Below are 72,089 nucleotides of genomic sequence, written 5' to 3' on the forward strand. Positions count from 1 at the left end.
CAGGTCTTGAATGAAGGCATTATCATTCTGTTGGAATTATAGATTGCTCTTGGCCATTTATTTAACCAAATCCTCCAACGAAGGCTTAGAATTTTGTTGTGTTTGCTGCTGCCTCATAGGGGGTCAGTCTATAGCCATTACTTGCTTGGCTAGTCTGTTGCTGTTGCTACTGCTCAGAGGTACCATATCTCATATTTGGATGATCATTGAAGGCAAGATTATGAGATTGGTACTGGAACCTATACGGCTATTGTTGCCTTTGAGGTTGTTGTAAATTCGAACCTCTGTATTGGTCTTGTCTTCCACTAAAATCTTCGTGGACAGAATCATGTTGGCTACCATCATGCAGCAAAGGACAACAATCTGAGGTGTGCTCTATAGAGGAACAAATATGACAATCTCTGATCATCCCTCTTTGTGGAGCAGTTTGTTGTGTAACAGCTAGCTATCTCACGAAAGTAGTGAGCTTCTCGATTCTGCTCTCAAGTCTGTTGGAATTTGCTGTCATATAGGTAGGTTGCTGCATATTATGCACTTCTCTAATTGGTGTCATGGCTCTTGTATTAAACTGTTGGGAGTTCTCTACCATGTTGTCAATTAGTGCTCTAGCTGCAGATGGTGTCTTGTCCATGAAAGCTTTACCTCTTGTTGCATTAAGCATACTCCTCTCCATTTGAGCAAGGCCTTCATAGAAGTACTTAATAAGTAGTTGGTCACCGATCTGATGGTGTGGACAAGTTGCGTATAACTTCTTGAATCTCTCCCAACACTCATAGAGGCTCTCTTGGCTAAACTGTCTTATGCCACTGATTTATTTTCTGATTGTGGCTGCTTTGGAATTAGGGAAGAACTTCTCCAGGAACATCCTCTTCATGTCTATCTAGCAAGTGATAGACCCTGGCTGCAGGCAATATAGCCAATCTTTCGTTGCTCCATCTAATGAGAATGGAAAGACCTTCAACTTGATGTGGTCTTCTGGAACTCCTTGAGGCCTCATTGTTAAGCAAATTATGTGAAACTCCTTCGGATACTTATGAGGGTCCTCACCTGCACTACTATTAAACTTGGGTAACAAATGGATTAGACCCAATTTTAACTCAGATGTAGCATCTACATCAAGATAGTGGATGCTGAAAGGTTGGTAGGTAACATCTGGTGCAACCAATTCTTTAAGAATCCTTTCATGTTGATTATTAGCCATAATATCAGAATGCATAGATATGCTATCAGAATGATCACAATCAAAATGCTCACAATTAGAGTACACACCAACACTATCAAGTGTATTAAGGTTATCACTACAATAACTATCCACACTACCTTCCAATTTAAGTCTATTCAACCTGTTCCAAGTGTGTTCAATCTCAGGATCAAATGCAAGTAATTGACCAGAATTGGTTCTAGTCATGCACCAAGAAGCAAATCGATCGAAGTCAACAAGATCAACAAAGTCAAAGTCAACTAATTACTCTATTTTCTATTTTTTTAAAATTTATTTATTTATTTTTTTAAATGTTTTTGTATTTTTTTAAGATATCAAAATTCAAATAAATAAATAAAAAAATATTCTAAACTATGGAATTTGGAATTTTGAGTACCACGTGTAAAATGTATAAAATAATATCAATAATTTTTGTAACTCACAAAATAAAAAAAAAATTGTAGCGAGATAATAAAAGAATATGCTCCCACAGTGTTCTATCACGGTTTCTAGAATTCTAACTTAATGATTTACGACACGCATTCTTAGCTTGGGTAGTTTGTAACCCTAAAGATAAAAAATCACTAGAGCAAAAATTCATTCTATAAAGTCATCCTTAATTAGTAGGTAGTCTACTAGATGTATGGACTTATATATATAAGATAAACTCTAGCTAAAGTTCTCGTGATAGACAAACAGGATGCATATCCAAATTGCTATCACTACACAACTTCTCTAAACCTAAAGTTTACTCATAGGGTCTCACTCATGTTATGCATGATTAGTGCTGTGTGAGAGAACAAACAAACCTTATACAAATCAAATAATAAAAATGTGTAAGGAAAAAAAGAAAAAAATAAAAATCAACCAAATAAATTATAATACGGAGTGTGATAAAACAAATAAAATACTAGAAATTAAAATTATTTTTAAAAAAAATTTAAAAAAAATATTTATTAAATTTTATTTTCAAAAAAAGTTTTTTTTAAATAAAAAATTTTGAAATTTAAATTTAAATTGGCAAATTGGTTAGATAAAGTTTGTTTTTTTCAAAATTTTAATTAAAAACTAATCTATCTAAAAAAAACTAATCCTATCTTTAAAACCAAAATAAACTAAATCTAATCTAATCAAATATAACCAAATCTTAACTATAATTTAAAATTCAAATTTAAAAATAATTTAAAATTCAAAATTCTTTTTATATTAAAAAAATATAATATAAACTAAATCTGACGAATCCTTATTTGCTGCTCCTCAATCTCTATAAAATTTACCCAAAATCTGTGCGAAATCCCTGCTAGTCAAACAATTCTGTAGCAATCCTATTAACCTAATTATCCAAAAATTCAAAATTCAAAATCTATAATTCAGAATTGAAAAAAATCACAAAATTTAGAATTTCAGATTCAAAATTAAATGCACTAAGACAGTAAAATTTAAGAAAACAGAAATAACTTGCAAAATTTAACAAGTAATAGAACACAAATTTTTTATTATTATTTAACCTTGTTAATGACTAAAATTAAACACATCTAAACAAACAAATTAATGCAACACGAAAAAAAAATACCAAATCGCATATAGAGACAGAAACAAAACAAAAACTATGAATCAAAACAATGAAAAAGCAATAATAAACCCTAAAACAAATCAAAACTAACAACGTATCCCCAACAACGGTGTCAATTTGCTAGAACATGCCGAGTCACTACCAAAACAACTAAGTTTTCTAAAGATTTTGTAGTATAGAGCCAAACCTAGGTCAATTTGCAAAGACACATCTCACTCAAATCTAATTTAAGGTTTTCTTTTAAAAAAATGCAAATAAGGTTTTGGGGTTTTGAAATTTGTAAATTAATCAAATTAAATTACGAATAGAATAAAATTAAGTAAAAGTGAATCAAGAAATATCAATCCACAGAATACCAAATACGTGTAACTCTAGCTATCATGGTATCTAAAGATTTAAATCCGCGTTTGAACAATCACCCAATTCAATTATTAATTCAATCGAATAACCTAATTAAACAGAGTTTCAATTAAATCAAATAATCATTTAACCTAATCCGCATTAATTATCAAATCAGAACATTAATCGAATCCTAATTTAAATTCTAACAACAGAAAAGTTAATCACAATCGCAATACACAATTCTGAGAGTAGATATAAAATGAGAACAAACTCGATGCAATTTAGCACAGAACACAAGTCAAAATTACAGTGTTTGGATTCCACAAATTGAATGAAAGGTTTAGACTTCCATTGAAGCCTTAACCACTCAAGAATGAGAAAAAAATGAGAGAGTTCGAGAGAAAGTAAAAACAAGGATTCTTATTTCAGCCAAGTCTCAAAATCTCAAAGTGTTTTATCACATCATACCCTAATTCATAACCTTATTAGTCTATTTATATATTCTAATTAGGGTAAATTAAGTGGCAAAAATTTGAGCCTCAATAATATCTAAAAGATCAAATACAATTATTAAATAACAAGGGCCCAAATGCAATCCTGCAAAAATATTCAGCAAATCTGCCTCAACTTCAAAAAATCATAAAAATTTTAAAACACCTCCAAATCTAGTGATCCATTTATGCATTTTGAAGCTCTAGATGTGTAAAATCCAATGCAACTAGTATTAGCCAAAAATGATATCTGTGGAAAAAAGTTATGGCCAAAATAGTAGTCAGAGGTTAGGATAACTGAGAATACAAAATTAAAACATTTATTTGTAATAGGCCCAATTTATTCAAATAAGTAGAAAATGGTAAAAACTATAAAAATAAAGCATATGAAAAGTGTTTATTAATTAAAATAAAACTATAAATGTAAACCTAAAACATGTTACATCAGTAGTCCTAAAGACTGACTTAACATTTAGACAAGGCATAAGGCATCCCATACCACTTTATACCTTGTACTCCAAGGATCTAATGTGTCCCATACCATATTAGCTCACAAGGTAAATGTTAAATCCTTAACTAGTATCATACCAATTTGGTAAAATCCAACATCAAAGAATTACTCACCCATTGAGTCTAATAATCCTATATATCCTATGGAATTCCATACATGTATAGGAATCCTCTTGTGCGACCATGATCCGACTGATACAACTCTATTTCTAGACGTACTAATTCTGCTAACGGAATCTTATTATAATCCTCATGTATACATGTGCCTCTGAACACAACATCAAAGATTTGCAAAACAAGAATAAAAGATAAGAGTGAGACTTTTTAAATACTTGTAAATGCAGTTAGGAGTTGAAAGGAAGGAAAGAAATAAACAAGATAAAAGTATAAACTTATATAAAACCTTGATCTTCTTAAAAATCAACTTAGTCAATATAATATAATAGGTTTTATTCATCCATTCACAAGCACACACCTCACACATTTCCAATCCGATGCTAGACTATAATGCATAGGACTTATGCATATGCTAACTATTGGTTTGACCTAAAATCGTTTGTTGTGCTCATGTGACTCTTGGATCCATTCCTATCATCAGAAGTTGTTGGGAGTTTCACTAGTCAGCCTACATTTCGCATGTATGGTGGGCACTTGAACCTCCACCGACTGATCTATCTCCACCAACACAATATGTCTCATGAGTAAGTAGGGATTAAAAAGCACCGCGCAGAGACTCACAATCAGAGCCCTTTGCCAAGGTCACTCATAGGACTATTAGAAAGGCTGAAACTCTAATTATCCCCTAGGTCGCTGTAGTAACCCTTCATACCATTCACTTCACATCACATTGTGATACAGTGACTTTCTTTTTCATAGGGGAGTGACGTAACATATTTTAGTATTACATTTATAGTTTTATTTTGATTTACAAACACTTTTACCATGCTTTGTTTTTAGGGGTTTTACCATTTTCTACTTATTTGCATAAATTGGGTTTGTTACAAATAAATGCTTTAATTTTGTATTTTTGGTTATTCTAACCTCTGACTACTCTTTTGGCCATAACTTTTTCTACAGATATCTTTTTTGGCTAGTTCTAGATGCATTGGATTCTATAATATGGTTTGTAAAATGGTAGAATAGATGCTCATCCTTACTAAAATTTTCAGGAAACCATGATGAGGGCACCCTAGGAAAGAATTAGATTGTTAGATAGTTCTGTACATTGTAGACTAAATTATGTATTTAATGAGCATTAGAGAACTTGTTACTTTAAGCTGGCCATCGATTGAGATAATATACCCAGCCATATATATATATTTTGAAGATGGAATTATATTATAGTATTCTCTTAGATTTTCCTGTAAATAATAGGATTCACCACACCCTGTGTATATATATTTATAGAGGTAAGGTTAGGACTCCAGCTACAGTGACTTATTTGTGTACATTCTATAACGTCCCAAATTTTATAATATTAATTATTGATAATTATATAAATATAAATGTATATTCATGTGTGTATTTTTAGATATATGTTGTGAATATGTATGTGTATATATATATATATATATGTGTGTGTGTGTGTATGCATGACTGGTTGGGCTGAAATGGGCTAAGTGCCTAAGTACAGGGTGAGATACTGGGATGTTCTCGCTGTAGTGAGAGGATTCTCGCTGCAACGAGAGGGCCCTGGGAGGAAGGACTGAAACTGTCACTTTCTCGTTGTAGCGAGAGATGTCTTGTTGTAGCAAAAGAGCGACAATTTGGGGTGCATTTTTGGGTGCAGTCTCGCTGTAGCGAGATTTTGCAGAAACCAGAATGCAATTTTCTCTAGTTTTTTTGCTGTAGCGAGAGTGTCGCGACCAGAAAAGGATTTAAAGGGGGTTAGGGTTCAGAGGGAGTTATTTCTCCCTCTCCCTTCAAAATTCCTTTGATCCTCTCGTTCTCAAAGCCCTATTCCACCGATTAATTGCCTCCAAAGCCATTCGGGAGCTTGATTGAAGGTTGAATCCGTGTGGGAAACGCTTGGAGGTAAGTTTTAATGGTTAGGGTTCCATTTCTAGTCCCCTTTTCTCTGTTTTCGTGGTTTCCTTGGGTTCTCATGGAGTTTCTTCATGTGTTTAGGACGAAATTCGTGAGGGGAAACACTTCTTGGTAGATTTAGCGTGTGAATCTTCAATCCAAGGTAAGGGGGACTCTACCTATCTCAAATGTGTTGTAATTCTTGTGTGTTTTGTTAATTAATGCAATGTGGCTGAGATAGAGAGTAAAAATTGTGTGTTTGATGGAAATTGGTGTGCAATGTGATGTATGCTGGAATAGTTAGGCCCCGTGGGGGTGATTGTGTGTGATAGAATGCTATTGATTAGTAAATTAATGTTATTGTGAATGAATAAAGGCTATGTGCCGTATATTATGGATAAAATGTGGGCTATGTGCCGAGTACTGTGAATTGAATATAGGCTGTGTGTCGTGTGCAAACATGAATATTGCGTGCGTGAATGAAATGTATGTGAATAGGGCGTGTAGCGCCGTTGTAATGTGTTATGAATGGTTCAGCAATACACTAGGGGTGTGAAAGATGAAGACGGTAGAAATACCTTAGGGAAGAGGGAGTGGTGGTGACACCAACTGTGGAACAGGTGCACCACGGGCCACACACTCTCTTCTTGACTAGACCTCTGACCATTACCTTTGTTAAGTAATCCGTGACTGCCCACGTGGTATTCGTGAGACAGGGGTAACCAGTGACCATTCATGGTGTAAATCTGTGATCATAGTGCTGTAGTGAATGTGGCTGGCATGCATATGCATTGGGTTTATGAATTATACTTATGGATATGCTTGGTTAATGTATTGGAAATGTTCTGGAGGTGATACTCTATGTTGACTATGTGTTTTTGGTAGTCTAGAGTACTCACCCTTACATTCATTTTTCACGTAATCAAGACGATCAACACCGGGCTCAGTGAAGGGGTGGATGGAACTGCTATAGGGCGTAGGACATTATTTTGGAAAACTATTATATTAGAGTAAGTCTTGTAGCGACTGTTTGATATAATTTGTAACCCCTTTCTTTTTTTGAAATGGTTGATGAAACTTGAATTAAAATGAAAATTTTATTATTTCAAAAATTTGCGAAATTTCTTATTTATTGAAAATTAAATTTAAGGTGTACACATTCCATGACCACGATCATCTCGGAAGACTGACCTGAGTTACTTTTTAGCAGGCTCTGGGTACTGAGATTGCAGCTGATTTTGGCGATCTCTATCTTGAATCAGATGAGAATCTTAATTATGACGATTTAGCATAAAAGGGATGGCATGGTGATAACTAGCACTGGGTCCTTAGTATTTTGGTTATGGGTCATAATTGCTCTGGGACTTAGTTTATTTTGGTTATATAATTATTATTTTAAGTCCCACATATTTTGATAAATAGTTTGTAAACTATTACACTCATTATATGTAAATGAAAGTTTAGCATCTATATTTTCTTAATTGTTTTGGCACACTATGATTATTAAGTTACATTTCATTTTACTCATCATATTATGTTGGCAATGAATTATTTTGGAAATGGCTTTATCTATGGAAAAATTTTAATTTCCTCGTACATTCTTTTCATACTGTCATTAAGTATAAAATTTATATTATTTATCACAGTTATATATAAATAATTGTTGTAATTTGAGAAACTAAAAATTCAGGATGGTACAAATTGTCTCTTAACTCTTGTTTATAATGCTAGAGGATGCATTTAATATTTGAAGAATCATTGTTCATTGAATACTCTTAGGGACCTTGTATTTGAGGAATCAATATAACAAAACACTAAGAGAGTGCATCCATGTCTATAGAATAACTTATAAATATTTATTCATCAAAATATCAAAGACAATGAATGATGAAATATAATCTCAACTCAAACTCTAATATTTTTATATCATAGTAAAATTTAATCTTACGATTTCCAAATTTCTTACCCATGAACAATTTCTGTAAATATTAATATTTTTGTTAAAAATTTTAACTAAGATGATCAAAATTAAGAATATATCTACCAATCCTTGTGGATACAACAACCCTTACTCATTTATTAAAATAAAAGCTTGGTACACTGGTTAAAATCTCAACAATTTTGTGATTACTTTATTAGAACCCTTGCTGGACATGACTTAATTTGGGTTATTATTAACATATTAATAAAATTTTCTTATTTTATGGCAATGAACATTAAGAACTCTTTAGATAAACTAACCCAAATTTACATAAAAGAGATTGTTAGATTACATGGAATACATTTGAGTATTGTATCTGACAGAGATCCTCAATTTACCTCAAAATTTTGAAAAAGTCTTCAGTATGATATCCTAATGTTAAAGACTAAGTACATCAGGCATACGCCCGAAGGCACTGTCTTTTGACATAATGTTATATATATATACACGTACAAAAGTGAAAGTATATAACCAAAAAAGATTTAGTTATCTATGTATGTACTAGAAGTCTACGTCATTGACATCATCAAAAAAACAATTTTCATACATTAAATCCAAGTACAACTTAAATACTAAACGAGTTTTTGAATAACATTCAAAACAAGTTAATTTACAATACAAAAGTCACATATATAAACCATTACAAGATCAAGCAAGAAAAAAGAGGTCTCAAACAACTACTATGTCCTAGGGAGAGTATCATCATACAACCCAAAATGAACAAAAAGCAATTATCACTCCCATATCCTTCCCCAAATAGTTCTGTTATGCAAAAAGTAATATATATATAACATAAGTCCAAAGGAGTGTATTCCTCTAAGTGGTCCAAATTTGTCAAAGTGGACAAGGTCGCATAAGGGTCAATAGGCAAACTAGGCAAGTCCTCATCTATGTCTTCCAGCCAACGGGGAGCAGGTGAGAAAGTGGAGAGGATAAGGGTGGTGAAGGGCTACAGTGGAAGAGTCCAGCTTCATCGATAGGTGAAAGTCGACAAGGTGGAGTAGGTGGACAGGGTCAGGCAGACAACTCAATTACTATAATATCAATGCACTTAAGTTCAATAGAAGGAGGGGAAGAAGGTCCTAGGATAGGTGCAGGAGCAAGGGCATCAATGTCCATGGGAGCTGGCATAGTCCTAAGGTAGATAAGTGAGAAAGGTATGGTGGTAGCATATAAGGGTAAAGGAAAAATGATCTCAACTAGTAGGTCTGTAGTACAATGGGGATTCCAACCCAACTTAGTAACTAAACCAAGAGCCATCCTAGCAAACCACAAGTCATCCACTGTCGGGAGTACTAACACCTTGATCATCTCGAAACTCATCTGTACACAACATACAATATACACCAACCAACAAACACACCAAACATATAAAAGAAAAAAACATTATTATGATTATTTGTATAATTAGAGTTGAGTCTGGAGGTGTTCAACCTTTGGCAAAATTGTTTGATGATTTAATTGTAACTAAATGAAACATTATTATGATTGTGCATTGTTGTTTGGAAATATATATATATATATATATATATATATATATATATATATATATTGGGTATTCTCTAAAAGGAGTAGAAATATGATTTTTGAAATTATATGATTTAACCTGAACCTAGAGGTAGTTGACCTTTGGCACATTGCATTGATTTGTATTACGTGCTATTTGAACTATAAAGAAAGTGTGAAAATAATTGCATGGAAAGCAAACCATGAAAAGAGAATTGGTGTGTATTGTTGTGGATGTGGATTTAAGTTGCTAATCTTACCCAAAAAAATGGAAAAAGAATTGCTGAGAAAAAGATGTGTCATGAAAAACTGACAATATTATGTATGAGTTACAAAGATATATTGGGGCTATAGAGTTCAAAGATGATTTGGAAAATTTGGGAGAAATGAGGATGGTGAATTAATTTTAACACCTTTTTTTTTATTTATTTAATAAATTGATAAATTATTTGATATTATATGGTGTTAGAGTGTATTGGAATGATTTATAAGTGTTTTAGGAGAAGTTTGGTACAGGGAGTCTCGCTCAAGCGAGATAGAGCTCGCTCAAGTGAGACTAAGCACCCATAACCACATATTTTCAGGACAATCTCGCTCAAGCGAGACTAGATATATTTAGCCCAACTGTCACCTCGCCTAGGCAAGAGGTAATCTTGCTCAGGTGAGTAGTGATCTTGCCCAGGCGAGCAATGATGTAGCCTTTTTTTATAAAGAATCAATGACATTCTGCATTTGCCATTCTTAATTAATTTATTCATCTACTGAATTATATATGTATATACATGAGTTTAAAAGCATGGTCTTATAGTAAAAATTTAATTTCGGCATTCACATCAACAAAATAAAGAAACTTTTTGTATATTTCCATGTAACACCAGAATATACATAAATTTTATATATTTACAAGATAATGATTCACTGAAATTCTCAAAATACAAGAACTTAACTTATAATTACATCCATTAACAAATTAGAAATACACTAGGCTAAACCTAATACTCAAATCTAGACCAACAAAATAATTAGCTCCATGCTCTTCCAAAAATACTAACTCCAGAATCTCTCAGCCAGACCTTCCAGCTTGAGAAATGGATACATCTCATGTACCTTCTGCTCACGTACCATCGTACGATCATCGCAGCACACACATATACCAAAACAACAAAATGCAAGGGTGAGCTTATAAAATTGACAATCTTGTTAATGAAATATGAATAAATATAGATGAAATTAATTAAACAGCTCATATCAATCAGCATACCACATTACACAGCTTCAATACAATAATGCATCATGTCCAGCCTATCTAATGCAAATGCAACAATTGTAGTTTTCATCTGGTTTAATAGCCTAAGTAATTCAGAGGAACTGTTCTGGTCTGGGAGCGACCCATCCCGGTATCTGGATCCAGACACAGCATAGCTCAGCATCCTAATTAGCTCTAAAATTATGATGATAATGAATAATAGGATGCAGCATAGCTAAATTAGCATATTACAGCACGCAAAATATTTCATTTTCAGCTCCAACATCACACCTATATATATATTTGCACAGTGTCAACAAAACAACAATACATATGTTCACAGTAAAACTTAGCATTTCATGTATTTTAATATTCTTAGCATATACAACACAACATTACAGCACAACATATTCTACCACAGCTATTCAAACGATTATCATACAACAAAGAAATACACTCAACCCTACATACTTTGAGCTTTTACCCTAAAACTTGTTATACCACCAATGATTCTCAGCTAACCAAGGTTATTCATCATATGAGCTAAAATCAGCTTAGTTAAACAATCGATAAAAACTACTCAGTTATACTGCTCTAAATTTTGATCTAGAATATGGCCACTCAATAACTTATTTCTCGGTTACATCAACATCAAGTTCCTAACTAGCTCCATATTCACTATACAGATAAATCAGCTCAGATAAACTCCCCTTACCTGGAATGAATTTCAAAATAGTACTCCTAGGGAGTTCTATAGAGAGATCGACTGTTTGAATGTGGAATATGGCTTAAACGATTCAGATATACTCAAAACAACCTGATTTAAGTCACTTGAGAGAAAGAGAGAAGAAATAAGGTAAAAACTAAGAATTGAGCTCTGAAAACTCACCTAGACTTTAATGAGATAGAAGATCTCACCTTGATCGGGAAAGAATTCAGCTTTGAGAAGGTTTTCTCTAAAAGTAATAGGAGAGAGAACAGAGAGAAAGTGAGAGAGAAGTTGTCTAGTGAGAAAATAAAGTTTCTGGGCGTTGGGGCTCCTTAAATACTCTTCTAGTGCATGCTCTCTCGCTCAAGCGAGCTACTTCTCACTTGAGCGAGCTTTATTCTTGCTTGGGTGAGAAAACTAGACAATGAAACCTCTCCAATTTCTGATATTCTCGCTTGAGCGAGAACCTCATCGCTTGAGCGAGCTACATCTCACTTGGGCAAGCAACATTCTCGTTTGGGCGAGATTGCGTCCAGAGAGCTACCTATTACTTGTGTGATATCTCACTTGAGTAAGAACCTCTCGCTTGAGTGAGATCACCTCTTGCCTAAGCGAGACTCCTTCTTGCCTGAGCGAGGGGACAACTGGGGTGATCCTATGTGCTCTCACTTAAGAGAGACTGATCTCGCTTGAGCGAGAACACTCCAGGATTCCTAATTCTGCACAATAACTTCTCACTTGAGCGAGAGAAATCTCGTTCAAGCGAGACACCCTGCATCCTGAACTCTCAATTTATGTCTTAGATGAAATTATACTGGTTCTCAATTATACTTCCTAGCTGATTTCATGTATAACACACTTAATAACAAATTTCTAGCCGTTCTGCTCATCACACTCGACAGCATCATAATACAGCATTCAAACTATATACGGCTCGTCATACTGAAATCATACAGCTTTCACACTCACATTCCAATATATAAATAATTCGTACACTTTAAGCATATTCAGCACAATTTGAATGGAATGATAAATACATCAATCTGACAAGTGATCTCGCCCAGGTGAGCTAAGTCGCTCATGTGAGGACTTATAGGAAATTTGTCCAGCTCTCTGGATGTTATCTCACTCAGGCAAGCTTGACCTCACTCAAGCGAGAATATCAGAAAAAGCTTAGCAAAGCTATTGTTTGGTGTTCTTGCTCAGGCGAGAAAAGCGTCGCTCAAGCAAGCAGTTGCTCGCCTAAGCAAAAGCGTACAAGACTGAGAGGTATTTAAGAAATTTCCAAAATAGAGATTTTATTTCATTTCAAACCTCACGTTTCCTTCTCATTCTCTCTGAACTCTCACTTCCTTCTCATTATCTCTGAACACTCACTTCCTTCTCTTAGATGAAACTCCTTCAAACTCTGATTACACCTCGAATTCGAGCTTGGATGTTAAATCTAAACGACTCCGAGTAAGTTTCTCTAGGTTCAAATCTACTTTCTTATATCATTTCTGTAAGGCCCCAGATTTTGTAATATATATTGATTTATTAATATGAATGTGTGAATTGATGTTTGATAGTGTGATGATTTGGATTTGAATATAATCGTGAAGATATATGTACAGTGTAGTTAAAATGTGATGTGGACTTGATTGGGTTTGAATTATTTCAGATATAGGGTAAGTGTGTACTGTAGGGGCGTTCTCGCTGTAGCGAGAAGGTAACAGAAAATGGTGCATTCTGGGTTGCAATTTCACCGTAGTGAGAGGGCCTCGCTGTAGCATGATTTTGTAGAAACTATAGTGCAATTTCTTCTAATATTTTCGTTGTAGCGAAGAAAGGTGTTGTTGCAGCGAGGTTCCCTCGCTGCAGCGATAGATGTCTCGCTATAGAGAGAATATTGCGACCAAAAGGGCATTTGAGGAGTTTAGGATTCAGGAAAAACCATTAGCTTATTTTCACCAATTAAACTGTCTCCAAAGCCGTTTGGGAACGAGATTGAAGATTGGAATCACATTTGAAGCATTTGGAGGAAAGTTTTGATGGCTAGGGTTTCAGTTTTTGTCCCTACTCTATGTTTTCTCAGTTCTCTTTCGTTTCTCACGAAATTTTCCATGTATTTAGGATAAAATCCTTGTGGGGAGCATTTCTATTGTTGAGTTTCGTGTTGGGTCTTCATTTTGAGGTAAGGGGGCACTCTACCCATTCATTTTACTTAGAAATCCACCAGCTTCAGCACTACCAGTTTTCAGCTCCATGCATCATTCCTTTTCCAACTACTCATCTACTAATGACGATGTTCCTTCGGATAATGATCATATAGATTATTCGTGATAAACACTTGTATTTTATTATTAACATTATTTATTTGGATATTTTTGTCTTCATTTGTAATGATATTTAAATTTTACATTTTATAAATCATTTTTGAATGTTTAGATTTATTTTTGTAGCTTTTATTATGTTTATAAATTGTGATAATCAAGAACAGGCAAGAATAACTATGTATATAAGCAAAAAATAACAAAAATAGTAAAATATATCACAGATAGATTATAGACAAATTTTTCTGTCTGTGACTTACAAACAAATTTTTTGTTAAAGACAGATTTTTACCGACGAAGATATTATAGACGATTTCTATCTGTTTGTAATTTCAAAAACTGTTTGTAATGATTTAAAAATTTATCTGTAAATTCGTCTATATATGTAGATTTTGTAGTAGTGTCTTTCCCTCATCTCTCTTTTGATTCTCTCTATCATTAACTCATTTTCACCGGTTAAACTGCCTCTATAGTTGTTTGAAGGTTAGAATCACGTTTAGAGCATTTAGAGGTAAGTTTTGATGACTAGGATTTCGGATTTTGTCCCCACTCTTTGTTTTCTCAATTCTATATGGTTTCTCATGGAATTCTTCCATATATTTAGGACAAAATCTGTGAGAGCATTTCTATTGTTGAGTTTCATGTTGGATCTTCATTTTGAGGTAAAGGGGACTCTACCCTATCTCATTTTGCTTAGAAATCCATTTATTTGCTATATGTTGTAATGTGTTTGAGATAAGAAGTAGAAACATGTGTGTTTTGATGAATTTTTGTTCTGGACATGACGTATTAAACGTCGGTTCATATTAAGTGTGAGGAAATGGCTTGATTGTGATTCGGTTGTATTAGGAACCTTGTGTGGAATGTAAATATGATTGACATTATGTATGATGCATAATGAATTGACTTGATTATGGTGAAATTAGGATAGAAATTGTGTGGTTAGATATAATGTGGTTGAACACGAGTTGATATACCCTTGATTGAGGATGTGAGTGAATGTGTGTGTTAACATGCCATTGATTGATGTTGAATAATGTGAATGGTTAAAAATATGTGTGAATGGCATGTTGGGTGTGATTGTGGTGACGTTTGGAATGTTGGAAAGTTATGAATGGTTCAGCGATACACTAGCGGTGTGGAAGATAAGGGCGGTAGAAATGCCTTGGGAAAGAGAGGGTGGTAGTGACACCAACAGTGAGCATGGGTGCACCACAAGCCCCATACTCTCCTTGTGACTCGGCCTCTGACTAACACCTTTGCTTAGGGGCTCAATACTGCACACGTTGTATCCGTGAAACAGGAGCTATCCGGTGACCATCTATGGTGTGAACTGAGTAAGTCCTTGAGATTGACAGAATCAGGAATCTGTTATCACAATGCCACAGTGAGTGTGGCTGACGTACAGTGAGCGCACGTGTGTGGATTATTTAATGGTGTAGTGAGCACACCTATGTGTGAATGAGAATGGAATGTTGAAATTATTGCTTTGTGCCTGTTTGATGCACGATTGAGCTATGTTAGTAAATGTGTGAAATGTGCAAGGTGAGTTTCTGTGCCTGTGTGTGATAGTGTAGAGTACTCACCCTTACGTTTATTTTTCAGGTGACCAAGACAATCAGCACTGGACTTAGTGAATGGGAAGGATGAAACTGCTATAGGACTTAGCAAATTGACTCTTAAAATTTGATGCATTTAATTTGGTCCTGTAGCACTTATTTGATGCAAACTTCTAACCCTCCTTGATTTTGAAATACCTTACTGAACTATATGCACTGGAACTATTTAAATGAAAATTTTTATCATTCCCATTTTCGTGAAATTTATTTATTTGGAAATTAAAATTAAGGTGTTATAATTTCTTGTATTTTTCATTTCTCAAGGATATCTCTTGATACTTAGGAGAACTTCTGTTATTGAACCTTAAATCTTCGTCAATCTCTCTGAATACTCACCTCGAGATAAGGAGAGCTTTATTTTGTTATTCTATTAAAGTGTTTATTTTGTGCTCATTAGAGCACTATCACATAAGGATTTTTGTGAAAACATATGTTTAAAGTATAATATTTATGAGTAATAGCTGAGAATATGTATGTTTGGTTGTTTGACTTGAATGGTTATATTGTGTTCACATGAAATATATGATGAGTACTTAATATGGAGTGTTATGGAAATATGTTGAATGATTATGGTGTAATTATATGAAGTGTATCTATATGAGATGTTATGATGAAGTAAAAGTATTTTTGTGGTTGTGATAAAGTGTGATGCTGGTTTGAAAGACTTAATGATTGAAACTATACTCTTATGGTATGAATGATGTGGACTTAGTCCAAAAGTTCCTTACTAAGCACAATCTTATCAGTGGAGAATAAAAGGATTCTCGAGATAAGTATAAGTGTCGAATATGAAATGGATCTAATGCGAATAGTTATAGAGATACAATGGGGTTATAGAGTCCAGAGATGGGAATAGTTACAGAGATAAATTAGGGTTATAGAGTCCAGAGATGGGAAATCTGGGGAAAACATAGGGTGGTGAGCAACATTCGGTATATGTTCACACACTTTCTAAGAGCGAATGCGTCATATAGCCTCACACTCATTTCTTCTTAACTAGACTACTGACTATACCTTTGCTAAGGGCCCGCTATTATATATATTGTATTTGTGTACATGGGCTAACCGATGACTATTTACCTAGTTGAGTAAGACTTCAAGAAAAAAATGTTGGAGGCATCATTGTCTATGATCACAGTGCACTGGGAGTGCGCGTTTGAAGGAGAAAACTGAATAAGTTATAACAAATTGTCATGTTGTGAATATGTGATTATGGTTGTTCTGTGAATTGGTTGCTAAAATGATTATGTCATAAATATGATTTTATGTGATATGATGATTTGTAAAATGATAGAATAGACGTTCATCCTTACTAAAATCTTTAAGAAACTAGAGTGACAACGCCTAAAAAAAGAATTAGGTTGATAGATAGCTCTGTATAGTATAGACTTAATTATGTATTTAATGAGTACCAAAGGACATGTCATTTTAAGTTAGTTGTACATGTTGATGACGTACATAGTAATATTATCATTTTGGACATAGAATTATATTATAGTGCCCTTTTTTATTTTTTCTGTAAATAATAAATCCATCATACCTTATGTATATATCTATAAAGGTATGGTTAGGACCTCAGCAGCCATAACTTATTTGTGTACATACCATGATCATGACCATCTCAGAAGACCGACCCGAGTTACCTTTGAAAAAATATCGGGAGTTAAGATTGCAGCCAATTTAGGAGACCTTTATCTTGGATCATACGATAAACTCAATTATGAGGATTTAGCGGAGATAGAGAGATGGCATAGGGATGACTAGCACCGGGTCCTCAGTGTTGGGATATGTTTTAAGACTGCTATGAGACTTTATTTATTTTGGTTTCATAATTATTATCTTAGATTCCATGTATCTTGATAAACAGTTTGTAAATTATTATACTTAATGTATATAAATGTAGGCTTAATATTCGTATTTGTAAAATTGTTTCTAGTTTATACCTTTAAAATTTACGGTTATTTATTTGATATTGCTTTTTTAGCAAGTTTTGCAAATAATTTTATTCACAAAAAGATTTTTATTTACTCGTATTTATAATGCCTATACTATAAAAAGATTCGTATTTTTATCCTGATTTTGTACAAATAAAACATGTAGTTTAAGATTAAAAATAAATAAATTTAGGATGTTACATTAATGTTTTTCATAATGAGTGCACATGAATTGCTGAAAACGACAACATATGCCTCACACTCATTTCTCGATTAGACTCCTAACTATACTTTTGCTGGAAGGGGTCGAGTGGGCACATGTTGTATTTGTGTTGATTCGACTAATTGGCGACTATCTATACTTATAAAAAAACCTTAAGGGATACTAGGAACAATAGTAATGAAATTGTGATTTGTGAGATTATAATAAGCGAGTCATAACAGATTGGTTGGTGTGATTATAATACAAGTATTGTAATACATTGACAGGTATAATTATAATAAGTGTATTGTAATGCATTTATTAATATGATTATGATGCACGTATTATGACATGTTGATCGATGTAAAAATATATGAAATGGCATGGTCTTAGTGTATGTTTTGAAATATTACTAATATGATTGTTATCACGTCTAATCTGTTGTAAATTCATTAATATAATATGCAAGCTAATATTACTTTGGTGTGTATTGTATTTAAGGATGTTTATGTATTACTTATTTTATTCATAAAATAAAGAATTTAGTGGAGCAGTGAATACTCATTCTTATAACCATTTTTCAAGAATTGAAATGCAGAATGATCTAGAATCATATTCTCAATGGTGTTGCAAGGAAGATTATGCTCTATTAGGATTTAAGTTATATTAAGGTTGTAATAATTTTGATTAAGTTCTAATTAGAAATTGATTTTTAGTATGTAAACAATTTGATGTCAATTTTTAGACACTTAAAGGTTTGATAAAGTTTACTATAATTAATGATTTGAATTATATTTGTAATATCTAGTAGTTAATTCTCTCAATCTTACTTTTTACCTTAATGTTAAATTTAAATTACAAAAATACTTCTCTATGTTATGAATGAGATTCACATGTAAAGTCTTATAATTTTGATAACTTATATTGTTTTGAGGTCATTTTCCACATGAACATTTCCTAATTCATCCAAAATGCTACCTATTATAATTAAGTTTTATCCATATTTATGTATAAAAAGAAAAGGAATGTTACATTTTGCACCATCTAAAACACTTTAAAGCTATCTCAACACACACCACTTGAACCCCACCAAGTTGGATCATCTACCAACCTACCTTAAAAACCCCAAACAAGGCAACAAACCTCACCAAAACCCACACAAAGTAATCAACTTTCTTGTTGGAGATCTTGATCACGTGAGAGAGTAGACTAAAGGAAGTGGATATCACTTTCAAAAAAAGGAATAAGAGCAAGTGGAAGAGAAAGAAAATTTCATAAGGATCTAGCAAAGATCAACCTAAAAACCAAGTAACGGGGGGTATTATTCATAAATCAATGAGATACTTTGCTAAAATGATTTTTGAGTCAAAGAGGAACCCTTAACCCTTTGTGTGATGAAAATTGTATGGAATTAGTATATCTATGATAATGAATTTGATTAAAATAAGAAAACTCAAGAAAATCACTAAAACAATGAAAACAGGAAAATCTGCTTAAAAATCATAATGAATTGTAAAAGGATGTTTTGAAGATATTATGTTGATGACTTTGCTTGATATGTGTTATATTAGTTATTATAGTGTATACATGTTGATCTATGCTTTGGAATAGGTTAAATAATTTTTTGGGAATTTTCTATCATAGAATAAGTGTGATTTTAAAAGCATAAACTAAGATTTTAATCTTTGATTTGTGTTTGTATAAATTGATTTCAGTATTATCTAAGTGAGATCTATGATTATATTTTTTGGTCAAATTATTTTAAATTTAAAAGATTTTTATTGTGTATTTTTGAAGTTTTGGTAAGGAACTTTGAAACGATGAGGTACCTAAATTTGACTCAAAATATGTCTTAAAAGTTCAAAGCACTTGACCACATGAGTGGTAGGACCAAAAGAATAGTTTAGACCTTGTGGAGACATGAACCATGACTTATGAACCCATTGGAAACATGGAAGCATGCTGGGCCACCTAAAATTTATCAAGTTTGAAAAAGTGGCCTTTTGCAAATATTATAATGTTTGAGGACTAAACTACAAATTTTAGAAAATATAGGGACTTTTTTGTAAAAAAATTTATAGATATTTTATTTACATAGAGAACTGAATTAGGATAAATTTTCCACTTGTTTTATTCAATTAGGATTTAAAATAAATTAATTATGATTTTCCAAATACATTGTTGTATGAAAAATGTTTTGCTAGGAACAGTATGAGTAAACTGTTTTTGTTTTTAACTTCATAAGTGTTGTTATTTTATTTATATTTTTTATGAAAAGAAACACTTAAACAAAAATATTTTTAGTGGTTTTAAGATTTTTAGACTTGAAATAAAATAGTTATAATTTTTCTACAAGACTAATATAGGGAAGTAAAGCTTTGTGACCAACACAGAGAAATTGTGCTTTGTTTTCAAATCTATGAATGATGATTTTTTTTTTGTATTTTCTTGAGAAACTAGATGTTTTAAGGAATAAAAATGTCACTGATTTCTTGATTTTTGGTATTGTAATGAATGATTGTGATTTTTCCAGTAATTTATTGCTGAATTATGATAACATGTGACATGCAAGTAGATACTATAACTCAAAATGCTATTTGTAAGTGTATGAATTGTGAAAGTAATTTATACATAAAAGTAGACATATGGAGAAAAATAACCTCACTTATTTAATGAATTTTGGAATTGAAATGAATTTTTATGAATTTTCCAATATATTGGGTATTGAGAAAAATAATATGTAAGCAACAAATAGAAAGTTAGTTTTCTCTAGATCTTTGGAAGTGTTTGAATTTTTTTAGTATTTTTACATGAAAACAAGCACTTAAAGAAATAAAATTGTGGTAATTTCATAATTTTTGGACTTGTAATGATTTAGTTATGAATTTTACAAGTTGGTGTATGAAATCTAAAAAAAAATCTAAAAGTGGCCATGTCCATAGAATTGATTGTTCTCTTGTTGTAGAGATGTGATAATGTGCCTGTTGAACAAGATAATCGTTGTAAAATTATTTGTGATTATGAATATGAATTAATTCACAAGGAAAATGGTTGAATACACCATGGTACAACGAGGAGCAAATAATGTTAGTATAACCATAGGAAATAGAAGAGTGCCCAAGAACTACATGGGACTAAGCATAACTAACTTGTGTCGTAGGTAATGAGAATTTTGCTAATCTATTCCAACAGGCACTATAACATACCATAATTGGTTTGGGTGTGGGTTGCTAGTAGTGACCATAAAATGAAAATGCACACTTATGTTATGTCTCTAGTAAAGGAAAAATATGTACCTATGGCACTAGCCACATTACAAACACAGAACTCTTAATCTCAACCCATAATTTATAATGTTTGATAATTAATTAATTTATCCAAGAGAAATCACATATAAAAAATATTGCAATAGTTATGTGGTTTCCTGATTCATTGATTGATATTTGGATGAATTCTTGTTCATTTAAGCATAAGTATTGAATGTTTATACTCACTCTTTCCTTATTTTGTTTCATTTAATAATGTTATAAATGTAGAATGACTCTCCTTTAGGTGGACCAAGCAGTAGGGGATGAGCTGATTAAGGAATAGCTTATAACTATCGCAACTAGTTTATCTGCTGTGTAGATTATGTGTTTAAGGGTTACTAAATATACCTCTGGTTTCTCTTATGATGTTGTTAGGAGAAAATAGAACAGTCTTTAACTAATGACTCATATTTTGTACTCACATTTATAGTCTTTTTGCATCTTCTAAAATATATTTTCTTTCTTTATTTATTTCATTTAGCATGTTTTTGCATTTCTTGCATTAAATTGGAGTTTTCATGAATACTTGTTATTTTTACTTTATATTTCATAATTTCTCTATTCTGACCTTTGCCCACTATTTTGGCCATAACTTTTTTCTATAAATCTTCTTTTTGGCTTATTCTTTTTGCAATGGATTTCTGACTTCCTGGGCTTCAATTGGACATATAGATCATGTTGTTTGGAGTTTGGAGCTATTTTTTATTAATTTTTGAAGTTTAGACTTAAAACATACCTTTTAAATTTAGGATTTTTATTTAGGGCTTTTATTATAATTACTTGCGGCAGCCTTAACCCATTTATTTCCGTTTTCATTTAAGACTAGTATATATAGGGGTCAAGAAGTTGACTTTCGACCTCCTTTTTCATAATTTTGGATTTTGTAAGAGTTTTTCCCACTTTTGAGAGAAAACCTTTTTTGTTACCATTTACTTGCCTCTTTTCAAATTCTACAAGAATTCAATTTTTGTTTCCGCTGCAACTCTTAATGATTCTTTTCTCGCGAATCATCTCGTCTCAAGCGTAGATTGCAAGATCGATTGATCGCTCCAAGTTTGTCTTTTTACTTTCTCACAATTCTTGATTAAGATTTGTGTATGCATAATTCGATTGAATTTGATTTTATTCTTGAGTGTAAGATTGATTGATTCATTTCTTTTACATTCAAGGTTTAGGCAAATTTAGTATAGTAATCCTAGCTCGTGTCTGTGATTTGTGGTTTTAATTTATGTTTGTTTTTGTTGTGTTCATTCGTTTTAATTTGCATTTGTTCTTCTATCAATTAATTTCTCGTTTTTGTTTTTTAATTCATTTTTGTTTTAAATTCATTTTCATTTTAAATTTGTTTCATTTTAATTGCTTAGGAATTCGGCTCGAGCAATTGCTAGTGGTAATTTTCCTTCCACCCACTTTTTCTCTTTTAATTCGTATTCGATTTCTGGGTTCAATTCGTGTTCGTTTAAATTATTTTTATCTGAGTTCATTTTTGTCTTCGTTTTAAATTCTTTGTTTTTTTGGGTTTAAATTCTTTTTCATTTCCGCTTTTCAGTTGATAATTCATATTTTTGGTTGCCATCATTTTTTATTCACATTAATGCATTTCAATTTCAATTCCAATTCTAATTTACGTTCTATTTAAATTCTAAAAAACCACAAAACCTCCCAATCTAACCACTGTTGCATGTTTAAAATTAAAAACAGAATGAATTTGTATCCTTGTAAGATGATCTAAGTTTGCTCCCTATATTACAAAATTATTTGAGAAGTCTAGTTTTATTTGAAACCATTACGACATAGTTGTCAGTAACATATTTAACACTCTGATATTATGTCGTTTAATAAAATAGTGCCATTGTATAAAAAGATTTAGATGTAATTAACTACAATATATGTTACAAAAGAAAATTATAAACTTAAAAATTTACTTAAAACAAATATGAAAAGGAAGATTGAACTATTTAGAATAGAGACGTTATCATTAATATTTTATGTTATTGATAAATTATTTGTGACTAATACATTCTCATCATAATTAATAAAATTATAGTAATAATTTAATTAAGTCATTATTATCAATAATATTAGTGACAATATAAAAAAATCATAAATAATGAATTATTAATGATAAATTTTATATTTGTCATTAAAATATGGTCATTAAAAATTATATGTCTAGAATTTGGTGTTTTTTTTTACTTCTATACGTAAAAACATCAATGCTGAGATTTTAATGTGTAATATAACTCCAAAATTTATAAATAGATGTCATGTGAAATTATTTAAAGAAGTAACTTATTTGAGTTAGTTAATTTCACGTTTAGATTTTTGTTTTAATTATTTTCTCTCTTCTCCTAAGATTTGTTAAAATTTCTTTGCAGGATCAAAAGTCATATATCAAATTTCTAATAAGATTTCTACTTTCTTTCTTATTTGTTTCTATTTGTAACATTATAAATAAGTATAACTAATCTTCTTAAATTAGGATATGATAACTTTATTTTAATTTTCCTATATTATTAATGTTATTTCATTTTAAATTTAATATTACAAATAAAAAATTAATTGTGGAGTTATATATAAGTAATTCGTCACAATTTTAATGATGTTAAGAAATTAGCAATGATTATGAGATTTGTCTAAGTTCTTAAATATTAATGCATACACTAATTAGATTCATCTAAAATAATAATAAATTTTGGTTTATAATACAAAAATTTTCATTTAAAGTATTGGAACTGATTTATATTTGTTAACTTAACCTTCAATTGCATGTATAGAAGTTAAATAAGATAATTTTAAGTACTAGAGAAGCAAAGAAAAGGGATTCAAATTATAATCACTTTCATTTATTGTATTTTTTTTGTGTTGTTTGTTATTGTTTGTAAACAAAATCAAATTCATACATATATTTTCTTTATTTTCTAATCTTTAACAAAAGGATAACAAAGTTAATTATCATTTCATCCAAGAAAAAGGTACTACTGGTGATTTCCTACTTTGCAACATACCCACAGCTTGACAAATTGTTGACCTTGAGGGAAGATATAAAGAATAACGTGAGTTCATCAAATAATGCAAACCCATCAATTTATAGCATTAGAAAAAGGGAAATTCATGCATTTGGAAGGCAATCTCCGGCATTGGCCTTACCTTGATTTTGTTTTCATTTATATGTTGCAGTCATTGTTGTATTTCTATATATGTATACAACTTGCTGTAAAATAAATACAATCAACAAAATACATTTTCAAATAATTCTATAGCTCCTCTTAACTTTCTTTAATGAATACATAACATTTGTATACTGGTATATCGAGTTCAATAACAATTTTTCCTTAATTTCTTTAGTTGATATTCAGTTTAATCGGAGGCGAGCTAAGGCCCATACAAGTAAGGCAACGTCTTTAGGCCCTTCAAATTTATTTATTTTTAGTTTTAATATACTTTTAAAAATTTAAAAAAATTTTAATTTAAATATTTAATTTAATTATTAATTTTTTATTAATATTACAAATAATATTTAATTAATCATAATTTTTAATTAATAATAATAAATTATTTTATTAATAAAAAAATTTTCATTTTTAAATTTACTTTAGGCCCTAAAAACTTTTGAGCCGCCACTGAATTTAAATATTAGACTAACTGTGTATATGTTCAATTTTAGAAATTTAACCTATCAAATATTCAGTCTTAAGCTAAAGAAAAATATATTAAGATGTTCCATGTACACTAAAAATATAACCCTAATACTTCCTACAAAATGTAAAAAATAAATTATACTTGATTTTTAAATAATAATTGTATTAGAACTACGTTAAACCTCTTTGTATCATGCATCATAACAATTATGAAGATAAACAACTAAATAAAAAAATGTAAAGTCGAAATCATTTTTTAATATAAAAGTTTTGATTAATTTCAAAATTATAATTTATTATATATGTTGTTGTATCATACATTTTATACAAATATAGTTTTTAGTAAGTACTAGAATTAAGTAAATTATATAATAACAAAAAATATCATCAGTTATTCACTGGCATGTTAATTTAGTCAACATTATGATTAATTTATGCTCTCAATCAAAAGATATAAATTGATATTATTAAATCATCTTAAATTATTAAAAATAATTAAGAAAAACGTTTATACAACCAATTAAAGAAGAACGTGATATTTTTAACACACATATTTTTATTATATTAAGTAAAATTTAAATTGAGATATTACAAATGAGCATATAAAAATAATTAAACTTTAGAGACATGGAATGTAAATAACCCTTTAACTAATAAGAATAAAGTGATAGATAATAATAAATAAAATTCCAGTGTTCTAGATATACTTACAATATATTAAGTAATAGTGATATACAAAGTTTGACTGTGTCTTATTCATATAAGCAAACTTAAATTTAACTGTAAGCTTGTTTGTTTGATAAAATAAACGATTTTAGTGGAATGTTATTATATGACGAACTAAATTAAGGCGACCGTTGAGTAAAAATTTGACAGGTCTGAAGTTAGTTGGTTTTTAATTGAATCAAAATGATTGTGTGTTAAAGCTGAAGTGAGTTGATACAAAATCCAACTACCATATATAAGGAATGAAAGGAGTGAATTAACTCCTCAACAGTGATATTATAGCTTGAATAAACTCATTGAGAGGTTGATTAGAATGGATCACCTTCCATTCTATTAATTAGAGTGCTTCCCAATTGCGGAGCTGATTTGATGCCGTGAGGGACAAACAATACGCTTGTAATAATGGTGAAACTTTTACATGGTTAAAGTTCACATACCTTGCATGCTTTGCTACTTCAAAATTAGGATTGGGGATTGGGGAGTGGGGACCCCACTTCTCACTCCTGCTCTTTGGAACTAATAAAAATAACAAGATACCAAAGAGAATGTAACCATCCAAACCCATTTAAAAATTTCAATTGGAAAGATCAAGGTAGTTTTAGAAAGATCGTTTCTGATTCCTTGTTGCAATAACTAGGGGCATACAAAAACAAATTAAATTAACTATTACCTTTTTTTTTAATGGAAAATGAATACTGAAACTGCCTACAGTCTTATACTTAATTTTTTAAAATATAAATAAATACGCGTAGCTAAAAAGGAAAAACATAAATGAGAAAGAGACGGAGAAGAGAGTGACAAGATATGTTGACAACTTTAATTTCCATTTTCATGTAAAATTGGTTTTGTTTTGTGGATTTTATTTTTGGGGTCTTTTCTATTTGTTCTTTTTCTCTCTCATAGTGAGCAAAATCTTCTTTGAGAGAATGGCCCAGCACTGCAGATCCAAATCCCCATTCTTTTCTGCTTTTCTAAGGCATCTCAGAAAGCAAAATATCACTTTTTGATTCCACAGCTCTTCTGGGTCGCTCTCTTTTTGCTTCAACATTAATGGGTTTCTTCTGCTTCCGCTTCTCATCTTCACCAACAATGAGTGTTTGAATTTTCGCTTTTCCTGGTGAGTTCTCTTTTTTTCTGTTCAATGGTCATCTTCCTACAACATTCTCTTTTTCCAATATTTATTTTACTCTAAGTTTTTCATTTCTTTTAATTTTTTTATCTATACTATTTACTTGTTTCTTCTCCCAAGAGGTCAATTTTTGTGGTTGATTTTTGACTGGTTTCGTTGGTTCTTTTATAATGAGCAACGTGTTTCGGTGATTAATGTAATTGGCTTTAGTTTTAATGAATGAGATACTCTTGAGTATTCTTCCTTTGTTCTCCTGTTACTTTTTGGCTACATCAAATGATTTTGATGGACCTTCTTTTAGTTTTGAGAATAAATAGTATTTTATTTTTTATTTTTATTTCCCTTGGCTTGAGTGTTGGATGGATGGGTTTGATACTCTTGTCTCTTGAGCATCTGATTCTGATTGCAAAAGATTATTTTCTTGCGAGATTTGTCTCTTAGAGAATTTTCTGATGGACTTAATATCATAGCGTTTGGCTTAACTCTATCTTATTCAGAAAATTCTTTTGATCACCGTTGCTACTCTGTGCTTTGCCTGCAGTTTATGCTGTGCTTACCATTAATAGCTTTAGTGTATGCTGCTCTTCTGTTCTGGTTCAATCATACTTGTGAGTGTTTGGTGTATATTTTCTGGTTAGGAAACAATTACACCTTTTTGTAGATAGTATTTTATTGTACTGAAAATGTTTTTTTGTGTATAGTGCAAATCCCCTTTTGGAGAAGGCTAATTGTGATCACAATTGGTTGTTTGCTTCAGTGGTTTGTGTTTACCATTTTCAATTTTAAATGCTTCTGCTAGATGGTTTGGTATGCCCTTCTATTATCAATATCAAAGATGGTTCAAATTTTAGTTTAAGAGCCATCTTCAGGGAATCAATTCTTTCTTCCAAATTTTGTTGATATTGCTTTCCTTTTGATGGCAATGGAATTGAATTACTGGCCTGCCCTCATGGCATTAGATGTGTTGACCCTTTCTCTTTGTGAAGGTGGCTATAGGCTCCTCCCTTCTCTTCAACTCTTTGTCTTGTAGGCTATATATTTTTATTCTTTTGGGGTGATGGATCAGATTGTTTTGGGGCAGATTTTCTGTGAGAATATATACTGCTTGATGAGATAGACTGTTTTAGGTGACGATGTCTGGTTGTCTGGATCTATAGATTTATGCATAATACATTCTATGTTGCATTAAATATGTACAATGTATATTCCTTATGAGTTCTAAACTTCTGATATTAAATTGTAAAACAATGTAGAATATGGATGATTGAATTTGGCATCTCGCAGTTCTTTTTTCTCCTTTTATTTGTTTGTCATGCTGATTGAATAACATTATTCTAATTGAATCTAATTATTCTATTTTTGGGTGTATTTGTACATTATTTGGAGCTATTACTTTAGCTATTGACTGGAAATCTTGTGTTTCCAGTAAATAAATGCCTATGAAAGTCAAAGTATAGCAGGTGTCCCTTCCTCTGGGGCTGAAATTATGTTTTTTTTTTTCTAAATTATTTAATCAAATTATTCTCATAAAAGAATATTTATCAAATAATCAATTTATTTTTGGTTTGATTGCAGGTTTTCTTTCCCTTAAAAATGAGGATACTTTATTATATCTTGTTTAAGTGAAACGTCTACATTATCATCTATGGCATTATTGGGCATGAGTGCAAACATGCGATGCAATGGTTATTTCCCAGGATATCATTCCACACGGGATCTTGTCTTAGGCACCGAAGGCAGCTCATGGACCTCATCTAATGGTAACAGTGAACTTAAGAATGACTGTTACCAAATTGGTTCCCTGCCATTGTCATCAACATGTCATCTTTTAGGGTTCAACAAGGAAGTTCTGAAACAGACAATACTCAAGCATGAAGCCATATTTAGGGACCAAGTATGTTAGCTTTGTTGTTTCATTTGTGTTTTCTGTCATACTCATCTCTGCAAATAGCTGCCAAGAAGAATTCCTTTTTGTGTTTTTATTAAAAATATATTTAATGGTATAGGGCAAGCAACCTCTTCATGTGAAAGGATAACCAATTATCTACACAAAGCAATAATTTTCTTAACCTTTCCTAATTTAGTCTTCATCAATCCAGGATTAAACATTTATGATATTCTGGTTGCTGGAATCCTGAAGTTGTATAATTCTGGACTCATGCATTGAAGAGTTTCCAATCTAATCTGTTAGGGTCAGCAGTAGGTTCTATAAGAAGACATGTATATAACGGATTTTGAATAAAGTGTTTAAAATTATATGATCTTATCTGTTTATTTAATAGAAGTGATGGTCAAGTGAAGAAGCTTATTTAGAAAAATCAAAATGATTGTAAAAATTTCATCACATTCATTCTTTTACTATTTTACCTTTATAAAAAAAATTTATTTACATTCTTATTTCATCCAAAATAAAACATCCTTGTGGAAGTTTGTTATTTCTGGCAAATATATTATTCTCCAGTTATCTTGGATACTCATCAAGATCGTAACTATCTTTTGTCTCTGAACTGTACATTGCTGTTCAGATTCATGAGCTTCACCGTATTTATCAGAAACAGAGGGAATTGATGGATGAAATTAAAAGGAATGAGTTACATAAACATAATTTAAGATTGGAAACATCATGGTCCAGTTCCTCTTTGTATTACTCACAAAGCATGCCTCAGTTGGCTGGTCAATCATCTGTTTTAATTGGTAAAAGCATCCCATTGGCTTCTGTGCAAGAAAAGAGCAGGCAATTATGTCCTAATCCTGCTCCAACTGCAATCAAAGAATCTTTAAAAGATTCTAAACTATCAGAGTCTTCTTACAGAAAAGTTGGAAAGAAAATATTGGATCTTCAACTTCCGGCTGATGAGTACATTGATAGTGAAGGTGAATCTTTTGAGAATGAAAGAATTATGAAACAGGCCCCATTGTCAACAGATAATTTAAATGGAATTTCTCAGGTTGTGTATAAGATTGATGCGAAACCATATGGAGTCAATTCTAATGGTTTTACTGACTTAAATTTACCATTTAAGCTTGAAGAGAGTGTGGTGAAGTCTGATGATTTGGGGGGCCAAATCCATCATGGAAACTATACCTTTCATGACATGCCCAGAAGAATGGCATTAGGCTCTCATAATTTGCCCAATGATGCCATCCAGAATTTGAACAAAAGACAGGATCTTGAAGCTTGCTCAGATGTTCCACTACCGAACCAGGGGAAGAAACAAGGATGGCTGTCCTCAGGTATGGTGCTCAGATGACCCACTCCACACTTTCTTTTAGTCATTATAATACATTTTTCTTGTATTGGTATACCTCTTCTTATATGGCGAATTCTTCATCTTTCAGGGAAAAATGATGGTGGCTTCGGTTCTCTTGCTAAATTTAATAATACAGAAAGACTTGGGCCAAGCAGTGCTTCATGCTCGTCTGCTCCATATCAGCTTGTTTCTGAGGCTGATATGACAACTTCTGGGATTTCACCAGCATTGTTATGGAAAAGTATCAAACCTGGCCCTAGTTTAGATTGTCAAAGCTATATTATGAACAGAAACAGTAGGTCCATTCTTTTGGATCTACCATCAGTTAGTGCTAATGATATAAACAGCAGTGACAAACAGGTTTCATCATCAGCTACCCATGAGCTTGGGAAGTATGTCAACGGTTCTAAAGATGTGGGAACTTACAAGAACATAAACCTGAATATTATGCCTGCTGGTTATTCTGATACAGCAGCATTTCAAAGCATTCGGATTACTGGTGAAAAAGATGAATTTCAGGATTCAACTTGTATTGAATCTTTCCTTTTGACTCCTTATAAATCTGGGTATGTACATTCTGATTTGAAGTTAAATAAAGTTGAGAAAAGTAACTCAAAGAGAGACAAGATTCTTGCAATAGACCTTAATGGAAAGCCTCATAGTTCCAAAATATGCGAGAACCTACCAAAAAATCAATTGATTGAAGAAATTAAGAAGATATCTGATGTAAATTCACCTAGTTTCCATGAACCTGACATTGGAGAACAGACACCTGGCCGTGAACATTTCTTGGGGAATGAGAAGAAAAGGCACAAACATTTTGACCTAAATTCATGTATGGATGAGGGTGAGAATATGGCAATTGATACTGATCTGCATGCACCTGAAAGCCCAGAGAACAAGGAGTGTTCTCCACCCAGAGGAGAGTCTGATGAAAACCATCTTGAGATGCCCTTGCAATTGGCAGGAGAGGAGGATCCAGAGGTACAAGAGGAGCAAGCCAAAACTGCAGCTGAGGCTTTGGTTTCCATATCAGGAGTTATTGCCCAAAATGGTGTCCAAATGACAACTTGTCCATCATCTGAATATTTTGTAAGTAGTTCTCTCCACTGGTTTGCTGGAATTGTTTCCACAATAGTGGATCATTTAGAGAGTGAGGTTAAGGTTGATTTCAATGGTACCATTAAGGATCTTGAGGACTTTCTGCCTGCTGACTTTGATTACTTTGAGTTCATGTCCTTAAATTTGACCAAGACAAAAGACCTAGATTGCTGCCACAAGAGTAGTGGCCAAAAAGGGCAAGAAGGTGGATCTACATCACCAACTCAACCAAGAAAATGCCGAGCAAATAAGGGGAGGCGGGGGAAAGACTTTCAAAGTGAAATTCTCCCAAGCCTTGCTTCTTTGTCGCGGTACGAGGTGACTGAAGATCTTCAGACCATAGGAGGTCTCGTGGAAGCTGCTAGAACAAACTCGACAACTGGTTACCTAAAAAGTGCAGGTAGAAATGTTTTGGCTCGGGGGAGGAGAAAGTCTTCTGCTTCAGCCTCTAACATCACAGACTTGCTGTTGAAACTGAAGGAGCTAAATAATATCACTGAAATTGATATGGAGAAAAGGGGGATCATAAGCTGGGGAAAGATTTGTAGAAAGAGAAGGGGCCAGAGAACTCCAACCAGTAAACCCCACTTTATATTTAGCTAAGTATATAACTAATTCTATAGTTTAAGTTCATGAACTTTTGGATGAGGTTTTTATGAACTATAGGATCGTTTTGTAAATGTCATCACAGACACTTCATAGTATAGTATGTGAGAGTATGTTAGAAAATAGAAAAAGAACTCCTATGTATGTCCAAGTTGCTTCTTGGAATCAAATCCATTCTCTCCTATACAGAAAATGCACTGACTTTTGTCTCTTTCCTTGCGTGTTGCATTTTGGATCTAGTACGACCTTAAAACCATGCATATTTGAAACAAGTAACGCCATATCGAGAGTTATAATACTTAAAAGAGTCTTATTACTCGATGACTTAAATATGAAAATGGTTGTCACTGAATATAGTAAGTGATCTTTCTTGCTTGCATATTTGTTGTACTTCTTTAATTTATAAATTTGGTAGCTATTGAATAAATAGTTAATTCAACTATTGATATTCATTAATCTCATAAATAATGATGCCATATGGTCAGATTCTTGAAGGATTGAAGATATTTTGACAGGCTTAACCAATACGCCACTTCAGTTAACTAATTTAGTTTATAGATAATATGTCATGCTATTTAATTCAAGAAAATTGTGGTATTTATTCTATACCAATTAGGTTTTTATGGTTTTCTATTGTCTAATTTTCTGCATTTGAAGTAGTTAAGATGACTTCTTTCTTGAGAGGAACATATTCAGTTGCTTTATTTTTAAGATTCGCTCCTTTTTGTACATTTCGTGTTTCCTCTGAATTTTCTTTATCTTTCTAGAAATGAAAGATGGATTGAGTGCCTTAGAGGAATGTTTTTTTTACACTTTTTTGGTTTGCCTTTAGAGCAATTAATTTGATCTTTTTTGTGTTATCCTCCTTGTTCATTCCTCGCTCTTGGGTCTTCAGTGGTTCAGGAGTTCATATAATCTGAGCCTGTTCATATCTTTAAGTAAGTGGATGGTCGTTATCTTTGTTATTCAAGCATTGTTTAGTCTTTTCATTATTTTTCTTATGTGTTCATTTTGTTACAAGTTCATCTAAGAGGCTTTATTTGAAATCTTCTAAAACATTTGGTCTATCAACTTAACTTCTGATAATGGACATTGAAAAGTTTGTATGAATGCACTAATATGCTTACTTTTTACTCCTCCACTTGGTCTATTCTTTCATGAGCTACAAACTTAAAATCTAAACTTAGTAATAGTCTAAATGACTATGGGCACAAATGAGATTAAACTTTGTAAAAGCATTAGCTGGACTCAGGTCTCTTTTCCTTTTTATCATTTATCAAGTTTTATGAAAGGGAAAGCTTATTCATCTTACAAACAATGCAAGACATTTGAAGAAAGGTCATGCATCTATTGTATAGAGGAAAGAGGATCAATCAATTCAAGTATCACTTATCCATTACAATTATTTATTTTATGATTTTTACAAGTATAAAAATATTTAAATACAAATACAAAATTTTATCTCAAACTAGAGTGAGAGAGAAAATATATCATAATATGTTATCATTATATTAAGTGAAAATATGATTTGCACGATTTATAGGTATCACTTTGTATTGTGTTGGGATCCACGCTCCCTATGTCCCACCAAAATTTTACAAAGGCAGAAGTATCGTTTCAGAATCAAAGAGCTAGCTGAACGAGTTCAACGGTGAATTAGACCATTGACTGGTATAATGAATTCATGAAATTAGTGAGTTTAAGAATCAAATTTTAAACCCGCTGGTGACCATTTTGATTCTGCAAACATTTCAAGCAATTAATAAAAATTAAGTTTGCCACGTAAAGGAAGTGTGGATTGCAAACGAACGGCAACAATCAATTTTAATTCAATTATAGATAGATGGTTAGATATTTATTTCCTTATTTTCAATATAATCTTTCTTTTATATATTTTGACATTGCTTGATATAAAAAATAAATAAAAGTAATGCTACGTATGTAATATTTCTGATTTTCATAAATTACAAAAGATTAAATTTAATGCTTTACTAGTATCAAATTTTTTATACTGCTATCTAAAGATATATTACCTAATGTAAGTTCTAGAATGAAAAAGAGAGCAAGGAAGCAGAAGTCAAACTCATCGGAAAATCAACCTTTTTTTTGTTGTTGTTGGAATTCCTTAAATTTGTGTGAAATCCTATTTTAAACATATGTGTAGCCATATGTTGAACTCTTACGACTTAAATTTAATTTTTAAAATAAATAAATTTCATAAAATAGAAAAAATAAAATTTTTTATTCAAAGGATTTCTTAAGGCATAATTCAACAAAATATTTTTAAATGTAAGGATGGATTACAATTTAAGTCAAATGATTGCTATAGGACTTAATCAATACATTTCAATTTCAAAATAAGATAAATATTCTAAGTCCTATAGCAGTGTCATCCATTCCTTCACTAAGTCTGGTGCAAATTGTTTTGGTTACTTGAAAAATAAATGTAAGAGTGAGTACTCTACACTATCCAACACACACAAACATAGAAACTCACCTTGTACATTTCACATGTTTTCTAACATATTCTACTCAACTATAATCAATCACAATCAACACTTTCAAGCATTCTAATTCAATTCACAACCAACAACATTTTATACACATACGCTCACTGTACGTAGTCACGCTCACTGTGATCACAGTTTCACATCATAAATGGTCGTCGTTTACCCCTGCCTCATAGATACCACGTGTGCAGTCACGAGTTGCTTTGCAAAGGTGTTAGTCAAAGACTGAGTCAGGAAGAAAGTGTGTGGCCTGTGGTGCACACAAGCTCACTGTTGGTGTCACCACCACCCTCTCTTCCCCAAAGTATTTTTACCACCCTCATCTTTTACACCCTCAGTATATCGCTAAACCATTCATAGCATATTCACATTCGCATTTAACATGCCCATCGCATACATTTCAGCTATATTCTTATCACAATTTGCATTCAAGTTCACACATGGCACATATGCCCACATTCATCTGCGTTACATTCAAATCCACAACATTTCCAAGCATAACCAAATCATTCTCAGCACACGCATTACCCAACATTAGATACATTGTAGCCAACCACACCATATCCATCACACATCACATTCAACATTGTAAAACACACAACACTCCCATCGCAACCCATATCAATTAATCCATTCCATTACAATCAAATCATTTTCATCCAAATATACATCTTTCTATGTTCTATCTCAACCACATTGCAATCTTGCAATCCATGGCAAAATAAATGAATTCAAATCATAAGAAGATAGGATAAAATCTCCTCTTACCTCAAATCAAAGACCCACACACGAAATCAACAAAGGAAGTGCTCCCCACACGAGTTTCGTCCCTAGAACATGGAAATCTCCATAAGAAACCGAAGAAATCAAGAAGAGGAACGAAAAACCAAAATCCTAACTATTCAAACTTACCTCCAAGCATTCCCAACACGATTTCAACCTTCAATCTAGCTCCTAAACGGATTTGTAGGTAATTTAATTGGTAAGAATAGGTTTTGAGTTTAGAGAATCGAAAGGGAAATGTAGAGAGAAGAGTGGGAATGCATTTCCCAAACCCTAGACCCTTCAAATATCCCTTTGGTCGCAACACTCTCACTACAGCGAGAGGACCTCGTTGCAGCGACACCCTTTCTCGCTACAACGAAAATCTCAGAGGAAACTGCACTCTGGTTTCTGCAGAATCTCGCTACAGTGAAACTACAACCAGAAATACATCCTCCACTGTCGCCTTCTTGCTACAACGAGAATGATACAGTTTCATGCTCTTCGCCCAAGACCTTCTCGGTACAGCGAGAATACCTTGCAGCACCCACACTTAGCCAAATTTCCAATCAAACCAAATCAACCACAGTCAAACATTCTCAACATATATATAAATAATCGACAATATTACAAAATTTGGGGCGTTACAGAGCTAGGAATTTGAAGAAAAAAAAAAAAAGGTTTATGGTGGAAGTAAAGGTATGGATAAACCTAGTTTTTTTTCTCTTTAAATTTCAGTTATTATTATTTTAATAAGTTATAACGTGAGTTATGATCTTTTATAGTGAGTTATAAGTTAATATGCACATGTTCTTTAAAAGGATTAAAACGCATTTTGAGCAAATATCTTGTATCCACATATTATAGTAGTAGAAATCTCTCAAACTGACCATGAATATAAATCATATTGATTGAATTATGTTAAAATTTATGTGTTTCACTACTTTTTATTCTTTATTTTTTGTTTTTGTTAGTACAATTAATATCAGAGCTTGCTTTTCTAGGATCAATTTTGGTGATCACAATATTTTCACACAAATTTGATTTTGAAAAATTCAATTGATTGAATGATTTTGCTAAGTGAAAATTAAAGATGAAGGCACTTCTAGTGCACAAAAAAATGTAAAGCGAGTGTTAAATGATGAAGAAAGATTGTATGCGATTTGATAGAAAAAGCAAAGAGAGATATATTAAAAAAGACGCATATTTATTAAACTTGATTATGAGATTCTATGAGAAGTGGTTGACCAAAAGACTATTATAGAAATATGGAACAAGCTTATAGAAAGATTTCAAAAAAAATATTCAACCAATTTAGTTGTATTAGAAATAGTGTCTGTATACCTTATACATGTATGGGAATACGACATTGAGAGTTCATATTATCAATTTTCATTGAATTATCCTAAACCTTCAAGGTGTCAATATTAAAATCTATGATGAAGACCAAAATATTATTATGTTATGCTTTTTGTTGAAATCATTTAAGCACTTTGTGGATTCAAAGTTGTATGGTAAAGATACTATAATTGTAATAAAGTGAGGGATGGTATGCAATCTAAAAAACTAAAAACGAGAGTCTTTGGTTCTAATAAAGATGATGAATGTTTAACAGTAAATAGAGACAGAAGCATAAAAAGAAAAAATATTAGCAAGAGCAATCCAAGTTTTAATTCACATTTCAATGCCAAAAAAGGGGAAATACTATAAGAAAAAGGGAATATATTAAGAAGAATTGTTCACAATAGAAAAATAAAAATAATAAAGGTAAAGTTAATACAGATATTGTACAAAGTAACGCAATTATTTCTAGTGATAGTTCAAATGAAAGAGATGATAGAGATGTTGTAATACATACTATAACTAATTTTTGGTAACATTAAGTAAGGTAAAGTCAGTGTAGTTGTTATACAAACTAACACAACTACTTTTGGGGATAGTTCAGAAGAAATATATAATAGAGATGTTTTGATAGTTAATAATACTAATTTTGTTGATACTTAGAAATATTTATTTATTTTTTAATATATTTTTAATAATTAATTATTAAAATAATTCAAAAATAAAACTATTTTATTTTTGTCACGTCATCATAAATTTCATTCACTCAGGTGACAATGAAATTTATTTTATTTTTATTTTTAAATTAAATTTTATATGTAAAAAAGACAAAACTAAGATTAAAATGTGTCAACATCCTATTAAATTTTGTCTATATAAAAAACAAAACTTTTTTTTTATTTTTTTAAGAGTTTCGTCCGAAAAGTATATAAAACTTTTTATTATTTAAAAAAACTCTTGTGATCATTCCACTTCATTCTCATACCGTCATCCTGTGTTCTTTCTTTACAGTGTTTTTTTTTTTTTTATTCTATCACCAACCCTTTCTTGCACTAAAGTTTTGGTTTTTCTTGCACCCAATTCTTCTTCTTGCTTTGATTTTTCATTTCTTGAGGGTTTGTAACCATTGCTGGGCTATATTCAGTCATTGAAGAATATAGGTAATTGCTAAACAAAACATGAGGGCAGAAAAGATTATATTTTCAAATTTGGTCAGCAAGAAGCATGCTTACAACACTTCTATCCGATGGAGTTATTAGTTTTGTCAGTATAAAAAGAAGGGTTTGATATTTATTATAGATAGTTACCAAAGAAGAACTCAAGCTCACACTGCATGTTCCTTTTCTTGTGCATTTTCTCCAAAAAGGGTCGTTGGTCTCATCGTCCCTTTCTTCCTTTCCATTTTTTTTACTGTTTCTTTGGGGTTTTGTTGGTTGTGTTTTTCTGAGTTGGGAAGCCTTTGTCGGTTTTTTTTTTTTAAATAATAAAAAGTCAGCTTTGTATACTTTTAAGACAAAATTCTAAAAAATATAAAAAAATTAGTTTCATCACTGACATAGATTAAATTTAACAGAATTTTGAAACATGTATTAATTTTCTAATTTTGTCTCTTTTACGTACAAAATTTAATTTTAAATAAAATAAAATAAATTTCATCTTTTCTATACATGAAACTTAATAAAAAAAAATTAAGTTTTGTTCTTTGAGTGAACAAACCTTACAATGACGTGATAAAAAAGATTTTAAATAGAAAAATAGTTTAATTTTTAAATTATTTTAATAATTAATTATTAAAAACATATTAAAAAAATAAATAAGCCGGGTAGACATAAGCAGTTCTTATCATATGACTTTTAAAAAATACATTGTTTACTTTATTTAAAGAATAGAATTTCAATATGAAGTTAATAGATGATAACGAATTTAGTGTGCAAGGGAGTGATTGTGTGCAAATAAAGATGTATAATGGTATTTTAGAGCATTTGATGCTTGGTATGTACAAAATTATGACATCATAGATTGAGAAATATGAGTGAAAAAAGACTTGCAATGTTGAGCAAACAAAGATTGTTGAGTCAAATAGTGATTGAAATTTTGAAATTTTGAGTCTAGTGGTAAGCAATGCATACTTAAGTTCAATCAAATATGCACACTCTTACAAAAATCTTCCAATATGTTCATTTTGATTCATGAGGTCCTTATCTAGTAAAGTTACATGGAAGATGGTATTTTGTAATATTTATATATGATTGCTTTAAAAAAGTTTGAGTATACTTTCTAAAGATTATGAATGAGGTGTTTGAGCGATTTAAGCTGTGGAAAACTATGGTTGAAAAGCAAACTATTATTATGAGGCACCGCATTGTGTGAAATACACCATGAATGAATTAAACATTTTTACAGTGTGCTTGTTATATGCCGTTAAATGTTGGTCTTCCAAAATAGTAATGAATAAAAAATTTAATGTTGCTAGCTATCAAGTTCTTCATCTACTCTAATTAATTTAAAAATTCTTCGAAAGGTACAGTCTAGTAAATCTTTTGAGTGTTTTGTTTTGTTTTCTATGTATTTGATTGTTTAACTTATACTTATATTCATAATTAAAAATTAAAGTTTAAAAATAAAATGTATAATATTTTTAGATATGTTTCGAGTGATAAAAAGTATAGATTATTGCGTATTGAAAAGAATATGATGTAAAAATTCATTAATAGCACATATGTTACTGTTCATAAGTATGCTATGTTTAGTCAAATAAAATAAAGTTAAAAATCTTGTAAATAAAATATAATAAAGGTTCAACTCAAAGAGTTCAAGATTAAAAATAATCATGCAACAATTAGGTTGAAAAATTTAAAATTATAAAGAATAAATTATAAATTTTAAAAAAATTGATCAACTTGGCTAATGAAATCAATTTTTTATAATATTTTTAAAATAACATATATTTTAATATTTATTATAATTTTTTGTATGTTTAGTTATCAAATATAAACTATAATTATTACATTATTTGAGTTTTGATTGATTAATCGATCAACTTCTATACATAATTTGTGAATATAAGTTTTTACACAAAAGTATTTTTAGAAGTTTGTTTCTTTTATCATCATGTTAAGTAATTTTTTTACATTAAATATTTATTTTTAACTTAAAATTAGTTTAAATTTTATTTTTTGTAATTTATCTTTAAAATTTATCTCTTTATTTAGGAGAAAATAACTTGTAGACGGTTAATTTGAGATGAACAAAGTCATTGTTTGACTTTCAGTTGGTGTAGAATCTCAAACTTGAAAGGATCTTTGTTGAAATGGACTCTAAGTTGCTATACATAGTGCACTCTAACGTGGAAAGATGTCATAATCGAGATTAATAAGTTAATTTTCTCTTAAACAATAGTTGAAATTTATCATGTTTAAAGATAATCTAATGGAAGTGTTGATTTTCTCGTCAAACGAGCTTTCAAGTAATTGTAATTGTAATTGTAATATATTTAGTATTCATCCTTTCTTGATAGTTTCTATTCTTCGAAAAGATGCTTATCTAATTGATTTTTCCTCATAATTTATTAATTCTTTGGACTTTCCTATCTATTAGCAAAAATGTATAAGTTTTTATAGTATTAATTAATTAAAAATTATTCAAAATATAATATTTAAGTTAAATTATAAATTTAATCTCCATGTTTAACATATTTTTAATTTAATTCCTACTTAAAAAATTATAAATTAGTCTTACATGAATAAATATTTTTAGATTAGTTCTTTTTATTAAAAGAGGGTTGACGATGACATTAAATGAAAGAGACCTAAACATAAAAAAAAAAAAAATTCTATAAAAATTAAAATATAAATTTTAATTATAATAACTAATTTGTAAATAAATGTCAACTATAAAAATTAAATGTATATTCTAATAAAAAATTGTAAATTTATTTAAAAAATATTTAAAAAATAAATAGATACCAAATGAAAAAATTACAAAATTTTAAGTGACTAAAAATTTATAACTTCAAGCAAATTTATACTTAATGTAGTTTCATATTGTAATGATAATATATTTTTTTTCATATAAAAAAGTCTTCCAAATATTCTATAGAAATTTATGTACAATAAAAATAAAAATGTTAATGTTAATATTATATTTATTTGTTTCAAGGTAAGATAAAAGATGAAAATAGAAAATAAGAAAATGTTGATTTCTATAGAATATAAGATTAAAAGAACTTAATGCTAAAATTAGAATTTTATCATTTTATAATTTTATCTTTTATCTTATCTTCAAATAAATGAATAAAGTATTACTATGAACATTTTTATTATAATTTTATAAAATATTTAAAAAATATTTTTTTAAAAATTTACTATCTTTAAAATACAATATCCTAAATATAAGTTTGCTTAAAGATATAAATTTTAATCTCTTAAAAGTTTACAATTTTTTCATTCAATACCTTTTTTTTAAAACAAGTCCATAATTTTTTATAATTTTTAATTTAACATTATAACACCTTAATTTAATTTCTAAATAATAAATTTTGCAAAAATAAGAATATTAACTTATTAATCTCGATTATGACAAATTTTACAATTTTATCTTATTAATCTCGATTAAGGTGTTATAATCTCTTAAAATTTTACAATTTTTTCATTCAATACCTTTTTTTTAAAACAAGTCCATAATTTTATTTAACATTATAACACCTTAATTTAATTTCTAAATAATAAATTTCGCAAAAATAAGAATATTAAAAATTTTCATTTAACTAAAATTTTCATCATGTGGTTTCATAAAACAATTTAAAACAATAAAGGATTACAAGTTTATATCAAAGACTGCTACATGACTAATCCAGTTACATCATAAATTTTAAAATAAATTATAAGTCCTATAGCAGTTCATCATTCCTTCAGTGAGTGTGGTGTTGATCGTCTTTGTTACCTGAAAAATAAATTTAAGGGTATGTACTCTACACTGTCCCACACACACATGCATGACTTAGAGACTCACCTTGCATAACTATAGATATTCTAATATATTCTACTCAAGTCTAGGTAATCACAAACAATATTTCATTCCAATTCATAATCGATGCACTCATGACACCAAACAGTTTACACACGTGGAATCACTGCACCTAGCAACGCTCTCTGTGGCACTGTGATCACAGATTTACACCATGAATGGTTGCCAGTTTCTCTTGCCTCACAGATACCACGTGGGCAGTCACAGGTCGCTCAGCAAAGGTAGTGGTCAGAGGTCTAGTCAGGAAGAGAGTGTGTAGCCCGTGGTGCATCCGCTCTCACAGTCAGTGTCACCACCACTCCCTCTTCCCCAAGATATTTCTACCGTCCTCATCTTCCACACGCTCAATGTATTGTTGAACTATTCACAGCACGTTACACTGGCATTAATCACGCCTCATTCACACATATTGCAATATTCATTCTCAGTATACGACATAAAGCCCACAGTCATGCATAATACTCGACACTAGGCCCTCATTCATTTTATAGTATACAACACAAAGCCTATATTCATTCATATTACACAGCCCTTAAGCCCACACTTGTTTGCAATAATCGTTCTCAATACACGGCACAAGTGCCCACATGCATTTACAACATAATTTATTTTAACCACACACACAATATTCACCATTCACAGCACACGGCACAATTATTCATTCATATTCCATTCAACATATAGCATTTCCAACACACACAACAATTTCAACCAATTCCGTACCCATTAAGTCACTCAAGCATACACAATTTAACTATTTTGGCACACCTAATGCTAACCGACCTCCACCACTTCATGTCCAACATAATATATTTGTCAAAACATACATATTCTCACATTCCATTTCAGCCACATTATAATGCATAGAGAATAAATGAATTTCTAAACAAAATGAGATAGGGTAGAGTCCCCCTTACCTCAAATGAAGACCCACACACAAAATCGATAATAAAAAGGCTCCCCACACGGACTTCATCCTAAATACACGGAAGAATTCCATGAGACCTCAGGGAAATCGCGAAAACAGGGAAAGGGGAGGAAAAACGAAAATCCTAACCATTATAACTCATCTCCAAGCGTTCCCCACTTGGATTCAACCTTCAATCTTGTTCTCGAACGGCTTTGGAGGGAATTTAATCGATAGAAAAGGGTTTTGGGTCGAGAGAATCGAAGAGATTTGGAAGGAAAGGTGAGAAATAACCTTTCTCGAACCCTAACCCCCTTTAAATTCTCTCTGGTCACGACACTCTCACTACAGCGAGATATTCTTGCTGCAGCAAGGTCCTCTCGCTGCAACGACTTCCTCTCTCGCTACAGCAAAAAACTCAAATAAAACCGCATTTTGGTTTCTACAGATCTCGCTACAGCGAGACACCCAGAAATGCAGCCCAAACTATGGTTTTGTCGCTACAGCGACAAGGCGACAATTTCATCCTTCTCTCTCAGTGCTCTCTCGCTACAGCAAGAATTCTCTCGCTCCAGCGAGAAAGGCATAGTTTCATGCCTCACGCCTAGGGGCCTCTCGCTACAGGGAGAGTGCCCTGCAATATCAATAATAATTAATATTACAAAAATTTGGATCATTACAAACATCGCTAACACGCTATTAATAACAAAGAATAATATAAAAAATATATATTTATGTTAACACTAAATTGTAATTTTTCTTTTAGGAATCAAATTGAAAAAAAGTATAATATATAGAGACTAAATTTATAATTTAACCTAAATTTTAAGTAATTATTTTAAAGTTACTAATTTTAATTATATAATAATTAATGATTAAATGATAATATAATTATTTTACCTAGTAAGTATGTTTTAATTGTATTCAAAATATAAATATAATATCTTATTTTGTGAAACTATTATTTATTAAATTTTATATATAATTTATGAATACTTTTTAAATGAGAATATTTTTAATTTTTTCTGCAAATGGAAGTTTTTTATATTATTTTTTAATTCTATTAATTTAAATTTTAAAATTTCATAATTTATTTTTGTTTAATTTAAAAAATATTATCATCAATAATTACAATATAATACAATATACTTTAGTTATTTGTTAAAAAATTATTTTGATTTAATAATATTAGTGCAATATAAAAACAATCTCTTAATAATTATAAAAGTTCTATTATTAATGAATTAGGATCAATTCAAACTTACATTCTTACACTGTTTAATAATTTTTTTATAAAAAAATATTAACTAATTCAATTGTTAATTTAAATTTTTTTATCATATACATTAATTTTATAAAATTTCATATAAAAGAAAAATGAATGAGTACTTTATTACATTGTTTTATAAAATTTTATATATTTTTTAAAATATAAATAAATATCAAATTTTAAAAAACCTATTTACAAATATTTATAGTATATAAAATTAAGGCTTAATTATGATATTGGTTCTTATAAATATTGAATATTTTGTGATAAATCCTTATAAATTTTTTAAAGATTTAATATCTAAAATTTTAAAAATTTAGAATTTAGTCCTTGTTGTCAATTTCACTCTATTAAGTGTTGAGCCGACAGACAAAAAGTTAGTTCAGCACTATCATGTAGCATGTCACGTCATTTATTTTTTAATATTTTATTATTTAAAATAACTTTTTGTAAAAAAATATTTGCAAAAAAAGTCTTCTTCTTACCCCCTAACCCCCTCCCCTTGAGAGTAGCAGGAGCCCCACCTCCAACCCCCAACCCCCAACCTCCACCTTCCTCACCCTTTTCTTCCTCCCCTTCCCTCACTTCCACCTCCTCCCCTTTCCCCTTCCTACACCCCACCTCTTTTCAGCACCCCTTCCTCCATCTCACCTTGCTCTATTTTGGGCACCTATATTTCACTCTCACCCTTCTCCTATTCCCACCCTGCACCCCTCTCATCTCCCTCTCCACTAGCTACCCCAACTCTAACTACCACACCATCTCATTACCCAACTTTCTCATACATCCTATTCCCAACTCCAACTCCAACTCTTGCACTTGTCATCTCCCTGGTCACTACCCACCTCAACTCCAACTCCAACTCCATACCCCACACCTCTCCCGCTACCTAATTCCAATCTTAGAGGAAAAAATGTACACCTTTTTTGTATGCAAAATTCTAAAACTTCAACTTTCCTCTTTTCTTCTTGAGTAGGTAATCTTGAATGTGAGTAAGATCTTAAACTTGTACACATGTAGAGGCCTCACTAAACTCAACACAATTTCAATGAACATAAAAGTGTAATATATTTACAATAAGTATTGTGTGAGGATGAGAATTGGAGTTGAAGTTGGGTAGGATGTGGGGGTGATATAGCATAGCAGGCAGGGTAGCGATTTAGGAAAGGGGGTTGTGATTTAGAAAAATGGATGGGGATGGAGGTGTAGAGAGGAGGAGGGATTGCGATTTAAGAGAGAGTGGTGGGAATGAAAATGTAGAGAAGAGGAAAAGGAAAGGGAGAAGGTGGAGGTGGAGGTGTAGGGAGGGAAGGAGTAGGATTGTGAAAAGAGAAAGGGAAAGATGATGGGTTTATTTGCAATTTATGTAAAATGTATTCAAAGACATATTTATAAATATTAATTTTAATTAATAAAATAAAAAAAATTTAAATAACGTGGCAAGCCACGTGATACACATGAAATTGTTAAACTGACTCTTATCTACTAATACTTAATAAAGAGAAATTGACGGTAGAGATTAAATTTTAACTTCTTTATATTTCAAGAACTAAATCCTAACAAAAAAAATTTATAAAGATTTATCACAAAATATCTAATATTTATAAAGATAAAAAACATAATTAAACCTAAAATTAATATACATAATCATAAAAATAATATAATATAATTTAACAGTTTAATTGATTAATTTATATTATATAAAAATTATTAAATAATATAAAATTGCAAGTTTAACATCTGATATTAATAAATTTTTGGATATAATTATTATAATAATTTAAAGTATAGCTTGATTCTATCCATATTTAACACTTATTTAGAAGAGTTTATTAACTGTTTATGAAAATATCCTATCAACTTTATAAGATATTTTCAGCTTATTTTAATAATTTTTTTAGTATACCTTATTAAAATAAATTATTTTCAGTTTATTTTAAAATAAATTATTAAATAATCAATCTGAATGGATCATGGTGCATTGACAGAAGCAAGGACAAAGCGCGGAAATAGGTGAGTGTATGCCGCGCGTTCCTCGCAAATCGCAATTAAGAATTCAAATTCTGGTGACCAACGTCCACTTAGTTACAGACATCTTACCTATTAGGTGACCTTTATTTTTTCCGCTTCCTTTATTTAAATTATTAAAAATTGAATCGAATAAATATAATTATTTTTTGTTATTTTCTATAGATATTAATATAATATATATTTATTTTTTATTCTTTGGCAGTAAGCGAATTGGTGGCATTAAACGCGTGGTAGTCTCCGCCAACCGTTCGATGAAATTCCTCAGTTAGTTAACCTGTTCCTAACCTCGTTATAAAGCAAAGAAATTGCAACAAAGATACAAAACCAAACTAGGAATTTCAAATTCACAAACATTCTTCTCTCTTTCTTTTTTATATCAAACCCATAACCCATCATGATTCTTCTCATTCAATCACCTTTGTCCCTTTTCCAATCTTATAATAATAGAAATAACATAAACAAATGATTTGACGAGTGCTAAGCAAAATTTCCTTTGTTTATTTATTTTCTCTTTTATTTGCTTTACAGGGGAGAATCTTCAAGTCCAAGTTGAGTGAAGTGAGGACTTTGAAGGGCCTCTTGGAGCTGTTCATCATCATCCCACGAATCTCGATATGTCTCCAAGTTCACATCAGAGTTAATTATGGCTGATAGACATAGCTGTTTTCTCCATTCTTCTAAACGTGGGAACCCTACATGTTCTCCATATTTATCACAGTACTGCAATGCAACAGAAACGGGATCTTTAGGTGACCATGATGCCAATTTAAACCCTTTTAGTTTTCACTTCAACCATGCATGCTCTCCTTATGCATTTCTTTTCCTATTATTTTTGTTTCCCCTCTTTAAATTAAATAGTAGTAGTAATAGACTCTGATTCATAACACTATAAGTGATAACATATGTAACCATTTAAAACAAAATTTAAAATTATAGAATTTAATAGTGAATAAGTTGTCAGAATAGAATTTTAATGGAAATATGTATAGTAGTATTAGAGCATATTTTGCTCAATTTATTTTAGAGATATGATCTTTTATTTTTGTTAACTTTCTAGGAAAATTTTTGAGAAAAATAAGAGTTTTGCTATATCAACTTAAGAATTATCATACTACTTAATAAAGTATTAAATAAAAAAAAATACATCCCTCTATTATTTGAAAATTTGAAAAAACATTTTATAATTTCTTCATTTAGTAATTTAGAAAGATTTGTTGGTATAAAAGGTAGGAGAATTCGGAATTATTCAAAAAGTAGTTGTTTTTCCAGATTTCTCAACCAAATGCACCGTAACTCTAAACTAAGTTAGTATTGGATTTCTGTTTTTCACCTCAAAGTTTGCAATTTCATGTGTACAGTGCTTAGGAATGCCTGCTACTTCTCTTGAATGGTAGAACTCCTTGATGGATCTCATCATTTCCTCCCATGATGGCAATACTCTTTTCCCGGAAAGCAGTTGAGCTATCCATATTGCTTGAGACTCAAAGAAAGGGAATCCTATGATCTGTACATACACATATCAATCAAGATTTCTATTGTTACATTAGGAGCAGACACTGATGAAACATATATTGCTATTACAACTAAAAGTATGAAAGTTTGTGTGAAAATATGTGACCTTAGACGAATCCAAATTACTTAATTTGGGTAGTTTACCTTTCTAGGGATGCCTATAAAGGAAAGAGATGGAGCAAGTGATGGGGGAAAAGTGTGCTCATACAAAGGGCCCACTCTGTCATCATCTATAACCACCATTTCTTTGGTGTCAAGAAAGGGGAATGCATAGGAGTACCTACAGATAAACCAATTGAATTTGAAACCCATCAATGATTATAATACACAACTAATTAACTCTAAAAGAAAACCTTGGGACGTGTTTGGACATAGGCCCCACATTGAAATCTCCAAGCAAAAGATCATAATTATTCAATCATAATATCTTTTGGAACTTATGCTAGTGAAATTTATGAGGTTGATTTTGCTCTTTCATTAAGTGTACGATTAATGATAGAAATTAGATGTGATGTTATCACAGATAGCTGTTTAATCAATAATTTTGAGAGCTTGGTTTTCTGGTGATGTGTAATGTTACCCTGTGCAGTACAAAATGGAGTCTGCAAGAATGCTAGAACCATCCACGAATGTGACTCGCCCATCATCTTGAAGGGTATCTATCTGCACAGCACAAGGTACCACATGTTATGAAGCTAGCAAAAATAGTAGTGAACTATTTTCTTAGAATTAGAACTTAAATTGGTACCTGTGGATGAAGGTGAAGGTTGGTGTGCTTGGATATGACTTTAGATAAACCCTCAGAGATTTTAAGAGATCTGGAACTCATATGGACTTCCTTTGCTACATCCACAAGCTCTATTGATATGTCTTGCCCACTTAAGGAGTTTCCAACCACCACCACAGTCTGGTAAATGAAAATTTGTCTCTATTAAGTTTGTGAGTGCTTACTTAGATAAAAGTCTATGTGGGCGTGTGTCATGGTGGTGGTGGTAGGGGGTGGATATGCTAGCATAAGCTATATTTCTCACCATTAAACTAATGCATGCATGCCTTCTTCTCAACCTCTTCCATAACTTATATAGCCTTCTATTATATGTATAGTTCATCCTCATTGAATTATTGAAAATAAAATAGGAAAGAACAGAAAGAGATTGTATATGTCATGTACCTCATTGCGGAATGGTTCTGGGGTCCTGTAAATGTGACTATGCATTTGTTTCCTTTTCCATGTATCCATTCCTAAACATTAGAATGACAGGAATGAAAATAATTATAATTGAATTTGGAATGTATATTTATTGTATACATAGTCATATTCTTTTCTCTGGCATGAATGGATGAGTAGATTCACGGGGCTAAAATCACTTTCCTTATCAGAACCCTAATTTGTCTGTGTTTGTCAGAAATATAGATTAAGAGATTACTCAACACATATACCTACCTTTAATGGAGGGCAATCTTGGTTGAGAGTAATGACCAGTGGCCACAACCACTGCATCAAAGACCTCTTCCACCACCTTTTCACTCTTCTTCTCTTTGCTTCTAACAACCCACTTCAAATCATTACTACAGACACCATAATCTAACATCCCCACATAATCCACCATTGTATTAAACCTTATCATTTCTCTCAACCCAAACCATTCACAAAATTCCTTTAGGTAGAGAAGAAGCTCTCTATGGCTAGGGAACCTCCTCATGTCTCTACCTTTCTTGACCATAAAGGGAAAATCAGTGAACCCCATGATCTCCCTTGGAGAAGTGAGCCTTAAAGATTCATAGACACTGCTATGCACCTTTAGAAAAGGGTTCCTTCCTAAAGGATCCTCCCCTTCTACATTTGGTTCATATAGCCATTGCCCACCAACATCATGATTCTGCTCCAATACAACCACCTTATGACCCTCTTTTCTCAACTCCCTTGCTGCCACTAGCCCTGATGGTCCAGCCCCAATTACACAGACATTCTTGGATTGGCTTGTCTCAGAAACCATTGTAGTTTTGTGCGGCAGAAAGGGTGAGGGAATAGGTAATATTGGTGAAATGCAAAAGCAAGGTGGTTTCATATGTGGGGAAAAGTGTTGGGGCTAATGGTGGCCTTTTATAGTTGAATAAGTTTCACGTAGGCAAAGGGAAACCATGATTTGGGGGATAGCGATGGTTTGCTGGCTGGGAGACACACGTGATCATGTAAAATCAATGCTTTGAACTCTGTCTACTTTCATGTTTGGACTTCAACAGTGTACCACCTCGACTCTTTTACCTTTACGTTGAATACTTCGTTACTTCCATGCTCTCCCATTCACCAACTTGCTCTTTAATATACTTTTTCAAGCCTTATTTATAATTTATAAATAATTAATCAATTAAACTAATAAAAAATATTTATATGTTATAAAATTATATTACATTTTAAACATATTTTTAGTAGTAAATTGTTAGATTAATTACTTATATATTGAATAAATAAATATATCTATTTATATGGATAATATGTAGGTGTCTCGATAACATAAATCTTATAACAAATAATATAGTATAAAAATAATTTACTGATTAATACATTTAAAAATATGTCCTTACTTTTATAATTTGAACTAAAAATATATGGATTATTATTCCTTACAACTAGAACTAAAGAGAGTAGTTTTATTAATGTACAGGGGAGGATAAATTTTTTATTTCAAAATAAATAGATTTAAAATTAATATTTTTTAAAATAAAAGATATAAATTAATATATTAACATACATTTAATATACATCATACATTTATCATCATAAATTATATTTAATTATCTTAATTTAAAATTAAAAAATGTTTTTCTTTCCCTCCAATAATTTATTATTCCATTTATTTGTTTTATCTACGTAAAAAGTACTTTTAAATATTTATTCTTTTAAAAAGTTTAGGCAATATTGATTGTTATATTTTCAAATGTGTATTTACCTAATTCTTAAATGTTAAGTGTTTTACACTTAGCATAAAAAAATAGAAATAATGCTGGAATTTTTATTGAAAAATTAAAATAAATAAAAATGCTAATTATATTTCTTAATCTATGTTATTTTCAATATAAATAAATTTTTATGAAATAATAAAAAGTACGTCTAAGTATTTTCATCGTCAAACAGCAAACCAATTGATAAAAGTTGAAGTTATCGCCATTATTGGTGTTCACTGCTTTACTTTTCTCTTTTTCATCTCTCTTTTGGTCATGTATGGACCGCGAGGTTCTTTGGTCTGCACTGCATGCATGTAATTGGTCTTCCATTCATACGATCTATATATCAGACCATCTAACAATTAGGAAAAACGATTTTATATGATCTAAATCACCGTTTATATTTTGTTTAATTCATAAATTAGTCAGTTCCTAAAACCTTAGTACATCGAATCATGGATCAGAATCAGCACGAACAAGAGGAGGGGTACACATATGGGACCTGATTTATTTTTATGGAAGAAAAATTACGAGGATTAGTTGAATTTTGTCCTTTTAATTATATTTTTTTACATTTGTTACAATTTTGAAAACACGTATATATAATATGTGCTTTTCTTTTTAGAAAATAAATTCAAACTCTGTAGTCGCTGCCAAAAGTCATCGTATACATTCTTCATTTTTGACGTTTCACATGATTATAAGATTTTTTCTTTTCAGAATACATTTTGAAGTGTAAAAGTAGATGATAGAGTCATAAGATGTTGATACCCCTATCTTTTTATGGAATGTAAATTTAATTGACTAATCCAATTATTATTGAATATTCTTATTAAATAAATTAATTCCATACAAAAATAAAATTAATCAGTACTTGGTCGTGTTATTTTGTTTTAATGATCGTTAGGTTTTTAAAATACAAATAAATATTAAATTTTGGATAAAAAATTTATAAATGTTTAATTGATGAAAAATTCAAGGGTTAAATTGATTAATTTGACACTAATGTGAATAAATCTTAAATGGTAAACCTTTGAAGTTGTGTGCGCAGTGCGCAACAATGGGGACACCAAGGCTAAGAATTAATTGGATACCGAAACAAGGGCTTTCAACTTTAAACTTTTAAGGCTATGCGTTATAAATTGGAGCCCCACAATCACACTAGGCATGCCTCACCTTGAAGCTAAGGAAACATGAATATTATAATGATGAAACAGTTACTATCTTTATTTCTTAATTTATGAATTTAGTGTTATATTTGCTTTCAAAAGATATGAGGGAATAAAGAGAAAATAAGCCTCGTATAAAATAATAAATGAAACCAAAGTTTCAAAACTTTATTATTTCTTTATTCAGTATCATGCATGTAATGCGTTGAGTGGGTTTTAAGTTATACTTGTTTTTCATTTGTCTTTGGGTGAAGTTAAAGTATAGCCGTCCAGTTTTATTTATTTTTGTAATTAGGGAAAACGATAGGATGCTAATAACCAGTACAAATAATTCGTTCACACGTTTCATGCATGAGAAACTTTCAAGACAAATCACATTATTCAAGAATCAAGATAATCATTTCGAGGAAATCAAGATCTCTACTGTTTTGCTATGTTCTATTTCTCTTTATGCTGTGTTTGATGTTGCATGACTTACAATTTGCACTTGCACTGAATAAGTTAGGTATGCATGCTATAATTGCGAGATTACGTAATGGACCAACATTGTCTTCCGAAACAAATAAATTTCAGGTAATCATTGTTGCTATGCATTTTTTGGGTACGATTTATACTTAATTTTTTTTTTAATTGTTGATATGAATACTTATTCTCAGACAATTCTTCATTCTCTCTATCTTTCTTTTTCTATGAATTGTTGACATTAGTTGGCTAGTATTTAAACTGGATTTCATTAAAATGAAAAGTGCCATAATATTTTAGTTACTGAACTCACTCTTTAATTACCAGAATAGTTGAGTCTGACACCTACACCTCCGTTAATTACTATGGAAAAGGAAAAATGTTTGTCATTCGGTTGCTTTCTTTCCACTGTTATATTGTATAACTTCTAAGGCTTGTGACCACTTTTGGATTGTTTGTTGAATATTGAAAAGTTCACCAAATAGATTTGAGGACACAAGTTATCTTAAGAAACATGAGAAAAAGGTGATCAGAAACAATGCCCCCAGAAAAATTTGTATGTGATTTAGATTTTTGTTATGAAATCATCATCATACATTTCATATCATTATTTGTTACTATTGTATTTTTTTTCTTGATGTTCTTTAAATTAGTCTTTAGTAAGAAGCTTTGACTTCATTTATTAACCCTTAGAGAAGATGGCATCTGGGGTTGGTGGAACCTACTAACAAACCAAATTAAATAATAAATGCTGCATGGTATCTCTTCTCAAGCAAAATTGTGTGAGAAGCAGGCAATGATTTTATAACGCTGTCTCAGATCTTGAAATATTCATCATGGGCCCTCTGGAATTTACTATAGCTTTCATTACCCTGTGTTTATAACAGTGGTATGCACCATATACTTTGATATGTTCAAACAGACTCTATCATCTATGTACTGGTCTGTTTGTTACTCATTTGCAACAATTCAATCCAATAACTAAATTGCTAATTTTATAATATGTTCTAATATTTTATTATAGCTCAGAGCCAGGTTGAGGAATTTAAATTGAAGTGTTGTTTTGTCTTCCACTAGCCCAAAATCATGGTGGGTAGGGGATAAATTTCATTTTCTTAGAAATATAATCCTCACAACTTGCAGGATCTCTTGTTGATGTAGAATGTATGTAATTGAACTGGAAAGTATTTTCATTGTGTAGTCAGAGGATCTGGATTGCTCTGTAGTTTGAAAGCTACTCTCCATCATTTCTAATGATGAATCATATACTGCTATTAAACAAGTATTCCTATACGTATGCTTCAAAGAATGATGAGAGTGATAGTTCTCTCTACTACAAATATCTTCAGGAGTAAGATTTATTGAAGAAAACTGTGCCCTGTAATTGCATTTCTACACTGGTGTAGATTATTCAGCAATTTATTTGGTTGGTCACAGAGTAGGCAACCAATAACATCAAAGATATAATTTGACTCTCTCATTTGGGATTGAAGTGTCATAATAATCATAACCCTTTTGGAAACAGTTAAAACAGGTAAAATGGAGCCGCATGCACAATCATACAAGCTGTAATTGCTGTAAATACACTGCTGCTTTGGGAATGCTTGGAAGCAATATAAATTCACATTTATTCCTTTACGCTTTGCATAGTCCTACTGAAAAGAAGACATACGCTTTTTATCTTTGATTAAAGAGTATAAGACCCTGATTACAGCAATAGGAAAAAGCAACATTCCTTAATTTAAGCATTGAGTAAGAATAATTTGCTGACATATTTTGCGTTTCTAATACAGTAATACCCATTATATTTTGATTTGAAGAAAACTCATTAAAGGTTGTTTACCAATTAAGTTCTATACTTGATGAAATTGTATGAGACTTAAAGTGAGTTAAAAGCCAGTCTATGATCCACTCATACTTGATAAAATCGATAGGATCATTCTTCTTCAATGAAGAAAAGTAGATTTTTATAATTTTTAAAAGTCTCATATAGGTTTTTTTCAATTTTTATGTTATTTCTTTTTATTTTTAAATCCCAATTTATAATTTCAACTAACATTTTAAAATTAATTTTAAACTAGGGTATATTCTTTTGAAATTAACTTGAATTTTAAAATGTACTCTCCTCTGAAGAGAAACACATGTGATTCTTAACATTTATTTTGTTTATACAATTATTTTAATTTTTTAAATTGTATAGTATTTAAAATCTTAAATATTTGTCTATAATATTATACTTTTGATATTTTACATTAATTCATTATATATATTTATTTTATTATTTTAAATATTTTTTCTCTTAAGTTTTCTTAATTTATATTTTGCAATAATTTAAAGCCACTTATGAAATACACTATATCTAGATATGTAATTATGTTACGATGAATGAATAGAAAAAGAAATAACAGAGTATAATGATATAAAAATATTGTTTTATTGCTTAAATACTTTATAATAGAACAAATTAAAGTTTATCTTTTATTATTTACAAAATAGATGCATGATAATATTTATAATTCTATTATTTTTTAGACTATAATTTTTCTATGTTATAGATAATTAGAGACAATTTTGTTTGAATAAATAGAATTACTATGAGCCGCATAACGCTCTTTTCAAAGAATACAAGTATCTTTTATGAAAACATTTCTATCAATATTAAATTAGTTCATATACTTAAAATTAGTCCTCAATTCCTTAAATGATAATAAAAACATTGGTCACCTTAATCTTCAAATCATAGATTAGTCAGTTACATTAGTCTATAGAAAATTAGCATGACCAGCTTTTGATACTTTTGGCATCTAAAGATTAGTCGTTTATTCCGATAATAAGAATGCTTCATGTGCTTAAGAAAAAAAACCAAATTTGTATAATCAATGAAAAAGTAAAATGCATTATCTAAAGGTTATTTTCGAGGGGTTCGATCAACGTGTCTACAAGAGAGGGTAACATGTATGTGAGAGTGAAGAATAAATCCACGACAAATAAGGGAAGACACGGATGAATACCGGTAAAAGTGATTGAGTTGAGTTAAATTTTGTAAGATTTGAAACTTGATTCTTAAATTCAAAGTTTGAAGTTAATAGATTTAATTTTTGTCTTTTTTTTATTTTTTGAAAGTTCTTTCATTTAATTTTTGTTTAAAGCTTAAGAAATACTAATTACTTTCAACTCATAAGAAATTTCTATTTATTTTTTATATTTTTATTCTTTTATAAAGATTTATTTACAAGCTTAGTCAAATTATATTTGTAATTATTTTTAAGGCTTGGTTTGGCTTTTTAAAAGTTCAGTTTTGTTTGCAAACTCATTTTAAAATTTAGAATAAAGCTTTTTAAATAAATAAAAAATAATTCCTTTTAAATAAGTTAATGCACTTTAGTTTATATAAAAATAAAATAAATATATAAATTAAATAATAATATTTATATTTATTTACATAGAGTAGTCTATTAAACTTTAAAACATTTTAAATAGCCTAAAACTATATGTTTTAAGTAAATAGACTAGTCTTTAAAAATAAGTTTTGCTGTGACCTATAAACAAGCATCACATAGCCTAAATCTAATGCAGACTAAGCTTGTGTTTGGTTTTGTATTGTGAGATGTTAAACGCGTATCACTTTAACGTCACTGAAAGTAGCTTTTTCAGTGGAAAATGCAAGTAGGCTTGGAATGAACGTTAATGTAGCCACTTTTTACCCCTTCTCTTCTAACATGATAAATGGATTTCTCTCCCTCAGATAAGAAAAGTTTTTCCATCCAAATACATGCAATATAATAATTTTCAATTACTGTGTCTAAACACAATCTAATTTCTCACATTCACATCACTAATAAAGAAATAAGACTCACAACACTTGTTTAAAACAAAACAAAGTTTGTGTACATGTTATTCTTTGAAATATTACTTCAAAGAAAGAAACTTGAGCAACCCAGTTAAGTGTTACAAAAGCTTTGTAAACTTAAATGGGTTCACTTAATTTGTTAGCCACAAAAAATAAGTTATTTTTTAAGAACTTAAATGTATTTATAAAGTCCATATATATATATAATTTTTTTGTTCTTTTTAATAATATTCATTAGTTTCAATTTCTTATATATTTTAAATTTTTAAAAAGATTTATTATAAATCCAGTCCCTATATACTTGACTCATGAAATATCATTTAAGGGTCAGTCCCTCATATTTGTTAAAGTTAGAACAATGTTTAATTTAAAGTAGAACAATATTAAATTTGAAGTTAAAAGATTTATTATACATTTTTTTTGTTGAGATGTAAAAAATTATATTGTGTTCCCTGTATATGATATATCAATTTTTGTTATAGTTCATAAATAAAAGAAAGAAAAAAATAATTAGTTTTTTTTCTTTTGCTTGTTTGATTGTGCAGAAAAAATGAACAGAAAGAAAATAATATTTTAATATAGAGACATTGCTACCATTATATAAAGTAACATAATTTGATACAAAATATAAAATGAATTAAAATTTACAAAAGTCTCTTAAAGAGCTTGAATTGGATTTCATATAATAATTTTTCTTATTGAAAATAACAGATTCTGTAAAGGATAAATTGTGTAGTCAGAAGTTATGTGTGAATCACTGTACGTATTTCAAGTTACAAACCATTCACATAGACCTTCATGTTAACAATATTTTTATGACAAAAATTTAAACCATACATCTTTTAGTCTGTTTGGATCTCCATGGATTCAATTAAACATGGTTTAGTAATATAAATCTAACAGTACACGTTAAAATGTAGAATTTATGTTTATTTTAATACTAGTAGTTACAAATTTTTACACTGAATTTACGTTTACAGATACGTGTTTTCAAACATGCACTAAATTGATTATCAGCATGAATTAAAACGTATTATCAATTTTCTTTTAATCTCTTTAATGTCTTTCATTTGAAACCAGAGCTCATACTCTTGTTGAGCAATTTGAATATGTCATAATAACTCTATAACATTAACATATTAACTCCAAATAACAATGATAATAATAAGAACCAGTTCATAAAGTAAATACATATAGATAACTCCAGAGTTGCCTAATTTCTAGTAATGTTCAAATAGTCAAAAAAGAGAAACAGTAAAAGCAAAAGTTCTTTTGGATCAAGCAGCTAAAAGAAAAGTAAAAGTAGAAGCAAATAGACAAGGACATCTTTAGTTGGGTGCAGGAAAAAAAATCAATGCCACCTGGTATTCCTTTGTCTTCAAAACATAATGTCAATAAATCTTAAAGCTCAAGTTTATGACTTCTTCCATGGATGTTGAAGAAGTCAAACCAGAAAAGCCAGCCAGGACAATTTTCCTGAGAAAAGTCTTGTAACTTTATCTGTGGAACCTACTATGCCTTATGATTTCATGCTCAACTTTATAAGATGATAGACATTGTGTATTTCTCTATGATTCTTTATATCACTTTGTTCATTCTTATTAGTGGGACCCAACGCACGTTGAATCAATCGATTCAATACAAACCAAATTAATATAAATCCCATTATTTAAATTACTTTTTTGCATTATATATAATTAATCTAAATCAAGCGGCAAGTTAATCTAAATCTACAATAATAATATATTATACTAATACTTAATATGTCAACATTATATCGTATACATTGAAATATGTCTTTTCTTTCTAGTACAACTATATTCAAGTTAACATAAAACATGTTCATTTAGAAACAGAACATAAATTACTTAAGATTGTATATGTGTTTCATCGCAGGACTGCACTCAAGTTAACATGGGACGTACTCAACTAGAAACAAAAGTTAGTCTAAGGGTGATGCGACTTATAGCACGAGGCATGCTTAGACTTTTTAGACAGAACTTCAATTTATGCAGCTTATAAATTTATTTTATATAATTTTAATTGCTTATACCTAACCAAAATACAATCCACTTATACTTCATGTTAATTGACTCGAACCTTTAGCTCTTGAACAAGTCCCAATTTATATGCACATGTCTATTTCTTATACTCTCATTTATGTAACAACAAAGATCTTTATTTGTACCTAACTCTATTTGTTTTTTCACAATTAAATCACTAGATTTTAAAAGGGATGAAGGCATTAGAAGAACATTATCATAATGCCAACTTTTTAAGAAATTGGTTATGAAAATTGATCTAGGTAGCTCTAAACAATAAACTCTAATTTAGAAGTCTTAATTTCTCTTTTCTTAAATATAATTTCTGTGCTACGTTATTCTTAAACAAGATTCTTATTCGTAGAACAAAGGTGGTCACTTTTAAAATAAAAACATACTATGTTTTTTAATTATTTGGTTAAGAACACACTCTGAAAAAGAGGAGGGACAATAATAGCATTATGACATCACCAACAAATGATACAAATTAAAAAATAAAGATATAATAATTATATATAAAATAAAATTATGCTGTAATTTTTAATGTAGTAATGGTATGCTAAAGTGATGTGTTTGTGCATTAATTATTCACACTTGTGTTTTAACCATGTAAATACTTTAATATTTACATGTTTCAACCAAATGTATTAAATGTTTGTTGATCCTCAAAATTTTGATGCTAATGCAGCATTTAAGCATAAAATGTCATTTTTACTAATAAGGTAATAAGAATATGCAGTCGAAAGATTTTTCATAAATTATTTGAAGGAACAACCAAGCAATATCTAATGGATTTTTAGGAAATTTATTGAGAATCATTTGAAGACTCAATATGTCTACTAATGAGTTCAAGCTCTTGAAGTCAAAGACAATCATTCATGTATAAAGTAATAGTATTATGACATCACCAACAAATGACAAAAATTAAAAAATAGATATAATAATTATATGAAATAAAGTTATGTTTTATTTTTTAATAAAGTAATGGTATGTCAAAGTGATGTGTTTGGACATTATTTATGCTCAAAAATATGTTTTATTTCAAATATGTAGACACTTTTATGTATACATCTTTTAACCAAAAGTATCTAAATTTTATTGATCCTTAAAATTTTGAGGTCAATGCAACATTTAAATATAGAATATCGTCTTACTAACAATGTCATCTTTGGTAAGAAAATACAGTTAAAGAATATTTTATAGATCATCGATCAAGTAATATTTAATGAATGGTTGGTAAAACCTATCAAGGTTATTTAAAGATTCAATACATCTACTAATATGTTCAAGCCCTTGAAGTTAAAGGCTTATTCATATACAAAGGAAACTTTTGAAAGATAAAGTATAGTTAACAAGATAAATATTAAGATAAAATTTATCTAAAGAAAGGAGTTATATAAAGTTTCAAAAAAAAAAAGAAAGTATAGATCATTATAAAAGGGTGGTTTGTTTAGCAATAGCATGATGTTAGTAAATGGACTAAAAGTCTTTATGTTATAAACATATTATTTGTATTATGATTATTTATTTTAATAAATTAAGGCATTTAATATTTATATATTTATAAGGAATATAATGATTTACTTAGAATAGTAAATACATATTTATATGATATTAAATAAAGAATTTAATTATGAGATCTTAATTAATATTATTTTTAAAATATTTTTAATCAATTATGAATATTAGAGTGGTATAATATTAAAACTATTGTGTGAGTAAATTGATAATCAAATTTTGTGTGAGTAAATTGATAATCAAATTTCATAAATCATGAATATGAGATATCAAATTTTTACGTATTTAATTGATTCACCATGAAAATGTTACATGGATTGTTGCATATCTTTTAAAAATGATTCTAAATGTGATAAAAGTATATATAATCCTCTAACTTAATTTTATTATGATTTTACGCAAGAAACTCTTATTTTAATATTTGACATGTAATAAGGTAATCATAAAATTAGATAGACATATAATAAATTATGTAAAAGAAGATAAATGATTTATACAATATTTGTCTCTTTTATGGAATAAAAATTATTTATAAAGCTCTTGATAAAGTCATAATATAAAATATATGGTCATACTCAGTGAGATAAATATAATATATTTATTTTAGAAGGGTCTATTCAGACATTAATAAAATAAAATTAAACTTTATAAAATAACATGTTTATGTCTTGTACTCAATTAGAAATTTAGACAAAAGTAACAATCATATATAGCATATATTATTACATGAATGATTTTTTTCAATTTAATGACATTCTTAGTATTTAAACAATAGTGATGTGTTATTAAATGTTTTCCAATGTTAATTTAACGATGATCTCTTATAGTTTTTGTCAATTAAATATGTGTCTCACTATTAATTTAATTATTATTATTGTTTTTAATTTTTAATAATTTTTAGTGAATAACTGAGAATATGTATATTTTAAAAAAACTATAACATTTTTAAATCAATTGCCCATCTTAAGTATTGACGTTGATTTGATGATTATAAGATATTGGTAAAGTGTTTCCATCTTTGAGATAAAAGACCTGTTCTATCAGCCATGATATGGTTTAATATAGGAAAGTTTTGCATCATTGCTGGTAATGTGTGAGATTGCTGTAGACAATGAATAATTAGCATTATTTATTAAAGGGAGGACGGCAAAATGTTATGTGGGCTCGGGTAAGCCTTAAGAAATCATACTCATTTTGCTTCTCCATGTAATGTTTCACAACAAATTGTTTTGTTGGTTCAATCAATCATCCATAGGAAGCATGATCTTGTTTATATATTAGTTTAGATATATATTTTTCTTAAAATATATCTTATCTTATTCTGATTTTAGTTTAATTTCTGCAACTTTGTATTTAGTTGTTATAGTTTTAAATTATGTTTTTTTTAATCTTTTTCTTTGAGGTGATTTCACAACAAAGTAACACATGACACAAAAATTTACATACATCAATAATTAGATTAGTCATGTTATTAATTATTAAGGACCAAAACCAATAACCTTACAAAATATATGTTTATCTAACATTTTTACTTCTTTTTATATCTTCACACTCTATCATTTACATTAGTAAAGTTTGGATGCACTTACAGAAAAATTTTCATTAAAAAAAATCAGCATAAAAAAAAAAAAAAACTTCAGTTATATGTTAAAAATAATATTTTATTTAAAATTTAGAGAAACTTAGAACTTCTTAAAATTTCTTAAAAAATATAAGTTGTTTCTAATTTATTAGAGGATATTTATTTATTTGTTATATTAGTTTTTTTCTTGTAAAAATCTTTTTACGAGTTTACTCAAACTGGACCATTGTCTATCATATATATTTTTTCTTATGTCCAAAATTTATTTTGCTTGGCAACATGCATCAGTAGCAATCCAGCCAATGGTCCACAATTTTGCAGTTGAAAACAACACAGCCACAGTGGCAAGCTTCATCACCAGTCTTCAGTTAGTATTTCCTGATCAGCATTTTGGCCCCCATCATCAATTTTTCTCTGTTTCTTTATCATTTAGAGGAAAAGAACTTTTGTATAATTAGCTGAAGCTTGTGCTTTAATAGGAACCCGCACGAAATACTAGTGGTCCCTTTGTTGGGCTACGACCCCTCCCAATTTGTGGTGCACCTTTGTGGACGCTTGATTCTATCTAACCACTAGTCAAACCCATTTAATACAGAGATATAACAGCAAGATAATTGCAGTGTAAAGACGCATCCTTGCTTGGAGCCATCTCATGAATATGTCCTCTTATCATTCGCTGTGGGAAAAATGTCAACCTTTCATTTTAAGTGTCATTAGGCCCTCTTAAATGCCATGGAAATATGCTTCAGATAATGAAATTCTGCAATATTAAGAAAATTACACAATTTTTGAAAACTGGATATTGAATAACTAATATTCACAGTTAAAGTCAAGTTTAAACTATTATTTAACAAATGTTAAGCTGATTTTCCACCATTATATTATATTTTATATATATATATATATATATATATATATATATATATTCATAAGAATAAGACACATATGCAAGTGATAAGTAGGGATTAAAATGCAGTCACTGTATAAACTTAACTCATTCACTTCAAAATTACTTTTTTTTAAGTCTAACTTAGATTTTTGAAAAATTTAGATTGACGTAAAAATTTATTTCAAGATATACTATGTAATAAAGTTTTTAAATATCTCTCAATAATAATTTTTAACATTAAATAAATAAATATATATTGATACTTTGATTTTATACTCAATTTCATGTAATGTTTTAACAAATACTTATGAACTTAACAAAACTCAATATCTCTATTTTAAAGAATATATTTACAGGTTACACTTTTGAGAATATTTTAATACAATCCAGCTGAAGTTTACTAGCAGCCACAATAATTGACCCGCTATAGTTAGCTAATCCATGTAGAAATAAACCACTTAACATAAAATTGACTTTTAGTTACATCAAACTTTTAATAAGGTGAAATTAAAGCTAAAAAAAATCTCTATTGTGTAATTGATCAAGCTTAAATATGAAAAGTAAGACAAGTCTATTTTTGACAAAACTTGATCTGACCTATCATTTTTAGTTACAATGATAATAAAACAACATATGTAATAAATTATTTATATTTATTTGAGATTACCTAAATGTTTTCTTAGCTAACTATGCTTTAAAAAAATATTAACTAAGCTATTTAATAAATACAGTTATGTCAAATTATGTTTAGACGACCAAGTCAGAAACCCAATGAGCAATATGGCATATTTTAATTACTATACAAAATGAAATACTCTAAGATTATGTTAGGATAGAAGTATAAAAGAAGAAGAAAAAATATAGTATTTTTTAAATTTCTAAGTTATAAAATATTTATAAAATAAATAAAAAATATAAGAAATATTCCATGAAAATATCTCATTTTATTTCTCTTACTTTAAAAACTGAAAGAAAAAACTATTTTTGTTTAAAATGAAAGTGAAAATTTTCCTTACCCCAGCAGTGAAAGTTCAGGATTTAAGTCTTGTGCATGTTTATTTTTATCATCGAGCTTGTTTTAGAAAAAATAGAAAAAGACAAAAATAAACTTAGGAACAAAATATATAATGCAAAATTTATATATGCATTGCGTACGTGTCCAAACTCAATGTAATGTCATTGGATGCATTTACGATACATCTTTCATTAATTTCTTATAACGTGTTTAAATTGGCATTGAGAAAGTCTTAGATCATGGATTAAGCATAATTTAACATTTTTTTTATCTATTTAGTTAAATTTATTTCTAAAAAAAAAGTTTAATTTTATAATATTTTTTAGAAAAATGATTATTTCCTCATTTTACATTGAACTATAAACATACATGTTGCATCAAAACTACGGATTTGGGATTTTAAATTGAAATATAAACACGTTATTAATATGGATGATTATTGCTGTGGTTACATTTCAAACTTATTCCAAAGTGTATAACTCCAGCACGTTTGTACCTCATCCATTATTTGCTTCTCCTATCAGAAATATTTAATTTGTTCTTAACGGCTTCGCTCATTGTGTGGTTGGGACATGCTGCTCAAGGCTTGATTGTTCTGACTCATTTGTTGTCGGTAAAGTGCTGCCATGTTGTTGAGGATATCCATATTCACTGTCTGCAACAATATATTCTTTGTTAGCCTTAATTCACAATTAAAGAATAACTGTGTCAAATGAAGAAAACACAAATCTAAGTACACAGGTTAAAGGATTTTTTTTTAAAATTATTTCTTTACTCAAAGTAATTGTTATTATAAATATATTTTTAAGTAAATGGCAATAAGCATTGAGACATTTTTAAGAAAAAAACTATTAAGAGAGAGAGGAATTTTATTGTATTAAAAGCATAAAAATCATTAAATACTTAATTTTCAGTAAAATATATTAAATACTCTTAACCAATATTGTTAGGACACTTGTTAGTATAATCCTATACTGTCATAAATTTCACTGAAAGAGTGTTTGAGGTACAAGGCAATGGTGATCATGGTTAACTTCTTTAAATAATATAATAACACCCAGGGGTGCTAATGTAAAAAAGTTTCACAGACAAGGGAATCAAAATTAAATTCAAGTTGAAATTAAATTAGAAAAAAAAAAAGTGAAAATTTGTTTTTAAAACTTGTTAAAGTGAGCAAATAATGATAACCATTCCCTAACATGCATTAAGATCACATACTTGTGTAAGACTAGGGTTATATGGATGAGGCAAAGGAATTGAGGGAATATTGGAGGCTGAAGATGCAGCAAGTTGGGGCTTTGGAGGTGCAGGGGCATGTGGTTGAATCAAAGAAGGCATCATAAAGGAAGGGGCAACAAACATAGGGAGGGTAGGGTTAGCTCCAATTGTGGTTGGTTGAATAAGTTGTGGTATCAATGGCCTTGGAGCAGTTGTGTGAGTACCCATGTTGTTTATGTTTACCATTCCCATTCCCATGCCAAGCCCAGCACCCATTCTGGCTAGCATTGACATCTGAAGCTGTTGTTGCATGGCTAAAGGTACCATCATTTGGGGCATGCTTGTCATGTTCATCATTTGGATCTGTGCTTGAAGCTGCTTTAAGTAGTTAATCACCTCGTCTAACATCGATGCTTTATCAGTCTGCAATTTTGCCGATTAATCCACCAAAGGAATATGTGATTATTATAAACTATATATGAATTACATCTAATTTAAATATATTTTTAGTAAGTATTTGTAAGAAAAGTAAATAAGAAGAAAAAACTGAATTTTTCTATAAGTTAAAATTAACTTAATTACTTTGATATTTTCAAAATTCTCTCATTCAATTAACTATTTTAAAAATTGAGGTGTATAAAAAATAAATAAACTTATCCAAATTGACCTTTATAAAACTAATTTATCACATTTTAAGAAAAATAGTTGATATAACTTTTTTTTTTCAAAAAGTGTAAACTTGTACAGAAAATAGAAATGATTATTTTAGGGAATTTTAAAAGAATCTAAAACGGTTACCATTTTGTGGATAAATGAGAAAGAAGTGGCAGGTGATCATAGTTCTCACCTTACTTGCATTAGGTACCAATCTCTGCAAGGCTTTCATTTTCTGATTAATTCTATCTCTTCTTTTCTACATCCAAAAGATTTAAAAGGTTTGCTACTATAAATTAGAAAATTGAACAAATTAAACAAAATTGTTATTATTTTTATATGTTTGCAAATGATTGGTTAGGATTATTAGCCAGTAAATGATCCAAAAGACTTGAGTTAATAACCCGCTCAGACTGGTTATGGATAGCAGCAGTTCGACTTCGTCTTTTAGAATTGGTTTGGCCTGTTTCTGCTTTACTGTCTCTGTCATCTTGATTATCTCGAATGTCCTGCACATTAAGATTTCAACACATGTCATGATCACCGTCTTAATTAATATTCAATTACGCCAATAAATTTTGAACTACTAATAGATTTTTTTTTTTTAATCAGACTTTTATCAACAATAAATAAATAAATATTTCCATGATATAAATAAATAATACATGGTTACAAGATTATCTTTAGCGAAATGTCTTTTAACCTTTCCAACTATCCACCGAAAACGATAATGAAAAAAATGAAGACCGAAAACGATAAAACACAAAAAGGGTATGTGAAGAATCTGGAAGAATCTGAACTATTATAAAAAAAGAAAAAGTTAATCCCACAAAATATAAAATATTTTTCAGTTTTGGTGTATTTTTAAAATTTATTCTTTTTTAATTCTTAAAATTAAAAAGACATGGAGAGAGACTAAGATCATGTTGATTTTGTCAAAATAAATAAAATTTTATAAAAATTGAAAGAAAAAAAAAAGACTGTAATATTTTTATGATTAAAAATATATGTAAACTTAAAATAAAATTATATACATAGCGAATCTTACAGTGTTTTGTGCAATAACTTAAAAAAAACAAATATGTATGTATAATGAACACTAAATAGAAAAGAGTTACGTACCGATCCACAGTGACAAGCAGAATCTTCCTCCACAGTCTTCAAGCTTGGAGCAGATTGAAGAGAAGGGGATGTGATCATGGTTGTATCATTGTCCCTACAAAACGTGGCAGCAGCACTAGCACAACCGCTATGAACGTCACATTCTTCCAACACATTAACATTAGCATTTTTGGAACCAAATTTTGTGCCACGGTAATCGGTGTTGGACCATGCTCGCCTCCTTGACAACGTTGGCACCGCACCATGTTCACCAGAGGATGCAGCAATGGAGTTTATACTATGAGGGGCATGGCCTTCCCCAACCCACTTCCCCGGTTCATAATGCTGTTGCCATGTGGCTTGTTTCACAATTGACTCTAATGTATCATGGGCTCCACCCAATATGGGCTTTTCCCCGGAAGTATGTTGAAGCCCACCAAGCCCATGCATCGACACGTGGCCATTTTCCCAAATCAGTTCTGCTACCTCCTCGTAATTAGACCTGAACTTCCGAGTACGTGAATGAAGTAAGAAATAGTATCGTTGCCTATTAAATTCAAACTTGTATATGTAGGTATTAATTAATTGAAAAGAAAGAGTCGGTGAGACTGTACGAGTTTCTTGTTTTACACAGAAATATCTAAATAAACATTTTGAATAGTTAAAATTAAGATAAGTTTCTCAATAAGTGATGTAATAAAACCTTGTGTTTGAGAAGCCCCTTTGTGTTGTTGCTAATAAAATAATAGCTTGATACTTTGAGAAGTGAAGTAAACAAAGTGAATATATATGAAATTGGCAGCGTATTAAATGAGAGAGATATTTTAATGTAAGAGAAGATTACTAAATCACCGAATCAAGGGGCTCATAGAAAAATTGCCAATAGCTTCCTTGAAGCAAATTAACAAAAGAGATGCTTACATAAAAAAAAGTAAAAATAAAGCAGTAATTCGTTTTTTAAAATTAATAAAGTAACTCATTTGGGATAGAAATTACGATCTCTCAAAGAATTATGCTTAATCTTTTGATGAAATGCAAACATATGTCAACAAATGAAACCAAAAAATAAAGTAACTCATTGAACATAAACTAAAGAAACAATAGAAGAAAGAAGATAAAAGGGTTAGGCTCCAGAAAGAAGGGAAGAGAAGCAAAGTGTGTGGAGCATACATGGGGACAAGAAGGGTAGAGGAAACACGGTCTCAGGGTGGTTGTAGTGCACGTGAGAGGATCTGTTGTGTTAGCCTCTTCCACTTCAACTTGTTCTTGTCTTTGTTGTTTCAGATTTTACTTGTTATATGCTAATATATATATGGCACTAACACTGACTCGTGATGATACCTCTCTTTCTCTCTCACACAATGAGTCATACTCATCACCTGTGAATGTAATGAACAGTGGCCTTGAATTAGGATTTTCCTTCTTTTATTCCTTAAGAAATCATTTGGTCCCTATTTGTCCCGTTGAGTTGAAAGAGATTTTACACACAACATGTGGTGCTAAAAGGACTTTGAGAGCGAATCGGATATGCTTCATTGGCTTCACCCATAAATACAAATATATTTATTCGTTAAAATTTATAAATTCTTTTTAGAAAAAAATAGATAAAGATATGCTTTACTTTTAAAAAAATATTTACTAATTCCGTAGTTACTATCTATATGTCGACAAGATTGTACGTTGTCTTTCAAATTATCCTAAAGAGAATAATAAAAAGAATAATATATTAAAAGTTATTAAATAATGCACTTTTTTTATTTTATCATATCAAGGTAGTGTAAATAATATTAATATGAATTTATGTTAGAAGAAATATTCATATTTAATGTTCATTATATTGCGAACAATATATTTTTTACTATAAAAAAAAAGTTAATAATAAATGAGTTTAATTTTAGTGCATTGCTGGTTCAAATATTTTAAACAGATAGCTAATTAAAAAAATATTATGAATGTAACTTTTATATTAATTATTATAAAAATTAATAATCATTTCTTACATGCTAATCATGATTTGAAAGCAGTGTAAGAAATAATAATCAATGTGATAAAAATAATATAAAAATATAATCATTTAAAAAATAATGTTATCACTCTGAGTGTCCTACAATATAATGAGAGAGATCAAGTAATATATAAGTAAAGACGGCAGAAAGAAGGAAAAATAGGAGTTCATATCAGATTCTCCTACTCTTTTATGCAATCCACAAATTATTGGTTTTCTTTGACATGGCCATACAATTTTAGTCTTCTGAACGGTGTGACGAGTCTTTTGATAAAGTTTATAAATAAAACTTTATATTTTATAATTAATTGATGAAATTAAAGTTATTTAGTAAGTTTATTGTATAATTAATTGAAATATATTAAATAGTTAACAAAAGTGACAGATAAAAAGTAGAAGAATGATTAAAATTAAACTTGAAATAAAAAATTGTATCAAGGGTTTTAGTTTTCTCTATTCTCTCTCCTTGCAAACATAATTGTGTTGTGCTCTGCTAGGTTTTTCTCCAAACCCTAGGTTGTTCTCCTCTTCATCAGCTATGACGCTTTGATAAGCAACCATCCTAGAGGGTTTCACCTTGGAACCCGAAGCATGTGCTGGGAGCAGCTCAAATGGCTCACCAAGTAGAGAAGTGGTCTAAGGAAGAAATCGACCTCATGGATAGAAGCAACAAGAAAGTCAAGCTGACATCGTGAGTTACAGAGGAGGCATTGGACATAATCATGCATAAAGAAAGCGGGGAAGAAGTCATGGAAAATCAGGTGTTTTCAGATCCTAATATTTCTGTTAGGATTTCATATAAAGATAAGGTTTTATCTATTCTATGATCTAGATCTGATCCTAAGAGATGAAGATATTATTAAATTTGTTCTAGAATATTTAAATATTAACTCTAAAATGGATGAACAAGATCTATTTGAAACTAACCTAATTATGTGTCTTTACCTTAAAGTCCCTTAAAGGACTACGAACAATGGTACTCCCTATAGAAATATACTTTGATAGTAAAATAGTTAAGAAAATCTGTTAGTTTTATTTTTTTAAATAAAAAACTTGGTAATATTTGGGGTCAGAATGACCCCTTACAAATCTTAGATCTGAATAATGATTTCTTTTTAGTGAAATTTGATAACATTGAGAATTACAAATGTAACACCTTAATATTTCAATTTTATTTCTTATTTGCAAAATAGAAGAGTTTAAAAAAAAGTAAAAAATAAAAATAAAAAAATATTTCTTTTAACTCAAGCGAAAATTGCTCACTCAAATGAAAAAGGATAAAATTTTCTTACTTATATTCTCGCTCAAACAAAAAATATGTCGCTTAAGCAAAAATTCAAGATAGAAATGGGTAACTCTCTACTGTATTTTTGCTCAAACAAAAATATTCTCGCTTAAGCAAAAATATCAATAGAAAAGTAGCAATTTTTGTTTGATTTTCTCGCTTGCGCTCAAGCGAGAATTCTCGAGAATAAAGGATATTTAAGTGATTCTGACCTTCTAAAAATACATATCTTAAAGTAAGAAATCACTCTCATTTCTTTCTTTGTTCTCTTACTTCCCTTTCTCAGAGAAAATACCTTTGAACTCCAAATCTCTTCCAAATCCAAGTTTGGATATCTCTTTCTCTTAATTCCAAGTAAGTTCCTTAGAACTCAATCTTCTCAATTCACTTTTATTTCTCCATTTTATTCCTTAGAGACATTTTCTCTCGTCTTTTGATTTCAAGAGACTTATTTTCAGGTAAGGGTAATTGATCCCAAATTCTAAGTCTTATTTATGTGTTTTATCTTTAAAAATTCAAAATACACCATTTGAAATAGCAGATCTATATAATTTCTTAAAATTATAATATCAAAATGGATACTTTAGGTATAAAAACCTATGATTTGGTTCAAGATTCACCCAAAATATAAATTTATAGTAAAGGCTATGAGCAAAATAATGTTTTAAGAAGTGTTTATAATTTATGTTATTGATTATCATATATGTAAACTATTAATTTTGAATGTATGTTTTGGGGAATAAAAATAAGAAAAAGCTAAACTTTAGGATAGATGATTTTTATTAAGACTGAAAGAGTATGATCTCTGGCAATGTAACTATAGTATGTAATTTAATTTTAATGTATTTTAACTGTACGATTGGAGCTAAGTCTATAGGTATTTGACCTCTAACAAAACTGTTTGATGATTTAATTGTAATTCAATGGAACATTATTATGATTGTGTATTGTTGTTTAAAAATTTATATATGTTTGAGTATTATTTGAAAGGAGTATAAATATGACTTTTGAAATTAAATGATTTGCGTTGAGTCCAAAAGTAGCAGATCTTCGGCATATTGCATGGATTTGTATAATATGTTGCTTGAATTGTTATTGTGTTAAGTCCAGATGTAGCAGCTCTTCGGCATATTGCATGGATTTGTATAAGGTGTTGCTTGAATTATTAAGAAAGTGTGAAAATAATTGAATGTGAAAGATAACTATGAAAAGAGAATTGTTGAGAAAATTGTAACACCCTAATTTCCATTTGCACTTTTTTGTTTTAAAAATGGAAGAGTTTTCTAAAAAAAAAAATCCTAAAAAAAAAAATCTTTTTTTTAGCCCAAGAGAATATTCCTTTTAACTCAAGCGAAATTTTTTTGCTCAAGCATGATGGATCAGATTTTCTCAACTGTATTCTTATTCAAGTGAAAACTTACGACAAAAATTGGTAGCTCTTTGCCATGTTTTTACTCAAGTGAAAATGGTCTCACTCGAGCAAAAATATCAGCAAAAGAGTTACAATTTTTGTCTAGTTTTTTAGCTCATATGAGAATGGGCTCACTCAAGTGAGAATTCGCGAGTTTTGAAGGGTATTTAAGGTATTTTGACTCTAAAACTTGTATTGTAATCCAAGAAACCTCTCTCTCACTTCTTTCTCTGTTCTCATAGTTTCTTTACTCAGAGAAACCCCTCTCAAGCTTAAATTCTTTCCGAATCTGAGCCCAAATTTCCTTTCATATCAACCCTAAGTAAGTTCCTTAGAGCTTAATCCTTCAATTTCATTCTATATTTCTCATGTTTTCCTCTCTCAAAGTGCTCTATCTTCTGATATATAGGAAGAACTTGGTCTTTGAACATCGTCTCATTGAGGTAAGGAGAGCTCTATCTCATCATTAGAACATAGCATATTTTTGTACTCTTGAGAGCATGATGATGTGTTTTCCTTATTGTAAACATATGTTTGAATGAGATTTTTAAATAATGAGAAAAGTTGATGATGTATGCTTCTTTGACCTTGAGTGATTGAGTTGATGTATACTTGATTATTCTATGTATGATATGAAATATAACTATTATAATATACGATTTGGGCTGAGTCCAGAGGTGTCGACCTCCGGCAAATTGATTGATGAATTGATTATATATGAATGGCAGATTAATGTGATTATGTATCTTGATTTGGAAGTTGAGTATGATTAAAAATGGTAAAATTGTATTATGATGAAAATGAAATTAAAGAAAGGATATTATGGATAAAAAGTAATAAAGGAATTAGTGTGAATAGTTTCATAGATACACTGGAGTATGGAATATGAGGCTGATTATGGTAATTTAGGAAAATGTAAGGTGGTGAATGACATTTTCCTATATATACATAATCTATCTAAGAGTGAATGCATCACATGGTCTCACACTCATTTTTTGACAAGCACCTCTAGCTGTACTTTTGCTAAGGGGCCCTTTATGGTGTATGTTGTATCTGTGTACAAGAGCTAACTGACGACTATTCACCTATCTGTATAAGACCACATGAAATGCTAGAGGCAACTAATAACTGTGATCATAATGCATAAGGAAGTTCTTAATTGAGAGAAGAGCTTATTAATTATGTGGCTTAAGTATGTGTGCTCTGATTTGCTGATATAATTATTGTTTGGTTGGTATTGTGATATTAAAAATTGCATATTTTTTTTAGTGATAAGGAAGAAACTCACCCTTATAATGTAAGATTGGTGTAATCATATGTATTTATTATTATGCCTATTGATTAGGGTTGTGTAGACTTGAACTATGTGAATTGTTTATATATTGGAATATGGAATATAAAGGTTTTGTAATTGCCAGATAAGGAGTAGGGTAGTTGTTATACTGTGAAATGATGTTGTTGAATGTAAAGTGCAGTGTGAGCTAGAGAATGATTATTAAGTGTGCTGAGTGTCTGGATAATTTAGGAAGTATGGTTAAGAGTTGGTAGTATTTAACTCAGGAGAAAATTTTGAAGTCTAAGTGCAAGGTGTCTTGCTCAAGCAAGATCAATCTCGCTCAAGCGAGAACAGATAGGATTGTCTCAATTATAACCTCACCCAGACAAGAAAGAATCTCGCTCAGGAAAGAGGTGACCTTGCTCAAGTGAGAGGTGCTTGCTTAAGCAAGGAGTTGCAGGAGTAATATGTAGCTCTTTGGACGCAATCTCGCCCAAGTGAGAATGCTACTCACCCAGGCGAGATGTAGCACGTTCAAGCGACGTGTTACTCACTTAAGTATATGTGCTCTGATTTGCTGATATAATTATTGTTTGGTTGATATTGTGATATTAAAAATTGCATATGTTTTTCTAATGATGAGGAAGAAACTCATCCTTACTAATATTTTTAGGAAACAAGGATGACAACGTAAGATTGGTGTAATCATATGTATTTATTATTATGCCTATTGATTAGGATTGTGTAGACTTGAACTATGTGAATTGTTTATATATTGGAATATGGAATATAAAGGTTTTTTTCGCTGTGGCGATAGAGGGCGTCGTTAGAGCGAGAGATGCCTCGCCGCAGGGAGAATGTCTCGCTGTAGCGAGAGTATCATGATCAGAGTGGT

General features: G+C 30.2%; 3 protein-coding genes across 7 annotated transcripts; 1 reads left to right on the forward strand and 2 right to left on the reverse strand.

The window, feature by feature from the left end:
• Nucleotides 1–26,193: 26,193 nt before the first annotated feature.
• Nucleotides 26,194–32,270, forward strand: LOC113852511. Of its 3 annotated transcripts, none has more exons than XM_027482809.1 (4): nt 26,194–26,443; nt 28,031–28,349; nt 28,981–29,689; nt 29,795–32,270. In XM_027482809.1, the coding sequence occupies exons 2-4, from the start codon at nt 28,101–28,103 to the stop codon at nt 31,408–31,410; spliced, it is 2,574 nt and encodes an 857-aa protein (XP_027338610.1). In that variant the 5' UTR covers nt 26,194–26,443; nt 28,031–28,100; the 3' UTR covers nt 31,411–32,270. The 3 variants fall into 3 exon arrangements, with proteins under 3 accessions (XP_027338610.1, XP_027338612.1, XP_027338611.1); XM_027482811.1 differs by having other exon boundaries at nt 26,214–26,443; nt 29,008–29,689; nt 29,795–31,666; XM_027482810.1 differs by lacking the exon at nt 26,194–26,443 and adding an exon at nt 26,904–27,028 and having other exon boundaries at nt 29,795–31,666.
• Nucleotides 32,271–45,781: 13,511 nt separating this feature from the next.
• LOC113852893 (flavin-containing monooxygenase FMO GS-OX-like 9) lies at nt 45,782–48,768 on the reverse strand. Its single transcript, XM_027483290.1, has 7 exons — nt 48,216–48,768; nt 47,943–48,013; nt 47,520–47,678; nt 47,352–47,434; nt 46,916–47,051; nt 46,590–46,763; nt 45,782–45,979 (listed from the first exon to the last, which is right to left on the reverse strand). Exons 1-7 carry the CDS (start codon nt 48,766–48,768, stop codon nt 45,782–45,784), a joined length of 1,374 nt encoding a protein of 457 aa, XP_027339091.1.
• A 13,771-nt stretch (nt 48,769–62,539) lies between these two features.
• On the reverse strand, nt 62,540–66,616 carry LOC113848510 (transcription factor UNE10-like). Of its 3 annotated transcripts, none has more exons than XM_027478075.1 (6): nt 66,388–66,616; nt 65,239–65,719; nt 64,521–64,625; nt 64,310–64,375; nt 63,463–63,885; nt 62,540–62,899 (listed from the first exon to the last, which is right to left on the reverse strand). In XM_027478075.1, coding segments are annotated over exons 1-6 (1,191 nt in total). In that variant the 5' UTR covers nt 66,390–66,616; the 3' UTR covers nt 62,540–62,785. The 3 variants fall into 3 exon arrangements, with proteins under 3 accessions (XP_027333876.1, XP_027333885.1, XP_027333891.1); XM_027478084.1 differs by having other exon boundaries at nt 65,239–65,696; nt 66,388–66,508; XM_027478090.1 differs by having other exon boundaries at nt 62,641–62,895; nt 66,388–66,505.
• Between the last annotated feature and the right edge of the window lie 5,473 nt (nt 66,617–72,089).

This window comes from Abrus precatorius, unplaced genomic scaffold (genome assembly GCF_003935025.1).
Source record: "Abrus precatorius isolate BTA unplaced genomic scaffold, Abrus_2018 Scaffold10, whole genome shotgun sequence".
Taxonomy (NCBI): domain Eukaryota; kingdom Viridiplantae; phylum Streptophyta; class Magnoliopsida; order Fabales; family Fabaceae; genus Abrus; species Abrus precatorius.

What these genes read in the sequence shown, in the direction of transcription:
- LOC113852511 (XM_027482809.1), top strand. Translation starts at nt 28,101, where the DNA reads ATGGCATTATTGGGCATGAGTGCAAACATGCGATGCAATGGTTATTTC. An exon ending in AAGCCATATTTAGGGACCAA is followed by an intron (nt 28,350 to 28,980) that starts GTATGTTAGCTT and finishes ATTGCTGTTCAG; the next exon opens with ATTCATGAGCTTCACCGTAT. An exon ending in ACAAGGATGGCTGTCCTCAG is followed by an intron (nt 29,690 to 29,794) that starts GTATGGTGCTCA and finishes TTCATCTTTCAG; the next exon opens with GGAAAAATGATGGTGGCTTC.
- LOC113852893 (XM_027483290.1), bottom strand. Translation starts at nt 48,768, where the DNA reads ATGGTTTCTGAGACAAGCCAATCCAAGAATGTCTGTGTAATTGGGGCT. An exon ending in AAGATTGCCCTCCATTAAAG is followed by an intron (nt 48,014 to 48,215) that starts GTAGGTATATGT and finishes TCTAATGTTTAG; the next exon opens with GAATGGATACATGGAAAAGG. An exon ending in ACCTTCACCTTCATCCACAG is followed by an intron (nt 47,435 to 47,519) that starts GTACCAATTTAA and finishes TGTGCTGTGCAG; the next exon opens with ATAGATACCCTTCAAGATGA.
- LOC113848510 (XM_027478075.1), bottom strand. An exon ending in CTGCTTGTCACTGTGGATCG is followed by an intron (nt 64,626 to 65,238) that starts GTACGTAACTCT and finishes CTTAATGTGCAG; the next exon opens with GACATTCGAGATAATCAAGA. An exon ending in TGGTACCTAATGCAAGTAAG is followed by an intron (nt 63,886 to 64,309) that starts GTGAGAACTATG and finishes GCAAAATTGCAG; the next exon opens with ACTGATAAAGCATCGATGTT.